This window comes from Notamacropus eugenii, chromosome 2 (genome assembly GCF_028372415.1).
Source record: "Notamacropus eugenii isolate mMacEug1 chromosome 2, mMacEug1.pri_v2, whole genome shotgun sequence".
NCBI lineage: Eukaryota > Metazoa > Chordata > Mammalia > Diprotodontia > Macropodidae > Notamacropus > Notamacropus eugenii.
In genome coordinates, this window is record NC_092873.1 from 425,614,057 (window position 1) to 425,677,966 (window position 63,910).

The window sequence follows — 63,910 nt, forward strand, 5'->3', positions numbered from 1 at the left end:
CATTTCTCTCCTCTCTTTTGTGGAAATTCCTGGATAAGGTCAACTACTAGAGGTGCCTCTACTTCCTTTCTCCTTACTCTTCTTAACTCTCTAGTTTGGCTTCTGACCTCATCGTTCAACCAAAACTGCTCTCTACAAAGCTACTCGGGATCTCTTAATTGTTATATCTAATGACCTTTTCTCAGTCCACATCTTGCCATTGTAGACCACCCTCTTCTCCTTGGGATTCTCTAAGTTTTTGTGACACTACTCTCTCCTGGTTCTCCTCCCATCTTCTCCATCTCTTTTGCTGCATCTTCTTTCAGGTCATGCCCATTAGCTGTGGATTTCCAATAAGGCTCTCTTCTGGCTCTCTCCCTTACTATATACTCCTCATCTCCATCTTATGATTGTCTCAACTTTCTTCAAGTTCCCCTTAACATCCTACCTTTTCTAGGAATCTCTCCCCCATCCTCTTTAATTCTAGTGCCTTCTCTAGAGACAACTAGATAATACAGTGGATAGAGTATTATATCTAGAGTCAGGAAGACCTGAATTTAAATCTGACCTCAGACACTTATTAATTGTGTGACCCTGAGTAAATCATTTAACCTCTAATTGCCTCAATTTTCTCAACTATAAAATGGTAATAATAGTAGTACTTACATCCCAGCTTTGTCATGAGGATCAAATAAGACAATGGTTTTAAAAGCATTTAGCACAATGTCTAGCATGTAATAGGGGCTTAATAAATGTTTCTTACTTCTTCCTCCGTCTGTTGATTATCTTCCATTTGCCTAGTATACATATCGTTTGTACAACTATTTGTATATTGTCTCTGCCATTAGACTGTGAGAGTAGTGACTGTCTTCCGCCATCTTTGTTTGCTTGGTTTTCAGTATCCCCAGAGCTTTGCACAGTGCCTAGCAGATAGTAGGCACTTAATAAATGTTTTTGATTGACTGACTGAAAAGATATACAGGATTATCTCCCTGGGTCTGTCTGTCCCTTCCCTACTTCCAGGAATCTTTTTCATGTGTTCTCAAGACCTAGATTTCTTGCCAAGGCCCTGAGATCTCTGAACCCACTGAACTGACTTCATAAAGGTCACCTGAAGGCTTACCCTATCACTCTTCAGATTTACTCGGGGGACTCCTAAACTAGGTGTGGCTGCATTTTTACATTAGGTTAACACCTGTTATCCTGCCTTTTTCCCATCATTAAATCTATGAAAGGTCAACTCCTTACAAACAGAAAATCTAATTCTAAAGAACATGCTTTGAAAAATGTTGTTCTGCTACTTTCAAGCACATAGGCAATTGCTGGGTAGAGACCCCAGGGGGCCGGTTTTAGTGAATAAATTGCAGTTGTAGCTAGTGTATCAGCTTTCTAAAGTGCTTGAAAACTCCTTATTTCAAATAAACAAAAAGCCTGTGAAAATCTTTTTTATATTATGAATGTACATGACAATAATATTCTCCATAGATAGTACAAAGGCCCCACTCTGAATTTTTGCTAGCATTTCCACTTAATACCTAGTCCACTGCTTTGCACATAGTAGGTGTTTAATAAATGTTAATTGATGGTTAACATTTATTAATGTTAACTGATTTTTGAATTTATATTTCTAATCTACATTAATGAGATTTTTTTAGACTTCATTTCATTACATTAACCAAGAAAAAAATCAACACAAATTTTTTTAAAAGAGAGAAGTGGGGAAGAGGAAAGAAGAGACAAAAATAGCCCCCACCTTCACAGAGAACCAGCCCCAAAGCTCAGCTACTGAAATGCCAACCAGTGGTAGCATTTCTTTCTTAAATCCCGGAAATAATTATGTAGTTTCAACTGTGCCCAGAATTTCTAAATGACGTCTACTGGGGGAAAAAATGTTTCTAATTGTTCAGTACACAGAGTAAATGATCAATAATTGTTGGTTTTATAGGTTTTATTTTCATTCTTCTTGTATCTTTCCCAAAAATTTTCCCTTGGTCTAAAAGAGGTTAGGGCAGCTAGGTGGCAAAGTAGATAGAGTGCTGGACCTGGAGTCAGAAAGACTCCTCTTTCTGAGTTCAAATATAGCCTCAGATGCCAACTAGCTGTGTGACCCTGGGCAAGTCACTTAACCCTGTTTGCCTCAGTTTCCTCATCTGTAAAATGAGCTGAAGAAGGAAATGGCAAATTATTCCAGTATCTCTGCCAAGAAAATTCCAAATGGGGTCACAAAGAGTTTTACACAACTGAAAAACGACTCAAGAGAAAAAGAGACAAGAGGTAGTTAAGTGGCACAGTAGATAGAGTGCTGGATCTGGAAGTGGGAAAACTAAATTCAAGTCTGATGACGTTTACTAGTGGAGTGTCCTTGGACAAGTCACTTAACTTCTGTCTCACTTTTCTCTGCTGAGAAATGGGGGTAATAATAGCACCAACCTTCCAGGGTTGTTATGAGGATCAAATGATATAATATTTTTAAAGTTCTTAGAACAGTATCTGGCACATAGTAAGTACTGTGTAAATGTTAGCTATCAATCTTATTAATTTACAGGGATGAACTTTGGAGGAAATTGGAAAGCACCATGGACCAGGATTATGAAGGATACAAGTTTTATAATTCAGCTATTTTGAATATACAAAAATAATATTAGCTTACTTTGGGGTTCTTTCCAATTTACAAAATATTTTTAACCCTGTATGATTGATGTTGGTGTTTTTTATCCCTCATTTTTGAAGAGGACTGATGCCATCATGCGTGATGTCTTGACTTTCAGAGAGGCAGAGTGGCCCAAAGTCATCCACTTTATTCTCTCTTCCAGAGTCATTGAAGTCCAGTGTCAAGACAAAAGTCAAGAGGACTGGCGATGGCCTGGGATGCAGTGGTTGACTTTGGCATCTTTGATACCTGACCAAGTGTTCCATGATGCCTGCTTCAGCATCCTTCATGGCCATTGAAACAAATTGTTCTCATCTGCCCATTCCACCAGGGAAGCCTTTCTGTGCTTGGGGCAGATGTTCCCCTAACTCACTGATGGATCTGAGGTCTGTAAGTTGCCCTCACTATGGTCTAGCCCATCTGCTGAGAAGGTTCTACTGGGGCATGGCCACCACACATGCTATAGCCTTCCCTCTGTTGATTACCTCCAATTTATCCTGTATGTATCTGATTTCCAAAGAGTTGTTTTTATGTTGTCTTCCCCATTAGACTGTGAGCTCCTTGAATTAGGGACTATTTTTTTTTTTGCATTCCCAGTGCTATATACAGTGCCTGGCACATAGTAGGTACTTAATAAATACTAGCTGACCTTCTATTATAAGTAAGCTAGATCATAGTGCTAGGATAATTCAGTAGATGTAGAGGTAAAAGGAAACTTCATGTCTAATTCTCTCATTTTATAAATGAGCAAACCGAGGCTCAGAGAAGTGGCCTTGTTAGGATGTTAGTCCCAAGATCACACAAGTAGTAAGTGAAAGATCCAGGATTGAAACCCAGATCTGTGATGCCAGATACTGTGTTCACATTCATGTGTCACTTTAGCTTAGGTAGCACAAAAGATTTAGGCCAGTTTGAAGAACTTTTTGATAGAGTTAGGGACTTTGAGAAAACTCTGGAAGATCCTAGAATGGCTTTCTGAGAAAGATTTTCATCTCTCCTTCCTTGGAAATTTTTAAGAAATGTAAGCTCAGGGCAGAGCCAAGATGGCAGAGGAGAAAGACACACATACTCTAGCTCTTCCCCCACAACCCATAAAATACCTGTAAAGAAAGACTCTCAACAAATTCTAGAGCAGCAGAAGTCACAGAACAATGGAGTAGAGATTTCCAGCCTAGGGTGACCTGGAAGGCTGATGGGAAAAGTCTGTTATGCCAGATGCAGAATGGAGCTCAACCTTGGGTGCTAGGCACAGGGAGGAGGACTGGAGCAGGCCTCAAGGTGGAATCTCCATCAGCAGCAACTCCCCGGGGACCACAGTGAGGCTCATAGTTCCCTCAACATACAGGCACCAAAGGCAGCTTCAAAGGTCAGTGAAAGGGCTTTTTCACCTCTATGACAAGGGAGCAGGGTCCTCCCCTGGCAGTCAGCAGGCAGCATCCATTGTTGGATAAAACCCCTGGGGGAAGTGAGCAGCTGATCTGAATCTCAGCCTCAAGCCTGGCCAGGGAGTAAACACTTCTCCCTTGATTGTGCCACCTTGAAGGAACTGAGAACTTACAGGCCCCCAGAGTATACCCTACTTTTCTTGACAAAGGACCCCAAAGTCAAATAAATGGTTGGGAAAATGCCCAAAAAAGGGAAAAAAATAAGTCTATAGAAGGTTACTTTCTTGGTGAACAGGTATTCTCATGCTTTTGGATGAGGAAGAACAAAGCATACCATCAGGGAAGACATCAAAGTCAAGGCTTCTGCATCCAAAACCTCCAAAATAAATATGCAATGGTCCCAGGCCATGGAAGAGCTCAAAAAGGATTTTGAAAATCAAGTAAGAGAGGTAGAGGAAAAATTAGGAAGAGAAATGAGAGCAATGCAAGAAAGTCATGAAAAGCAAATCAACAGCTTGCTAAAGGAGACCCAAAAAAATGTTGAAGAAAATAACACCTTTAAAAATAGGTTACTCAATTGGCAAAAGAGGTCCAAAAAGCCAATGAGGAGAAAAATGCTTTAAAAAGCAGAATTAACCAAATGGAAAAGGAGGCTCAAAAGTTCACTGAAGAAAATAGTTCTTTAAAAATTAGAATGGAACAGACAGAAGCTAATGACTTTATGAGAAACCAAGAAATTACAAAATAAAACCAAAAGAATGAAAAAATGGAAGATAATGTGAAATATCTCATTGGAAAAACAACTGACCTGGAAAATAGATCTAGGAGAGACAATTTAAAAATTATGGAACTTCCTGAATACCATGATCAAAAAAAGAGCCTAGACATTATCTTTCATGAAATAATCAAGGAAATCTGCCCTGATATTCTAGAACCAGAGGGTAAAATAAATATGGAAAGAATCCACCAATCACCTCCTGAAAGAGATCTGAAAAGAGAAGCTCCTAGGAATACTGTAGCCAAATTTCAGAGTTCCCAGGTCAAGAAGAAAATATTACAAGCAGCTAGAAAGAAACAATTCAAGTATTGTGGAAATCCAATCAGGATAATACAAGATCTAGCAGCTTCTATACTGAGGGATCGAAGGGCATGGAATATGATATTCCAGAAGTCAAAGGAACTAGGACTAAAACCAAGAATCACCTACCCAGCAAAACTGAGTATAATACGTCAAGGGGAAAAATGGAAATTCAATGATATAGAGGACTTTCAAGCATTCTTGATGAAAATACCAGAGCTGAAAAGAAAATTTGACTTTCAAACACAAGAATCAAGAGAAGCATGAAAAGGTAAACAGGAAAGAAAAATCACAAGGGACTTACTAAAGTTGAACTGTTTACATTCCTACATGGAAAGATAATATTTATAATTCTTGAAACTTTTCTCAGTATCTGGGTAGTTGGAGGGATTATACACACACACACACACACACACACACACACACATACAGAAAGAGAGAGAGACAGAGAGCACAGGGTGAGTTGAATAGGAAGGGATCATATCTACAAAAATAAAATTAAGGGGTGAGAGAGGAATATATTGGGAGGAGAAAGGGAGAAATGGAATGGGGCAAATTATCTTTCATAGGAGAAGCAAGAAAAAGCTTTTCCAATGGAGGGGAAAAGTGGGGAGAGGTAAGAGGGAAAAAATGAAGCTTACTTTCATTATATTTGGCTCAAGGAAGGAATAACATGCACACTCAATTTGGTATGAAAATCTATCTTACACTACAGGAAAGTAGGGGAGAAGGGGATAAGCAGGGTGAGGGGGATGATGGAAGGGAAGGCAAATGGGAGGAGGGAGCAATTGGAAGTAAACACTCTTGAGGAGGGACAAGGTCAGATGAGAGAATATAAGAAATGGGGGACAGGATAGGATGGAGGGAAATATAGTTAGTCTTACACAACATGACTATTATGGAATTCACTTGCAAAACTACACATATATATCCTATATTGAATTGCTTGCCTTCTCAGTGGGGCTGGGTGGGGAGGGAGGAAGGAAGAGAAGTTGGAACTCAGAGTTTTAGGAACAAATATTGAAAATTGTTTTTGCATGCAACTGGGAAATAAGTAATACAAGTAATGGGGTATAGAAATTTATCTTGCCCTACAGGACAAGAGAGAAGATGGGGATAAGGGAAGGGAGGGGTAGTAGAAGGCAAGGCACATTAGTGGAAGGGGCAATCAGAACGCATAGCATTTTGGTGGGGGAGGAGAGAGATGGGGAGAAAATTTGGAACTCAAAATTTTTTGGAAATGAATGTTGAAAACTTAAATAAATAATTTTTTTAAAAAAGAAAAAGAAAATGTTAGCTCTTCTGTCTCAATCTCTCTTAGGGACACATTCTCTAGAGGCTGGAGAACAGATTAGAATCTAGTCACTAGATGATCTCTTCACTTAAGTCAACCAGCACTTAGTAAGCACCAGCTGTGTGCAAAGCACTGTGTTATTGACTTACTTTCCTTCCTTCCAATTCTGCATGGCATTTAATCCCTCTATGCCCAGTAAAGTTCAGGTCTAGGCCCTCTGGCCACAGCCCTAGCAAAGAATACGTCCAGTATAATCTGAGTTTCTCTTTCCCAGAGTTTCCAGGACTTCTCAGCTCCCCAATGGGGTCTGGGACATTCTGTTCACATGGAAAACCATGTCCAAGGAGGGATGTGGCTCAGAGGGTCAGGGTACAAGAGGATGGGGGAGGAGAAAAGTTAACTGAGTATTGTTGTCGGAAGCAAGATATAAATAAACGCCTGCTGTTTCCAAAAATGCAACAAAGGCTTGTGTGAATGTCTCTCTCTGGGGTCATGGAAAGGAGAGGAAACTGGGTTATTTGAAGAGCTCACAGAAGCAAGCAGAGCGCCAAGACAGGAATGAAGGAAAGAGGAAGACTCGGCACCTAAGATGGTTTTTCTTCTTCTTCCTTCGCTCAGGACCCCCTGGGATATGGGATACCAGAGTCACAGACTCCAGGATGTCCTCTGAATGGCTCCTAAATAAATACCCCCAATGGGCAACTGGTCTATTTTTAAATTTCTCCCTAGAAGGAGATTCTAAAATTTCTCCTACCCTTCCCATCAGGGGATCCTATAGTTTCCAGTAAATCTAGGCTCACATATTTTTCCATGTTCTCTTGCATTCTGTTTACATAAATTAGCATACCACTGCCCAAAGATCTTTGATTCCAAGTCAAAGAAAAATAATGTATTTGTATCATAGGGTCATAGCATTTTGAGCTAGAAGGGACCTTAGAGAACATCTTATCTAAGCCCTTCATTTTACAAATAAAAGAAACTGCAAGTTTGGAGAGTTGACAGGACTCATATGAGGTCCCACAATCAGTAAATAGCAGGGCTAGAATTTGAACTCAGTATAATTTGATTCAGACTCTTGGACCCAGAGGAGAGAAAGGAGAAAATAGCAGCTTTTCAGGCATAGGGCTTTTCCATTTCTTTCCCCAGATCAGTGACAGGTTCCTAGTACACAATTAACCTCATTTTCCTGGCAAAAGATAAGAAGCAGCATAATGCTCCTAAAGGAGTGGTAGCTAGGGTTGGGTATTCAGGAGTGTGATGGAACCAGCTGGCGCTGACTATGGAGAGCTTATTGTTAAAATTTCGTTCCAAACATTTACACCTTGGAAATCACAAATAAGCAAACCAGGACTTGGCTAATTGTTTCGTTGATTACCTAGACTTAAGAAAATGGTGGATAAAATGTTAATAATGCAGCTTAAACTTAAAGTGTATAGAGTATATCCCACCTCCCCCCTTTCCCCCAGAGACCATTACTTAAATATTTACTATCACATTCCTGAGCATTATGGTTTAGAAAGGACTGAAAGTGAAGACGTGACATCATTGGGAAGTAGGCTAACAAACCATTTCTGGTAGTTACGGCAGTATTTATTTGATTATGGTTCCAGAACTGGAAAGGAGAAGGGAGAATTGTGTGTCCCCAAAAGGTGGTGAAAGATGGGAATCATGGGCTATGGTCTGGGAGCCTAAGAAATCTACAATCCCCTTCCCACTCCCACATGATCCAGGGTGCTGCTCCCTTCTCTTTGTTATCATAAATGTATTCCCTGCCCTAAGGTGATCTAGAATCCTAAGAGGAAGGAGCTGAGCTACCTCCCTCCGTGTGGTACTAGAAAAAGCCCATCCTCTTCCTACTGAGAAAAGTCAGCTGTTGGTTCCCCCACCCCCATCAGTGTCCAGTAACAAGCATTTATTAAGTACTTTCTATGTGCCAGGCTTGGGGCTAAGTACTGGGGATACCAAGAAAGTAGATCAATAATAATAATAGCTCTTTCCCTCAAGGAGCTTACCTTCTAAAGGAAGAGACAAACATGTGAATCTCATATGTACATATGAGATCTATGTGATGTGAAACAAGGATTAATCTCACAGGGAAAGTAATGAATAAGTTTAGAAGGCATGGCCTATGCAGAGCCAGCATATGGCTTCCTTTCATCCTCATATCTCCTCTGGACCCCAGCCCCATGGCCTTTCCATCTCTCTGATTAGAGAGAGTGGATGGTGGACACGGAGGGTGCCCAGGGTAATCATCTCTTCATTTCCCAGTCAGGTTGAATTCCCCTGGACTCCATCATGTCCCCCTCTACTAGTGCAGCGTACAGCCCTCCACCTTTTCAGCTTCTTTTTCTGTGTTATCTTTTCCCTATTAGATTGTGAGTTTCTTGAGGGCTGTAATGTTAATAAGAGTTAAAGATCATCCTACCCATTAAATATAGGCCTCAGGTGGAGCGCATTAAGGGAAGTTTGATTAGGGGAGGCTTGTTCTATAGGAAGGTCCACACCTTTTGTTAATTGCTAATGAGGCACTGGGTTACAAGGGGCGTGATGCCCTCCAGCTCTCAAAAGTGTGTATATTCTTTTAAGTGAGGTTTTGCTTTGGGGCTTATTCTTTGGAAGAAGGTTCATGTGCCAGATGAGACTCTGGGTAGCCATTAAGGAGTCCTCCCACCTTTGAAAACCCAGATCTTGGTGCTTCTCTCTGTGGTAACTATGTATGTACGTAATGGTCAGAAAGTCGGATCTGTCTGTTGATCTGTGATGTATGTATTGCTTGTGATCTGACACTTAGAAGCCCTGTCTGTTGGTTTCTCTGCTTGTATTTCCTCTGTTGATATATGTGATCAAAGAAAATTGTTGACCCTTCAAAAGTTGCTTTCCTTTCGAAAAGCTGATCTAAGAACCTGTGCTAGCAGGCCATCCTGGACGTGTCAAGGTGTTTGCTGTTACAAGGGCAGGGACTGTGTTTCGCCTTTTTTCGTTTCCCTATCACTTAGCCTGGTACCTGGCACACAGCAGACACAATGTTTAATGACTAACTCTGAACAAAAGCACTTAACCTCTCACTATTTCAAGGAAAATTCAGATAATAATAGTATCTACCTTACAAGGTGGTTGGAAGGTCAAATGAATTAGCACTTTGCAAAATTGCAAAAAAATGAAAAGCACTTTGTAAAGTTTAACATATGTAAATGTTAGATATTATTGCTATAAATGTTATTATGATTAATTACTTCACCTGCACTGCTGTGAAGCAATTACTAAAGAAATACAAGCTGTTAGAAAGTTGTAGTAAAAGGTTTGACTCATATCCAAGGAGGAAGTCCTTTCTGCTGGTGAGGGGAGGCTAAGCAGTGGAAAGAGACAGCCTGCAGATTGATTAGATGGATAGTAATCTGTGTAGGATAGTGTAGATTACTGCCATGCCTGGAGACGGGATGTAGAGAATATGGCATTGTTGGAAGTCCACTCTAGCTCTAGGAATTCAGGTCAATCTAACACATAATTGCTAAGCCTTTCTCATCGATTTAGCTCCCACCCCCATACCTGCCCCTTCTTCAGGCCCCCAAATTCATATTCTAAAAGCAGCTCTTCACCATTTTTGTGTCATGAACCGTATAGGTATGGCGCCTTTGGACCCTTCTCAGAAAAAGGTCTTTCTTTATTTATTCATTATTCACTTATATTTGATTTACGTATTTATTAAATTCATTTATTATCTCACTCTTCTCACTCCTCTCTCCAAATGAATATAAATCAACAACAAATAACTGAATAAACAAATGAAACAATTATATACATGTACACAGTCCGGCCAAACAAATCCTGCATCTCAAGCCCATCGCCTCTCTCATACAGAATAATTCATATCCACTCTTCAGAATATTTTAAATACATAAAATAAACTACATAGGGCTATAAAATAAACCAGTTAATGCAACTATCAAAATATATATGTTTTAAAAACCAAGTTTAGGGATTAAAGTTAAGAATCCCTGTTATAGGTTATCTTGGTGTTAGATCCAAGGGCCATCGTCCCTCACGGCCATCCTTCCTTTCTCCTTTTCTTCACTGCAAATCCAGCATCAACTTTTAGTCCTATTACCACTCCCCAAAGAAAGAGTCTCGCTGCTTTAGTGGGGCCTATTTTACATGTCATTTGCATGTTCTATTCCCATCAAAAGGGACAAGAGTTCCCCTTACTTTCCCTCTCTGCCTGGCTCTTTCCCTCTAAGTTCAGGTACCCTGAGGCTGTAGACAGTGGGGGAGATCTAATTTCTGGTTGGGCTTTGCCTGGATGCACCCAGCTGCGGTTGGGTTTCCCCTCACTGGGCCCCTACCTCCTGAGAGGCAAAGGCTGGTTCTTGGAGTAATTATCACAGGAAACAGACTGCTAAGATAACACAGTCTTATCTCTAGGGCCTTGGTTACTGAGCTGCTGTCTCTCTCACCTACTTCATATCATCTGGGAGGGAGGTCTGAGCCAGTTGGGGTGGAAATGCACCATCCCTAACAGGCTCACGATTTTGTCAAACAGGTTTGTCCACTAGTGTCTGAAGTTAGGAGGTATTTGACCTCCCCATGATGTGATTAGTTAAGCCACTAGTGACTGAGTGGCTGGGTGAGAGCTAGTTTTTGCTGATTACTGTTCTGTGTACTTGAAAAACCATACCTCTCTTCTCCCTCTGACTTCCTCTCCCTCTCCTCCCTTTAGCCCCCAACATTTGACCTGGAAGCTGGATTGTTCAGCTGTCCTTACAGGTCAAAAGTACCTAAAAAGGCATCTGTAGGAGAAACTGTGGATCTGTGGCTTCCCTCAAGCTCCCCTAGTTGTTCAAAGTAACCTAGTCAATGAGAAAACACAGCCATGATTGGGACATAACTCAGTTATCAACTGGAATCTGGCAATGTTTTCTTTTTTACTGGATTTGTGATATAGGGGGCTCCCAGTGAGGAAATTCTCTCTACCAGTGTAGATCAGCAAGTGCTCTGCAGTGCTTGAGACTTGCCTAGGTGTGCTAAGAAATTAAATGAGTTAACCAATCACATAGCCCATATACATAGGAGAGGCAGGGCACTGGAATCTAGTTCTTCCTGATTCAGAGTCTGGTTCTCCACTACACGAAGGTTCCTGGAAGCCTGGAAGCCGTATTACAGTCAGTGTGAAATGGAAAGTGAGCCTACCAGGTCAGCACAAGCTTGCCATGGTCAGCAGCATACAAGACCAGTATTGAATGATGCTAGGCAATTGTTTGATAACCTTCATGATCCTGAGGGCTAAGATATATAAGACGAAATGCCACTAGGTCCAAAGAAGAGGAGGAAAGGCAGTGAAAAAAAGAAATAAAGGAGAGAAAGATGGAAGAAAAGAATAGGGAAAAAGAGGAAAGGCAGGAAAGAAGGTAAAGAAAAAGTCCTACAGTAAGGATTAACAGAGAATCATGGATAAACCTCAGAAAGCCCCTGGGTTCAATGCCAGCCTTTAATGTTTATTAGCTGTGTAACTGGGGGCAATCACTTAGCCCAGGGGTGGGGAACAACTTGTTCTGTGAAATTTAGATGCAGTCAAAGGACTGCACTTGAGGACCTAGAGGGCCACACGTAGCCTCAAGACTCTCCCTCCCCCCCCTTTCCCACCCCTGACTCAACTTCTTTGATATTCTAAGATTACAAAGTCTATTTCCTATGTGTATAGGTGAAGGGTCTTCATTATAACCCAGAATTCAGGGACTTCCAAGTCATATAATGATAGCTAACATGTATATAGAACTTACTCGTGCCAATACAATGTACTGACATTTATATAGAGCCTACTATGTGCTACATACAATTATTATCTCATTTCATCCTCACAACAATTCTGGGAAGTAGGTGCCATTATTATCCTCATTTTACAGTTGAGGAAATGTAGGCAAACGGAGATTAAGTGACTTGCCTAGGTTCCCACCCAAGAGGACTAGACATTTTCTCTGATTCCCATGAGCCATTAAATGTCTCCAAAGCAGAAATTATATGCCAAAAGAAATGATAAATATGACGGATTCAGAGAAATCTGGGAAGACATTTATGAACTGATGCATAGTGCAGTGAACAGAGCCAAGAGAACGATTTACATGCTAACTACAGTAATGTAAAGAAAAGCAATTTTACAAGACTTCAGAGCTGTGATCACATCAATGTCAATCATTACTTCAGAAGACTGATGACAAAGCATGCTTTTCACCTTTGGGCACAGAGGTGATGGACCAGAAGTACTGAACGGGACATACATTTATAGACATAACCAATGTGTTCATTTGTTTTGCTTGACTATATTTATTCAACATAAAGGAGGCTTCCGTGTTGGAGCTTGGGTAGTAATAGTGCTGGCAAAAAAATGACAAAGAAAGAAAAGAATGTCAATAGCACCATTTTTAAAATAGGCAAAAGAAAGCAGAAAGAAGCTTTGAAGAAGATAAAGACAAACGGGCCAGTTTTTGTTAGATTCAATATAGGGGTAGAGGGAAGGGACTAGTTCTGTGAGTTCACTGGCATAGTGGATCTAGAGCCAGGCTCAAAACCATGAAGACTTGAGTTCTTTTGTGACACTTACCAGCTGTGTGACTTTGGGCAAGTAAGTCACCAAGCTGCTTAATGCTCTAGAGTCGAGGCCACTCTGTAGGATTATAAATTGCAAAGAAAGTGCTGAATTGTATTGATAAATTAATATACCCATTAAAAAACTGTATCTGATCAAAGTTCATATTTTAAATACAATATAATTCTTTGTTCTGCTGTATATATGAAAATGTTTATTTCTGCACTCATAATTAAAAAAAGAAAAATTCCACAGGGTATCTTTATCCACTAAAATTTAATTTTTTTTTTTTATCAACAAGCACTTATTATTTTTTTTTGCTTCCCCACTACTCCCTTCCATATTGAACCCTTAAAAAAAAAAAAAATGAATGAAAAACAAAGGCAGCTGAGTGGCGCAGTGAGTAGAGCACCAGCCCTGGAGTCAGGAGGAGCTGAACTCAAATACTTGACACTTAAGAGCTGTGTGACCTTGGGCAAGTCATTTAAGCCCAATTTTCTTGCTTTCCCCCCCTCCAAAAAAAAACCCCTTATAACAAATATACATAGTGAAATGAAACAAATTCTTACATTAGTGATGTTCAAAACTGTGTCTTATTTTTAGTCTATCAAATCTATGGCAGGAAGTAGGCAGCATGTTTCATCTTTTGTCCTCTGATATTGTGGTTTCCATTGCACTGATCGGAGTTCTTCAATTTTCTAAAGTTGTTGTTAAAAAAAATGTCAGATAATAGCAACATAGCCTATTTCCACAGAATAGTTGTGAGGCTCAAGTGTGATCATTTGAAAAGTGCAATTTGAATGTACGGTACCATTATTACATTGCCTAATCTGTATCAGATGTGTGGGTTTATTTTTTAAAATTTCTTCAGTGTAGGGTACTTAGTAGAGATGAACAGATAGACGACTCTTCAGAAACTGAGCCTTAGTTATATGCAATAGATGACTTTTTAAATGACCAGAAGGTCAGTCTTTGTTAAGGATGTATGATGAAAGAACATTAATTCAATTACAGGACTCAAGAGCTGTGAAAAAATCACTGGAAGAAGAAAATATAGTAATCCTGTATTTAATATCACGTAGTAATTACACGATGTGAAGTGACCAAAGAAAAGTGTATCCCAGGAAGACACAGCCAAGGAAGCTCTATAAGGAAGGGGACTTCCCTATCCCCTTCACCGACTAAGTAAGCACATACCAGATTATTGTGTGTGTGTGTGTGTGTGTGTGTGTGTGTGTGTGTGTGTGTGCGTGTGATTTTTTTTTCAGGCTGGACAGATGTGTGGGAGTGTTTTATCAGATAGTGTTTCAAGTTTCCTCAACTTCCAAAGTGAGTAATTTTTTTTCTAACACCTTTCCCTCTCAGTCTGCTTTTTCACAATTAAATTTCTATTTATTTATTTATTTAAGCATTTAAGTATCTACTATGTGTAAGACATTATGCTTAGGTACTACAGAAATGTTTTTTTTTAAATTAGCTGCTTCCCCCAAGTAGCTTACATTCCCTTGGAGGATATTTCCCAAAGAGATAAGTATACATGTGGTAATTTCAAGAGAGAGAGAACATAGACCACCAGAGGGATTCTGAAAGTCTTCTCAAGAGGGCGAGAGTGGAGGTGAATGGCAGAAGTGAAGAAGGAATGTATTTCAGGCATAGGGACATCCTATATAAAGGCAGAAGGTGAAACGATGAATTCAGAGAAAAAACAAGCAACCCGGTTTGGCTGAAATATAGAATGTGTGAAAGAGAGGAATGTGAAAGAATTCTGGAAAGGTAGGTTTGAGCCAGATTGTGCAAGGCTTTAAATGGCAAGCTGAGAAATTTGTATATTTTATCTTGGAAGCAAGATAATGGATGCGACTGTGGCATGGTCAGATCTGTGCTTTAGGGAGACTATTTTGGTAGCTGTGTGAAAAGTGGATTGAAGAGGGAAAAACTGGAAATAAGCAACCCAATTAGGGTGCTATTTCCAGGTGAGAGGTAATGAGGGTCTGAACTGGAGTGTAGTCATGTGATTGGAGAGATAGGGACAGATGTGAGAAAGGTTTTGGATGTAAAGGGAAAGAAGAGACAGGGTATAGAAGTTTATTCCCTAACAGGAATAAGGAATTTTGGAGGAAGGGTATATTTTGGGGTGTGTGTGTGTATGTGTACATGATGAATTTGAAATGCCAATGAGATATTCAGGTGTAGATGTCTAGCAGGCAGTTGATAATATGGGACTGGAGAGAGATGTTAGCCGGATATACAGATCTAGAAGTTATTTTCATGGAGGTGATCACAACCCACCCATGAAAGTTAGTGAGATCACCAAGAGAAAAGGCATAGGGAGAAAAACAGAAAAGGTCCAAGCTAATGCCTTAGAGTACAGCTGTGGTTAGGGAATAGGATATGGATGATGGTTCAGTAAAGGAGACTCAGGAACAGGAACTACTCAGGAAGGAGTAGTGTTTTAAAAGCTGAAAGGGGAGACAGTATAGGAAGAGGGAGTGGTCAATAGAGTGAAAAACAACAGAAAGTTCAAGAAGGATAAGAAATGAGAAAAGCCTATGGCTTTAGCTGCTAAAAGATCATTGTTAACCTTAGAGCAACATTGGGCTACTGGTGGGATTAGAAAACATTGTAAATATCTGACAAATGAGTAGGAGGTGATAAAGTGGAGGTAACTAATATAAACAAATGACCTTTTCCAGGAGTTTCTCCAGCAAACAGAGGGGTGTTCTAGAATGATGACTTGACTGCGGAATATTATTGTGCTATAAGAAATGGCAAATAGGATGATTTCAGAAAAACTTGGAAAGACTTACATGAACTGATTGCAAAGTGAAGTGAGAAGGACCAGGAAAATGTGGTATACAGTAACAGCAATAGTGTATGACGAAAAATGTGTGAATAATTTAGCTATTCTCAGCAATGCAATGATTCAAGATAATCTCAAAGGATTCATAAGGAAGTATACTATCCTTCTCCAGAGAAAGAACTGATTTTTATCTGAATGCAAACTGAAGCATGATATATTTCACTTTCTTTTTTTGAGTCTTGTTGTACAAAATGACTAATGTGGAAATGTTTTACGTGATTGCACATGTATAACCTATATCAGACTGCTTATCATCTCAGGAAGGAGGAATGGTAGAGGGGAAGGGAAGGGTAGAATTTGAAACTCAAAACTTTAAAAAAATGTTAAAATTGTTTTTAACATGTAATTGGTGAAAAAATATTGTTTTAAAAAAAGAATGATAGCTTGAGGGGATGGCAAAAAAAAGTGATTTTTTTTCCTTTTCTTTTTTTAAGAAGTGGAAATCTGAACACAAATTCATTGTTGGTGGAGCTGTGAGCTGAAACAACCATTCTGGAGAGCAATTTGGAACTATACTCAAAGGGCTAGAAAAATGTGCATAGCCTTTGACCCAGTAATATTGTTTCTAGGACTGTATGCCAAAGAGATCATAAAAACGGGAAAGGGTCCCACATGTACAAAAAAATTTATAGCAGCTCTCTTTGTGGTGGCCAAGAACTGGAAATCAAAGGGATGTCCATCAATTGAGGAATGACTGAATAAGTTGTATAATGGAATACAATTGTGCTATAAGAAGTGATAAATAGGAAGACTATAGAGAGGCCTGGAAGGACTTATGTGAACTGAGCAGAACCAGGAGAACTTTGTACACAGTAAAAACCACAGTTTGTGAGGAATTTTTCTGGTAGACTTAGCCTTTCACAGCAATGCAAGGACCTAAAGCATTCCCAAAGGACTCTTGAGGCAAAATGCCATCCACATCCAGAGAAAGAAGTATGGAATTGGAACTCATAATTAAGCAGACTATTTTCTCTTATGTTATGTTTTGTTTTTTCTCATGGTTTCCCTCATTCATTTTAATTCCTCTATGCAACATAACCAATGCGAAAATGTACTTAATAAGAATGTATGTATAGAAACCATATATGATTGCATGCCATCTTGGGGATGGAGGGGGGACTGAGGGGGTAAGAAGTGAAGAAAATCTAAGATTTTTGGAAGTGATTGTAGAAAACTGAAAACAAATAAATTTTAAAAAATAAATTAAAAAAAAGAAGTAGAAATCAGTTTTGATCCAGCAATACCACTACTAGGTCTGCATCCCAAAGAAATCATAAAAAAGGGAAAAGGACCCACATGTACAAAAATGTTTATAGCCACTCTTTTTGTGGTGACAAAGAATCAGAAATTGAGGTGATGGCTATCAATTGGGGAATGACTGAACAAGCTGTGGTATAGGAATGTAATGGAGTACTATTATTCCATAAGAAATGAATTTCAGGTGAATTTCAGAAAAACCTGGAAAGATTTACATTAACTGACACTGAGTGAAGTGAGCAGAACCAGGAGAACATTGTACACAATAACAGTAACTGTTTGGTGACCAACTTTGTTAGACTTAGCTCTTCTCCTCAATGCAATGATCTAAGAAAATTCCAAAAGACTCATGATTGAAAGTACTATCCATATCCAGAGAAAGAACTATGGAGTCTGAATGCAGACCAAAGCATACCATTTTCTCTTTTTTTGTGGTTTTTTTCTTTTTTCTTTCTTGTGGTTTCTCCCTTTTGTTCTGGTACTTCTTTCACAACATAACCAATGTGGAAATATGCTTAATATGATTGTACATGTATAGCCTGTATCAGTTTGCAAGCTGGGGGGAGGGGAGAGAAGGAAAATATAGAAGTCAAAATATTATAAAAGTGAATGTTGAAAACTAAAGATTAATTAAGAAAAGAAGTGGAGATCTAGGTACCTATATGGGCTTTAAGGAAAGAAAGATGGACCTGCTCTAGCTCTCCCCCCATAGCTCATAGAATACCTGTAAAAAATGACTTTAAACAAATTCTAGAGCAGCATAAGCCACCAAACAACAGAGTGAAAGAGATTTCCAACCCAAGGTAGCCTAAAAGACCAACAGGAAAGGTTTATCACACCAGGCTCAGAGCAGAGCGCAGCCCAGCCTTGGCACAAGGCCTGGCACTGACAGAATGGGAGCAGGCTTCAGGGCACAGAATCACAGGTGGCAGCTGTGGTTCCCAGATTTCTCAACCCACAAATGCCAAAGACATTCAAAGGTCAGTAAGAAAGCTCTTTCATCTGGGTGAGAAAGGAGTGGGTCTGGCCCCTGACCCGGCCCCAGGGTGGCACCAGCCACTGTCACAGAAGTATCCACTTTTGGAGTCCTCAGCCTAAAGATTCTGGGAGAATCAAGCAGCTGATCTGGGTCTCAGTCCTGAATGACAGTCCTGGCATTAGGAGCAGTGCTGGTGTGGTGGAGCTAGTGGTGGCAATAGAGAGGGAATCCTACTCGCAGATCCTGGGCAGAAAAGAGTGCTTGTGGTTGCTCACAAGCCAGAAGAGGAGTAAACTCCTCTCCCTTGATTGAACCACCTTGGAGGAATTGAGAACTTACAGGTCCCTAGACTATACTCTCCACTTGACAAAGGACTCAAAAGTCAAGTAACTGGCTGGGAAAATGCCTAAAAAAGGGGAAGGAAATAAGACTATAGAAGGTTATTTTCTTGATGAAAAAGTATTTTCTTCCATCCTTCTGGATGAGGGAGAATAAAGTATACCATCAGGGAAGACATCAAAGTCAAGGCTTCTACACCCAAAACCTCCAAAATAAATTTGCAATGGTCTCAGGCCATGGAAGAGTGCGAAAAGGATTTTGAAAATCAAATAACAGAGGTGGAGGAAAAATTGGGAAGAGAATTGACAGTGATGCAAGAAAATCATGAAAAGCAAATCAACAGCTTGCTAAAGGAGATCCCAAAAAATGCTGAAGAAAATAACATCTATAAAAATAGACTAACCCAAATGGCAAAAGAGGTCCTAAAAGCCAATGAGGAGATGAATGCTTTAAAAAGTAGAATTGGAAAAAATGGAAAAGGAGGTTCAAAAGCTCACTGAAGAAAATAGTTCTTTAAAACTTAGAATGGAGAGAATATATATATATATATATATATATATATATATATATATATATATATATATATATATGTAAGTGTGTATGGGTATGTATGTATGTGTATATTTTATATATGTATAAGTATGTATATGTACATGTATATATGTGTTTATGTGTATATATGTGTGTATATGAATGTATGTATATATACATATATATACATCCTGAATATAAAGGGAGCTGAATATGAAGGGAGAATACTTAAAAATAAAATAAATAAAATAAAAAATAAAATTTACTGTTGAATGAAATGTACTAGGAGTAAGAGAAAGGGAGAGGTAGAATGTAGCAAATCATCTCACATACAAGAGAGAAGAAAGAGCTTCTACAATGGAGGGGAAGAAGGGGGAAATGAAAGGAAATAATTGAGCCTTACTCTCATGGAATTTGGCTTAAGGAGAGAATAACATACACTCAATTGCACATGGAAATCTATTTTACCCTGCAGGAAGGCAAGGGGGAAGGGGATAGGAGAGTGAAGATAATAGAAAGGACAGCAAATTGGGGAAAGAGATAATCAGAAGCAAACATTATTGTGGGAGGACAGGTCAAAGGAGAGGATGGAATAAATGAAGGGCAAGATGGGACAGAAGGAAATGTGGTTAGTCTTTTATAACATAAATATTATGGAAGGGCTTTGCATTACTACACATGTATGACCTATATTAAATTGCTTGTTTTCTCAATGAGGGTGGGTGGGGAGGGAGAGAAAGAATATGGAACTCAAAGTCTTAAGAATGAATGTTAAAAAATGTTTTAGCATGCAACTGGAAATTAAGCTATGCAGGCAATGGAGTATAGAAATCTATTTTGCTCCGTAGGAAAATAGAGGGGAAGGGGGATGGAAGAAGGGTGGGTAATAGAAGGGAGGACAGACTGGAGGAAGGGATGGATGTGATGCATGCTGTCCTAAGGTGGGGGGTAGAGAGAGATGGGGAGAAAATTTTGAATTCAAATTCTTGTGCAAGTGAATGTTAAGAACTGAAAAATGAATAAATTATATATAGTCTTTTTTTAAAAAAGAACAGTACATAAGGAGAGATAGAGGATGAGAGAGGAAAGGAATAGTTAAAGGGGCAAGCTTCTGGAGGAGATGGGACAAGATGGAAACCAGGACAAAAGTAGAGTAGTTGTCCTTGGCAAAGACAAAGGCATCTCTTCTTTGAGATTGTACTGAATGAGGAACAGACAACGGAGCTGAAGGAGGAAGTTGACAAGGATAGAACTACAGTGCTTAGTCAGTCCCAGTCCTAATAATGGTATGTTTATGTAACACTTTAAGGTTCTCAAATATTCTTCTTCCCAATAAGTCTCCCATGTAATTACTACAAGTAGTACTATCACCATTTCACCAATAAGGAAACTGAGGCTGGGATCATTTAAACTACAGCACACACAAGTAATCTAGGCCTCTTTCCAATCTGCCAACTGCATTCCCTTTTTGATTGGCTACTGAACAAGGAGAATGACTCCTAGTAACTAGGAAGTATGCCAATGTTTGTCTGTGGTTGTTCATCCTTTCTTCTCAAAGAGGACCAATGACTTCATGAGGGTGATGTCTTGATTTGTTCTTGAATTGGATTTAAGTGAAGTAGAACTGGTTCAAATTTCCTAAGTAGCTTCACTCAAGTGAGGAAGATAAACTGCTGCAGGCCTTCACATTGAACAAGTGACCTTGGACCACTCTCATCTGGCTTTGACCCTTGAATATAAAGCTCCAATGTTGCTTTGGTTTCTGTTGTATCTAGACCTAAGAGCAGAACTTTAGGGGACAGAATATTGGAGATGGTTGCAAGTTTGTGAGATCTGAAAGGATGAGAGATCACCTAAAAGACTCTAGCTCTAGTCCTCCCCTAGAGGCCCAGAAATTAGACCTGCTAAGTCCATTATACCAGCAAAACTTTAAAGAGTGACCTGTTTGACTCAGACCAATGAAATCTACTGATGGACTCCAGCAAAGGATAGCTTCCCTCTATCACATTTGGAAGTGAATTTATGAGTCTGAGTCCACTGTCCCCAGAGACTGAGGCAATATATGGGAGAGTAAGGCCCTCATTTGGAGAGGACAGGGGGTGAAGGGAAGGGAAGGGGCATATTTGTATTTCCATACTTGCTGTTTTCTTCTTAGTAAATATTGTTTGTAAAAAACTAATTGATATTTATAGGTTTAATGGGGCAATAATCCCTGAGTCAATTAATGATATAAAGGAAATATTAACTATAAATGGTGATTGATATTAGGGAGGACAAACCAGAATGAGAGTTTGACTTGATAAAATTAGAAATATATACCCATTCCCTCAGGGATACATTCAGAACCCTGAAAGGGAGAGATAACCAGCTCTCTAGGGATCCTGACTCATCAGTGCCAAAGGGAACTGGGAGGATCCCCAGAGTGAAAAGGAAAACTATATAAGCAACTTGTCCATGACCACACAGCTAGTAATAATTCATTCAGCACCACTTAAACCATGAATCAATCCACAAAAATTTATTAGACACCTGTACCAGGTACTGTACTAGGCTTTGGAGAGTCAAAGATAAAAATAAAATCACCTCTATCTCAAAGAACTTTCATTCTTTTGGGAGAAACAATACCTACATATATAAAATGCATGCAAAATAAGCATGAGGCAATTTGGGGGAAGGCACTAATAGCTGAAGGATCAGGAAAAGTCAAATGTAGGAGGTGGAATTTGAGCTGAGTTTTGAAGGAAATGAGGGACATTTTTTAGGGTTTGTTTTTTTTTTTTTGTCCCAAGATGTTTCTTGTAATAATGACTAAAAAGGAAAAAAGCCATAGATCAGAATTAACCAATACTCTAACCAAGTTTGTCAGCGTATACAGTATCCCATACCGATAGTCCCCCACTCTGCAAAAAGGAGAGAGGTGTACTTTCTCAACCCTCCCCTGGGGCTAAACTGGGGCATTATAATTTCACAATGTTCAGAAACTAGGGATTCTAAGAAATGGAGGTGGAGAGGGAGGGAGTTCCAGGCACAGGAGATGATCTGTGTAAAGATTTAGAAAGCCAAGGTCCCCAGAAGAGCATAGCCTGCTAAATACTCCATAGAGGCTGCCCTCTCATTAGAGTTTGCCTGATTATGTATGTTGGTGGTGGGGAAACTGAAAGGATACTGATACCATTCTGGTTCTGGGTTCCCAGAGGTTAGGAGGTTTTCCCCATCATTCACCCTCAAGTTCTTTCCCTGAAACTGTTCCTTATCAGTGGTGACAGTCCCAGGGCAAGGGCTTAGAGTGTAGATTTATTGTGAATAATAAAAAGAAAAAGAGAAAGGATGACTCAGGCTCAATTTCTGGTTCCCTCAGTTGCCCCAAATGACAAATTGCAGTTAGAAGTTAAGGCCACTAGGGGCTCTCCCTGGGCCATTCTTACAGAAAAGCTGTGAGGCTTTAGTGAGTCAATTAGACACCGAAATTTTCTATTCTTCTTCTAAAGATTCCCCAAAGATATTCAAAATCTAGCCCTGTTGTCATATTTTATTACTTTGAGGACCTCAGAACTCTTTCTTATGTCCAAAAGTAGCCTCCCTTGCTTTCCTTCAAACTGATTGGTTTCCTCATCGTTAAAATGGAGAGGATACCCATAGTACCAACTTCGCTGCTTATCTATAAGATGTCAGGTAAAGCTCTTTTTAAACTCTTTATGTGCCATCTAACTATCTGTACTTCTGGGTCTTTTGTGGACCAACAAGCTAGCTTTTAGGTGAAAGAGCCCAAAGGCCCATCCATATCTGCGTGTCTCATTCCCCTTAGAGGACTTGTTCATCCTTGGTCCTATATCAACAGTGTTGAGCTTGAGTCTGGTTTGCCTCTTATTAAGGTCAGAAATTGGGAGGTAGAAGGGACCGTGAAGGTCTTCTTCTGTAAATGATGGAGTGACTTGCCCAAGGTCACTTGGGAAGTGGCAGAGAACCCAAGACCCCCAACTTCAAACTCAATATCCTTCCCAATGCAGCCGTATGGGTCTTGGCTGAGTCACTGGACCTCTCTTTGCTTCAGTTTTCTCATTTGTAAAATGGTTGTAATAAGACAGTACTACCTATCTCATAAGATTGTCCTGAAGAAAGGGCTTTGAAAGCTACTAAAATACTATATAATTTTGAGATATCATTATGATTTTTACTCTGGGTTCTTATTCTTTCAATCAGAAGAAAATGCTTAAATTTCACTCCTGTTTTAAAAGGTCTCCTTTTACGGCCATTTCCTCCTCCTCTCATGCATTGGAGGGTACCATCCCTGCTTCTACCCAGTTTCCTTAACCCACTCCAAGGGTCCCTTCATAAGAGCTTTCACATCTACTTGCCTCTTTGAAAATTTCTATATCGAAAGAATGTGAGGTGCTTTTTTTTCTTTCCCTGAGGTGAGTGGAAGGAAAGACTGGCCCAGAGTAAACCATTAATCCTGCCTCCGAAACTGCCCAAACTTCTTTCCATCTTCTCCAAAGCCCAAGCATTAATGATTAATAGACTTTTTCCCCTCACCCAGCCGATTAACAGACAATTAAGTTTTCCCTCCTTTCCTCGGAAGAAATTGATTCTCTCCAGTGACTCCTTGTTTTAGGTAGGGTCTGTCACTTTGTTTTGCTAAATGAAAACAGAGCTCTGGAGAGTCTTAGGACAGAGCAGGAGGCTTGAAACTGCTCTAGGCTCCTGTCTTGTCACTCTCCCCTTTAGTTCTCCCCCATAACTACCCAAAGAATGCCTCCCTCCCTCCCCCACTCCCAACCATTAAGAGTAAAGCTACCTTAGAAACTGACTGGAAGATTTATTTCCTAACTCAGATCCACTATCCTGCATGTAGGGATTTGTGGATGGGGAGAAAAGTCTGGGGATTCTTGAAGGATTTTTTAACAACAGAATATTTCTGAACCTGTCCCCTCTTCTGCCATTCCAAATAATCAGTTCAAAAGTTTAATTAGCAGTAAAGGGAGAATGAAAGAAAGAGAGAGAGAGAGAGAGAGAGAGAGAGAGAGAGAGAGAGAGAGAGAGAGAGAGAGAGAGAAGGAGGAATTGAGGTTTATAAGAGTGGTCACTGAAGCAAAACAATGCCTAGGAATTCCAGACTGGAGGCCTGCTTATCAGGGAGAGGGGCAGAGGTCAGAGCTGTCGGTCTGGGAAGTGGGAGGCCTGGGTGCTGGGTCAAGCTTTGCTTAGGGATGTTGTTAAGGGTGGCCTGGCAACTGTGTAGATAAGGCCTGATAAATGATGAGTTCCTTAAAGAAGGGATAGAATAGTGGTGTCTGGCTAAATCTCAGACAAGTCCAGTAACTCTTTCCATCTCCAGACACAAGCAATTCAATTCATTGACATTTATTAAGCCTCTACTATCCCTTGGTGGGAAAATAGTGAACTGGACTTGGAGACAGGTTAACTTAGATTCCATTCCTCCCCCTGACACTTTCTAGGTATGCCATCATGAGCAAGTCAACTAACTTCAACCTCAAAACTCGGATTTGTTTACTAAGTTAGTTAGTAGGTAGTAGCCAGTTGTTTCTGCCTTATTGAAAGGAGGTCCCACATCATTTATGGACCCCTGAAGAATTGAGGGTACTTTATGCTGAGCAACTAGAGTTGTTGTTCAGTCATGTCCGACTCTTCAAGACCCTATTTGGAGTTTTCTTGTTGAAGATACTGGAGTAGTTTTCTATTTCCTTTTCTAGCTCATTTTTACAGATGAGAAACTAAGGCAAACAGGATTAAGGATCTGCCCAAGGTAAATCAGCTAGTATCTAAAGTCCTCTATGAACTCATAAAGATGAGTCTTCCTGATTCCAAGGCCTGTACTCCATCCACTTGACCCCTAGCTGCCCACAATTATAGTAGAAAGGATACAAAAATTAATTAGACCTCCCCCTTCACCCAGTGCCTAGCTTCATCGATCTTATAATCTAGTAGAATACAACATATACACAGCAGCTATAGTGTAATCCACAATGCAAAATGAAACATCATCCTCATCCCCTTCCCATCAGGACCTGAACTCTGTCCCTGGGTCTCTGGGTTCTCCCCTGGGAGGTTTTACCTCTTCTTACCCAGAATCAGGCCTCCCCATCACTTCCCTGCTGTTTCTAAACCATGACACCACTGGCATATCACTTATTGCCCCCAAGTTCTTTTCCTGGTATTTTCATCCCTTATTAGAATGGAAACTCTTTGAAGGCAGAAAATACCTTGCTTGTTTGTATTTTGTTTTGTGTTTAGTACAGAGTGAATGGGTAATAAGTGCTTTAGAGTCAAATAGGCTTAAAAAGGAGATGTGAAAAAGTGCTGTTGGATGACTGAGGAGGAGAAGATAATTTACTGTGGATAAAATTTTTAATACGATAATAGAAATTGCTAATACCAAATGGAATATGGGTTGTCATTCCCTTAAATGTCTTCTAATGTCAAAATTTCATTATTGTCCTTACATTCCCACTCTTAACATATTCACTCTTGATTAGGTTGAGCTGAACCACACCCCGGGTTCCCCAACCCAGGGATGTTGCCCTGTGGGGAGCCCAACTCTAGGTGAATTTTATGTTCTAGTTTCCTTCCCTCCCACTCCCCTACCCCATTGGGATTCTAGCAAAACAGCCAGAATGAAGTGATTTTCTTTGCCCTGATTGCCAAGGGCCACTGAGGTCTCATGACCAGGTCTTCCTACTTCACCTCTCTCCTCCTCGTCTCCTCTTAAAACCATAAAAACTTTTTCTTTGGTCTCTTTGGTGGGGAAATCCACTGGACATTCTCCAGGGTGCCAGGTTTGCTACCCTGTTACCTCGATTAAAGATGCTTTATTCCTTTACTCATGGCTCTGATTTACTTTGGGACTTGATACCATAGATCAGGGAAAGCTTTACAGAGGAAATGGCATTTAAACTGGGTTTGTATTTTGTTTGTACATGGTTGTTTTGCATGTTTACTACCCCCCTGCCCCCATTAGACTGTGAGAGCAGGGACTGTCTTTTGCCTTTCTCAATGCTAAGTACAGTGCCTGGCGTATAGTGGTTGTTTAATAAATACTTGTTGACTGAAGGGGAGAAGAGATGAGGGAGGGCATGTTAGGCAAAGGTTTAGAGACAGAATGGGCAGGGGGATGGAGGGTAGGGAGATGGGAAGTGCTGAGAGATGACAGATCTGTAAATAACCCATTTTGGCTTCAAAATAACACACATGGATTAAAGTAGTATAAGTTTGGAAAGGTAAGATGGCACCAATCTGAGGCAAACCTTAAGTGTCTTTATAATTAGATTGGATTTTAGAGAGTCATTGAAGGGTTTTGAGTAGAGTGATGTGACCACTGTGTGAACAATGGATTAGAGGAGACCAGAAAACCAGTTAGAAAACTGTTATATCTTCAACCCTAAAACAATTGACCTTTGGGTACTTGTCTCTCACTATAGCTGAGAGCTGTGTAATAGTTGGTTGTGTAACTGTCCATACGTTTCAGCTATGTATTTCTTTGTTATTTCTCTTATCTCCTCCATTAGACTGAGCATTTCCCAGGAATCTCTTTCTTCCTAAATATCTCCTACAGAATCAGGCACAAAGCTATACACCCAGGGAGTGATCAACAAATAAACTTAACTGGCTGACTCATGTTCATTAAAGTTCCTCCAATGCTGCAATTTTACCATATGTCAAATGGAAAAAACAGTTCTCCACCCCCATCCCCACCCCTTTTCTGTTTTTGTTTTAGTGATAGCTTTTGTTTTTATGTCACATTCTTTTCCTATTTGTCCCTACTTCCTCTCCTTTACATGGAGCTCACCTTGGTAACAAAGATTTAGAAGGAAAGATAGGGGAAAGGCAATTCAGCATTTTCAGTGATCGAGTCTTGTAGTCTCTCCAGTATTCCACAGCCATCATCCCCCATCCCTTCTGTGAGAGGAAACAGGTACATTTTCTCAACTTATCAGGTCAAAGCTTAGTCACTAAAATTACACAACTTCAGCTTCATTTAATGTTATTTTTTTCATTTACGTTGCTGTAGGAAGTGTGTGTATTGTTTTCTTTGCTCTGTTTACTTCACTTTCCATGATTTCAGGTCCTATAAATGAGAGAATTAGACTGAGGATCTGTTAAGAGTGAGATAGTTTGGTATTCATGTGCTGTGGAATGGGAAAGGACACATTTACAAATGAGGAAAGTGATGCCCAGAGTGAGTAGGTCTGAAACATCAATTAATACCAGCAACTGAACTACCTACCGCATCACATTTACAAGGTAGAAATTAACAAATGTCAGTGTTCCCAGTTAGGCATCACTGAGAGAATATTATATCTAACAATCTACTAGTTTCCCTAGTAGAAAGGGAAAAGGAAGATGGAATAAAGGACAAGATGCAGAAATAGGAGGAGAGGAGAAAAAAGAGAGGAGGGGGAAAGAAGGGAAGGGAAGGGAAGGGAAGGAAAGGAAAGGAAGGAGGAGAAAAAGAAAAAGAGGGAGAAAAAGAAGGGAGGAAGTAAAGATTCTCACCCATTGTTAATGAACCTCCAAATAAACTGCTTTTCCATAGAAAATGCCTTCTTTTATGAGTTTGCCTTTAATTCAGGGCTTCCTACAAAGCTTGTATACCAATGGGGTGTGGGGAATGGTGCCATCATAAAATCCGTCTTCTCTCACCCCATAAAAACATTATGATAGGGAACCAGAGATTTTTATTGATATCTTTTGATATTTTATATTACCTGCATTTCAGTTTCCTCAACTATAAACTATGAATAATAATAACCCCTATTTCCCAGTGTTATTGTGAGGAAAAAGTGAAGTAATATTTGTAAAGTGTTTCACATAGGGTCTGGAACATAATAGGTGCTTAATAAGTACTTGTTTCCTTGCTTTTTTTACATTTTCCTGTATCCTTCCCCTCTCTTCTCCCACATAGCCCTCTCTTAGATGATCAACTTTTGCAAAAGAGAAAGAAGAGGGGAAAAAAAGTCAACACTAATCAGCATACTGAAAAAAATCTGACATTGTATGCAATGGCACCAAGAATTCTTAAAGCTGAAACAGACCTTGGAATCCAACTCTGTCATTTTTTAGATGAGGAAACTGAGGTTCAGAGAGTATAAGTGATTTTTCTAAGATCATACAACCATCAAGAGGCAAATTTGGGCTTCAAACCCAGATCTCATGACTCTTAGCCCAGTGTACTTTCTGTTGTTCCATGGAAGATGTTGGGGGGAAGTTGGGGAGAGGAGATAGTTATTAGTAAACAGAATATTTCATTACTTATTTTTATAGTTAAGGTGTGTTGAGAAAGTCCTTCTTCTTAACAAATGTGCCCTCCCCCCCAACCTATGAGATGATGCTTCAAATTCCATCATTAGAGTTTGGTTCTTTTGTGTTGAAAGACTGTCCTATGTGAAAATATCGGTGCTATTGAGAAAAGTAATATATTAAGCTCTTGTCAATCACTTATACCTTAGCATAAATACATTCCCAAGCTTCTTTTCCTAGAGTTGGTTTTGTTAAGGAGAGGATGGGAAGAGCATTTGGAAACTAGGGACCTGTGGTTAGAATGGAATCTATCACTGGGGAACAGATTATCACTGAAAGGAAAAGTGTGGGGAACACTAGAGAGCAGTTGCCATTTCTGAAGGCTTGCTTCAGGCTGATCCCAGTAATAGGCACAGCTGGAAGGCAAGTTAGGCTTCTTGGAGAAACAGCATGGCCCTATGAAGCCACAGAGAATTCTTATTGTATCATCTCTATCCTATCTCTGGCAGAAGCAGGAAAAGTGAGAGAAGAGACAGAAATCTCCTGGAACTAATTTTGGGTTTCGTTTCCAAGACCTTATTCCTCTAAACCTGCAATGGGAAATAGTGTAAAGTTGGAAAATAGCTTGACATTCCCCTCTTGTAACGATTAAATGAAAAGATTTAGAGGAATTCTGAAGCTGGCTTTTGAATAAGAAATCCCCAAATTTATTTAGCATCTAAGTCTCAGTTCTATGGTGGGGGAGAGTGAAAGCTTTGGTTCAAAATAACCACTGGAATTATCCATAGAATTTAGAACAGGAAGAGACCTTGGAGACCATCTAGTCCAATTCCTTAGTTTCACAGAAGACAAAACTAAGGCCTAAAGAGAGGAAATGTTATACAGGTAACAAAAACAATGATGATAATAATAACCTTATAACAATAACTAGCATTTACATAGCACTTACTATATTCCAGATTCTGCACGAAATGCTTTACAGATATCTCATTTGACCTTCACAACCACCCTGAGAGATATTATTATCCCTATTTTTTCAGTTGAGGAAACTGAGGCAAACAGAAGTTAAGACAATTCTAATCTGGTGTTCTTTCCCCAAAAAACCTTTCCAATTTAATCTCCCCATTTGACAGATGAGGATAATAAGGTGAAGAGAAATTAAATGACCAAACTAAGAGCACCTAGGCATTGAGGTTTAGCAGTGGATAGAGCATTGGATTTGAATCAGGAAAATCTGAGTTTCAGTCCTCCCTCAGACTCTTGGTTCGCTATGTGATGCTGGGTAAATCAGTTAACTGCTGGCTGCCTCAGTTTTCTCACCTGTAAAATGAGGGTAATAATAGCACATACCTCCAAAGGTTGTTGTTACAATCAAAGGAGAAAACATTTAATTTGCTTTATTAAAGCACTACGCAAATATTAGGTAGGGAGGCAAGTAGTAGTAGTAGCAGCAGCAGCAGCAGCAGCAGCAGCAGCAGCAGCAGCAGTAGTAGTAGCAGCAGCAGCAGCAGCAGCAGTAGTAGTAGCAGCAGCAGCAGCAGCAGCAGTAGTAGTAGCAGCAGCAGCAGCAGCAGCAGTAGCAGCAGCAGCAGCAGTAGTAGTAGCAGCAGCAGCAGCAGCAGTAGTAGTAGTAGTAGCAGCAGCAGCAGCAGCAGTAGTAGTAGCAGCAGCAGCAGCAGCAGCAGTAGTAGTAGCAGCAGCAGTAGTAGTAGCAGCAGCAGCAGCAGCAGCAGCAGCAGTAGTAGCAGCAGCAGCAGTAGTAGTAGCAGCAGCAGCAGCAGCAGCAGCAGCAGTAGTAGTAGCAGCAGCAGCAGCAGCAGCAGCAGCAGCAGTAGTAGTAGCAGCAGCAGTAGTAGTAGCAGCAGCAGCAGCAGCAGCAGCAGCAGCAGCAGTAGTAGTAGCAACAGCAGCAGCAACAAGAGCAGCAGCAGAGGAAGTATTTGAATCCAAGCCTTTTCATTCCAATCCTGTGTTTGCTCTATTATACCGTTCTTATGCCTTGTGCCAGCACAATTTGGATCTCTCCCATTCTCCTAGACCACCACTGTTAAGAATAATAAGTAGGGCAGGCTAGCTGGGCATTGCCCTAGGGCTTTGAATTTAGAAGGCACTGAAAGCATTGTCAGGCATTTACTAGCTTAGAAACAACAGAGCTCAGCACTTGGGAAGAATTAGTTAAAAAGGAAGGCACCAGATGGTTTGCTTGCTTCTTCTCCCCTATGGCTATACCCTAGTCAATTCCTGCTCCTCCATGTTCTATCCTCCTCCCCCAGCAGGAGCTTCTCCAAACCTTAGGGTCTTTGTCTATAAGGATTGGTATCCTGTTTCTAAAGATTGTTTAAGGGTATATTGTACGCAGTTTGCCCCAGTTCAATTTGTGCTGCCCAGGTACAAAAATGGCTAGTTATAGATTTCCCATGATCAATTCCATGAGAAAAGGAAATATTAGCTCTTAATAGAGAGATAGCCTGGATTCAGAGTCAGGAGAGACCTAGGTGAGAATCCTATCATTTGCTAGCCATGTGTTGGTGGTATGATGCTTAGCCTGCCAGCCAACTGCAAATGAGTTTCCATATTTATAGAACCGAAATAAAAAAAAAATAATTGTTCTGTCTCACAAGGTTGTTGTGAGGAAAGCATAAACCTCATAAATGTAAGTTCTTATTAGAAAAAAAATAGGGAGCATTATGGAGAATTTTGTTTTATAGGTTCTTAGAAATAGTTATTGTACACATAAAAATGTGAATGAGTATGAAGTAGAGAGCATGGAAGACTTCCCACTGAGATCCACATTGACCCACATGTCTCAGAGTGATCATAGCCCCGGTGTGTGCCAGACTGGGTGGGAGATAACTCTTTGTGATATCACAGAGTAGAGCCATAACTAGGGCAGGGCAATAAGGGCTTTGTGGCAGGGCACCAAAATTAAGAAGTCACAATGTCTCTTGCACTCCTTCTACAGTATAAAAACAACTGACCTTAGAACCTACTAAGCAAAAACAATTAATTAAAAAAGAAAGACTATAAGAGGCTTTCTCCTGACCCTCCCTTTTCAGCAACAGTCTCTGACTCTTCATCTTCTGCCCTGTCTTGTTTCCCTGCCCTCAAACTAAATTACCCTAGGTGCCAAAATTGCTAATTGTGATTCTGAATTACTTCCCACAGTGTGTGAGACCAGGATGAAAGAAATAACTCACAACTGCTTGTTCATTTTTTTATTAAAGTTTTAAAACATAAGCAACAAGAATAAAAAAAAAATTTTTTTCATGCATTTGTTTAACATCTCCTTAACAAGACACATTAAACAGCCTACATTTCTCCCCATCTCCTTAGTGGTGCCTGTTTCTTCTTTCTCCCCCATAACTCACTGCTGTTCTGGACAGTTTACAGATTAACTCTAGTTCTCTGACTTCTGGGCCCTGTTCAGCAACTGACAGAGCTAGATTTTTCTAATGGGCTAACAATAAACACAAAAGGAAGAAAACAGATTTACTTAAGACAAAAGTGAGGTACCTTGATCCTCTAGGCAGTGGTCAGATTATGAAAGCACTGCTGGTAACAAGTAGCGACAATAGGATGCCCACATCACAAATAATACACTAACAAAATCATGGCCTGAAGAATCAGGGACTTGATGAACTTGAATGGGAACAGGATTTAGAGCAAAACAGGGTAGGGTAAGTCCAACACTCTCAAATGACATGTAGAAACTGAGACCCAGAGGTTAAGTGACTTGTCTTGGGTCAAACAACAGGCCAGTAGTCCAGTCAAGGTCTGCTGACACCACACTAAGGGTCCCCAGCCAAGACATAAGAATTAATTTACCTTGGTACAAAAGTCTCTCTCAGTGCCAGTATCAGCAGCAGCTTACTGATTGATTTTCATTCCTGGCTAAACGTTTTATACAAATGGGGGCCAAGTAGAATAATTGGGTTCCATTACCAAAGTATAAAATTACTGGTTCATCAGTGAAAATGAAATGAGAATGCTTTTGTTTTAATAAATTGACCGGGCTTTCTTGAGGCAGGGAACGAACTTCCAAGCTAGAAGGGACCTTGGAAATCATATAGCCTAATCTCCTCATTTTACCTTGGGAAAACTAGGTATTGAAGTGGATAGAGTGCCAAGCCTTGAGTCAGGAAGACCTGCATTCAAATCTGGCCTCAGATAAACTCAATAGCTGTGTGATGCTGGGTGGGTTATTTACCTCCCAGGGTTGTTATAGGAATCAAGGGAGATAATAATTGTGAATCACCTAGCATATAGTAAGCACTACATAACAGTTATTATTGTAAGGAAACTGAGTCTTAAGAAGCTAAACTAAGTTGTTTAAGATCCCTGGTCAGGACAAACTGAACATCCTGCCTTCTAAAAGGCTAGTCAATTTTCCTTTGCACCATGATGACAACCATCTTTTTTCCCTCCTAAACCAATGTCCTTCCTCCTCTCTCTGAGCACACTGAAATACATTTATCTACAAAACATAAGATATCACAATACATCCAATTCAAATATAGTAAGATGTTTTGTTCTAGAAGCCTAAAGTTAAAAAGTCTCTGACGTGGTTGAAGAAAGTTCCCTCTTTGGCCATTGTTGCCTTGGGAGACACTGGTAGTTGAGGTATCACTAGGTTTGCTCTTCAGATACATATAATATCTTCACCATTAATGTAACTATGAAATTTGAAGTACATCATTTCTAGTAATGGCATCCCTTCAAAGTCAAGATGAAATTTAGAGAAAACATACACCAAGAAGAGGGGAACAATCCTCCAAATGAAAGAAACTAACACTTGTGTTTGCCATTTATTTTCAGTCTCATGGTTTATTAGATTGACTGGTTAAGAATATTAGGATAAATAAGGTTAATATTTCCTTTTACAGAAAACTGTAATGATATTGAATAAGCTTTAACAATCTGAGGATTTCACAGAAACATCAGAATTTTAACAGTTAGACAGTAACTGGGATACTTTTGACCAAGAGATCTACTCATAGTTGCAAACATCCTGGGTTCAAATTTTTTTTTAAAAAAAATTGATCACCAACAAAAAAAAAATGCATATCATTAATATCGCTGTCACTAAATCCTAAACTTCATCAGGCTTTGAACAATGACTGCAGTCAGCAATGAAAAAAGGAAAAAGATATTCTTTGTTTGTTCCGGCCCTAGATGTCACTCACAAGCTTTTAATAGCAGAGAAATCTAATCCTTTGCAGGTTACATTGCTTTTTCCAAGTGTTTTTGTAACCATCGTAACTAGGTTTACACTAGACTTCTTTTAAATAACACCCGTCAGTTTTGCTTGGGGTATCTTGTCTGCTCAGCAAGAAAAGAGCTTTCTCCTTTGGGGCAAAGCAGCAGTCACAGAGCGCTGCTCATCACGCTAAAATGCCAACTCAGTTGCTGAGTGTTTTACAAGAAGTTAAAGTTAGGGACAACTGCCCAAATCCCTCAGAATCCAGATCTGAGATGAGTCGTAGGAAAATCTGCACAAGTGTTATGAAAAAAAGAGAGGGAAGGGGAATGGGGGAATAAGTACAATGCTTGAGTCTGAAAATGAAGGCCTCAAGTACAGTAATTCCTGTAACATATCAGCATGTTTGGCTAGAAAGCATATTCCTGGCCACTGCAAAACATTGATCAACTCCACTGTTAGTCTGCTTCACCTACCAGAGGTCAATGGAGGGCAGGCTCTGTCCCACACCCACACCCAGACATACTGCTGACATCTATCACTGAAAGCCAGAATGTTTGTATCATTCAAACAAGACAAAGACAGGTACTGGACACTAGCAGGACACTAACCCATCTGCAGGGCTTGTCTGCAGCTTCTAGGAACAGCAAAGATGTCAAGTCCTAAAGACCTAGAGTCGGGGGCCCAAGACTTTCTTCCCTTGGACCAAACTCAACTCTCTGGATTGGTGAAAGTCATAGCTAAGCGAACATGATTTGTTGTGCTTAGCAAGGCCTCCCAGACAGCACTTGGCTACTAGGATCCTAGAAGTGCATAGTAAGTCAGATCTCCGATAACTTCGGGTTTCTTGGTATAGAAGTAAAGGAAAGGAGGACCACTCAATTGCCTCCACATCAATGCCTGCTTAACTCTGCAATGTTCCTTCTTTTATCTGTTGGATAAAGAGGTTCCTCTCATCTTCGGGTGTCCTCCCATTCTGAGCTCGGACGATACACGTCGGCCGGTGGAGGTTGAGCATGTATATCAAATGCTGCTTCTCATTCTTGAGCTCCTCAATCTGGGCTTTCAGCTCAGCATTCACACTTTCCAACTTTTCTGATTCCTGACAGAAGGGCACAAGTAACCAGGTATTATATTGAGGGCAACTGGCAAAAGGTCAAGTTCGAGTGACAATCCAGACTATGGACCCAAGCAGCTTGGCTTATAAAGAAGAAAGGAGGGCAGTGTCCAACTCCTCTTGACCAACTCTCAAGATGGCCTTTGGAAGGAACTTGATCTGTTTTCCCATTCATCAGAGAGAAATTTAATGACTCAGAGAGAACATGTTTATTAGGTACAGAGACCATAGTCCCTAGGACTTCTATATGAGCCTTCATAATGGATGGAAGTCTAACCTTTCTGAAATGGAGCCAGTATTCTAGAGTTGTGCCCAGGTATAAATTCTGCAGCCTCTTTACACCCAGGTAGTAGACTCTTAGGACTGTGGTTAAGCTAGGACAAAGTGAGGGCCTGTATTTGGGGTGGATAGGGAGGAGAGGAAGAAAACAGTAATGACTCAAGCCCTTAAACCAACAGATTCTTAACCTGTCTGTGAATTCAATTTTTAAAAATATATATTGATAGTCATATTTAAATGTATTTTTTTCCTTTGTAATTCTATGCACTTGTCTTATTTAAAAACTCTGAAAGGGTTCATAGCCTTAGACAGATGGCCAGAGATGTCCACAAGTTAAAAACCCTTCCTTAGACTATGCTCTACCTAGTAACCTGACATCAAAAAACTTTAACCTTCCTTTGGAGAAACTATACCATTCTTCTTTGTTGAGAAAAGGAGGAAAAGGGCTCAGACTGTATTTGGGGTGCAGAAGGAGAAACTGAGAGCAAACCACCTAAAAGAACACCTAGAGTATACAATAATTTGTACAGCTTAGAGAAATAATTTGTTGAAGGAAATTAATCAAAGGATTACAAAAACATGCCAAATTCAAGTTGGCAGCTTTCTTTTCTAGGAAAATGACTTGAATGAAACTTCTCTATCTGTACTGACGTGCCTAGTAGGATGCAAGCTGCCAGACTTGTAGAGACTAGCCAGGACTGATAAGGATCAACTAAAAGGAGAGAACCCTTTTTCACTTCTCACACCTGCCTTCTGGATTTCCAGATGCATCTTCATGGCACTGACAGCATTATCTTTTCCTACCCCTGGAGCCAACATTTCTATTGTTTCTATAAGAAGCTTATTGAACCGTTCTCCTCGGAGTAAAGGGGCCTATTTGGTTTTTATGCTGACAATTTCATTCCGCGCTCTGGAGGAGAAGCATCCAGTGGGCACAGGAAAAAGGGAGCACAGAAGCCAAAGACCGAAAGCCAGAAACTCACCTTCTGCAAACATTCTGTCTTCTCCTTCTTCTTGTTCCGACACTTGGCAGCTGCAATTTTATTTCTTTCCCTTCGTCTCTTTTTCCTTTCATCCTCTTCGGGAGCAAACTAATAAAAACAAAAAATACATCCTTTAATATGAGGGGAAAAAAATATCTCTGAAAAATTACTGCTTTTAAAAAAAAGTATTTTTTAATGTAGTGTTTTAAATACACTTGGTTCTGGAAGCTGGGGGTAGGGGGGTGTATGGGGGTGAGGGCAGAAAGGATAATAGAGTGTTAGACTTGTGGTCTTGAAGACATCAGTGCAAATCCTGCCTCAGACACTTAGTAGCTGTGTGACCTTGGGAAAATCACTGACCCACACTCAGCCTCAGTTTCCTGATCTGTAAAATGGGGATAATAAGAGTATCTATCTCATAGAGTTATTGTGAGGATCAAATGAAATCATATAAACAAAGCACTTTGTAGTCCCTAAAGCAGTGTATATATACATATGTAATATATATATATTATACATATATATGCTAACTATTCTTCACATCATTGGTGGCTAGTACAAATCATAACCATGTTGGATAGGGGAGGAAGAAGAGCCTTTTTGGGATAACTGTACACCCTTTCCAGGGTCAGCATTTTTCATCCAAGGTCCGGTTTGAAGGCTACATATCCTCCATGTTAATTTCCAGAGGAACTTTCATTGTGAACAAAATTCAGCTTGACTCATCACAAAATAAGAACCCCTGTGCTATGGAAGAAAGAATTTTCAAGAAATAAAAGTGTATGTTTGTTCTTTTTGTTTCAGTCCTATAGTTTTCAATGGTACAGTAAACTCCTGTTATGTGGAAACTACCCCCACTGAGGCAGATTTGCCCTTCAATCTGTTACAGAATCCTCAGGGGACCCTCAAACTTTAAAAGGCTTTCCTAGGGTTACACAACTAGGATGTGTCAGCCTTCCTACCCATTATTCACTATAACAAACTGCCTCTATTGTGCACTTATAAAATTACTTAAGAAATGCCCTTTCTTGAACTTTGAGGTAGTGGAAAGAAGATTGGACTTGGAATCAGTTCAATTTAATGAGCATTTCTTAAGTACCTACTATGTGCCAGGCACTAGAAGCACTCAGAGGATCTTGATTTAGAGTCTGACAGTGAAGTTTATTATCAGAGTGACTTTAGGCAAGTCACTTAACCTGCCTAGATCTCAGTTTCCATCACTGTAAAATAAGTGGATTGGACACTACACGCTATTTCTAAATAGAATTTCACTCTAGTACTAAATCCTACAGTCCCCCTGTATTGCACCAGAAGGTGACTGCCTGCTTTGCCTATGCCTGGCTCTGAAATGCTCAGAGGTGAATCATGGTCTATTCTGACTCAGCTCTTACACTTACAACATGAAGGATATTTATGACTCCTTGTTTTTTTCTTATGGAAGATCCCAAAGTCTGTTAGAGGAGTGTGAGAATCTGGGGTTCCTGGGGCAGGCTGCCAATTTCATGCTATGTTTTTATTAACTTCCCAGAGACTGGCATGTTGTTACCTTTGGACCAGAAATTACAATCATTCTAAGGGCCCACAATCAAACTCTGCCCTCACTGTAATTCCATGAAGGAGATGAGGAGAGCCAGCAGCCAGGCTATCCATCCATCCTGTTCTCATAGCAGAAGTCAGATGATAAGTAAAGAGTGCACAGGAAGGTTTTAAATTTCTTATTTATCACAATTATGGCCAGTGTTTGAAGGACTAGTCATAAGATGGAAGGGGACTTAAAACTTACTAGTAGAATTTTCCCTCATGTTATAGATGAGAGAACTAAGGCCCAGGGAGGTTAAGTGACTTACCCAAGGGTATTAGAAATGGAGTTTGAACCCAGCTTTAATGACTAAAGGGCCAGTGTTCTTTTCCATATATCATACTGCCTCCTACATGTAGCAAAATGACCTGATAACCCCTGATTCTAGTATGAATGAAATATAAGGAAATGAAATTCAATGTGTCTCTAGGACCAGCCAGGAACCAAATGATCTTGAGGTCCCTTTCTGCTATTGCATTGCAGATTTTTTTTAATAACCACATTCAGATCCCAACATCATCTAAAAGACTTGATAGGAAATAATTCCCTCCTTCCTCTCCTCTCCTTCCTTCCCTCCCTTTTCTTCCTTCCTTCCTTCCTTCTTTCCTTCCTTTCTCCTTCCTTCCACAACAGTCTCCTCATTTCACCCAGGTCTGAAGTACAAGAGCTACTCATGGACCCAATGCAACTATCAATTCATCCCTCCTTTGGCAACTTGGTGGTCCCCTGTTACTAGGGGCTCAGTAGTGCAGTGGATAGAGCACTAGACCTGGAATTAGGAAGCCCTCAGTTCAAATCCAGCCTCAGACATGTCATTAGCTTGACCCTAGGCAAGTTACTTAACCCTGTTTGCCTCAGTTTTCTCATCTGTAAAATGATCTGGAGAAAGCAATGACAAACCAGGATCTTTGCCAAGAAAAACCACAAATGGGGGTCACACAGAGTTGGATACAACTGAAAGCTTGGCTTTGGTTTCCTTATCTATAAAATGGGGTCAACAACACCTACCACCGAGGGTTGTTGTAAGGATCAAATGAAATATTTGCAAAGTCCTTTTGCAAATCTTAAGGCACTATACAAATATTGTTTTATTATTAATTAATGCTGAACTCAGTGTGAATACTTGAACTGTTTAGACCACTGCAGCTCAGAATTCCCAAGCTTGACATCTGCCAGCCTCAGCCTCTCTGCTAGCTAGGATGACAGGTGAGGACCAGACTTTCACATCACCTTTAACTTTTACATACAAGCCTGGGAGAAAAATAGCGCCAGTGTTCATAGTTCAGAAGCTAAGTACTGCACCCAGGATTCCACCAGTTGGTAGAGCTCGGCATCAGTCTGAACTATTCTAAGACCAATTTTCTTTCTACTGCATCATGCTATCTCTCTGAGAAGCAGTGACAGCTGAGGTCCCAGGTGGAGGTCTGGACCCCAAGCCTATACTTTAGAACAAAAGTTAATTGCAAGAATAGCAGCAGGGCCACTGTCAGGCCCCCATCCTGTCACCACTTCTATAAAATACAACTCCCTGAGGGCTACAAGAAAGACGAGGGGAAACCACAGAGTGTCAAACCAAGAATTCTTAAGCAGCTATAAGTTACCTTCTGACTTTAATCTGGCTCCACTCTAGCCTTCTAGCCTTATTATGCATGTTCACCTCAAACAGATTCTACAGCTTGACCAAACAGGCTGTCCTCATGCTGAACACTCCATCTCTGGGTCTTTGCCCTGGCTGTCTCCCGTGCCTGGAATAGACTCTTTCTTTAACTCTGTCTCTTAGGATCTGATTTCCTGAGGTCAGCATTAACAGCACCTTCTGAGATTTTTCTCTATGGCCCCCTTCTAGTCGCCTCCACCCCCTCCCCATTATCTTGTACCTACTTGTTATATACTTATGTGTGTATGTCTTTTCTCCCAATAGAATGTCTGCTGTCTAAGGACAGGAACTGTTTCATTTTTGTCTTTTAACTTGTGAAGTCTAGCATAGTGCCTGGCCCATAAATAGACGCTTTAACTAAATGTTTTTTGATTGATTGTCTTTTAGATTTGGGTCAAACTGACTTTACCCCAACAGGGATAAAATGCCCAGGTATGTCAGATTTAACAAAGACCTTTCACATAGAAGTATGACCCAAAGGGGTCCCCAAATCCTACTCCAAGTCTCAAAATTCCACAAAAAGACCCTTCAGCTTACAGAAATATCTTTACAGAGACTATTTCCAGAAAAAAGGCATCCTTCTCTATAGTATTTTCTCGTCTTGTGAAAGAAATAATGGTAGCTAAGCTTTTGCAGTTACAGACATCAAAAAAGTATACTATTATATTAAGAAAGGTACCAAATTGAATATTAACCCGTTAAGACCTGAATTATCTGCAAGTATTTAATCAGAAAATCAAGGAAACTTCCTTGGGTCAGATCTGAGTACCTGCAGGTCAGGGCTCCCTCCCTGACAACAGCAAACATGAGAAGATATGGTAATTTTCTTGTATGATATTCTCAAAGATTAGGGATGGACCCTACACTTCTTTCTCTTCTATAATAACCTCCTATGGCTCTATCACCTTACATCTTGCTCTAAATTCTTCCAGAGCTCATGCATGCTTATTTTGGGCCCATTCAGCCCTCCTCCTCAGCTAGAGTGCCTCTGTATGTCAGCTTGGAGAGACCTCAAGAAAGCAGAGCCTTGGACAGGTGCTCAGTAGAAGTACCTCGGCTTTCATGATGGACATCTCAATGGGCCTGTCGCTCACTGTGACGGACTCCAATGTGGCAGACATCCTGTGGCAGAGATGCTTGTTTTGGATGGCAAACCTCAGCTCTTCCTTCACCAGAGGGGTGAGTGTTGTGAAATCTTCGAATGCCAGAGATGCAGCAGGTGACAGGCAGGGGACAATGGCTGTTGCGCTGACTTCCGAGGCAGGGACCTGGCTTGGATGTTGAAGCATCATTTTGCTGAAAAAGACCAAGATCAAAAAGGACTGCCCTCAGGAACAAGCCCAAGACCTTCCCCCGAGCAAAGCACAACCAGTCCTACACAGGAGAGTTTGATTCAGAGGATTTGGGGCTGGAAGGGACCTTACTATACCTCCCTCATTTTACAGATGAAGAAACTGAGACCAGAAGAAATCAGCCTCTGAGTTTGTTTCCAACTAAAATTAGTAGTTGTTGATCTTAATGCTTCTTAATGTTCTCAACAGAGTAGATAATATAATAATAACAAAAGTATAATAACTAGCATTTTTATGGTGCTTTAAAGTTTGCAAAACACTCTGCAAATATTGTCATTTTGTCCTCGCCTCAATCGTGGGGTAGAAGTGCTATCCTCATTTTACAGATCAAGAAACTGAGATAGGCAGAGGTCAAGTGACTTGCCCTGAGTCATACAGCTAGGAACTGTCTAAAGCCACCTTTGAATTCAGAGCCTTCCTGACTCCTGGTTATTGCATCATCTAGCTTGCTGCATTGATGACAAGGGTTAACAATGGAAACCAGGAACATGGACACCTGAGGCTGTGCTCCACTCACAAGAACCATCACATATGTGCCCCTCCCCACAGCAGTTCTTTATTTTATGATGTTTTTCACATCATACTGGCCAATCCACATAGATGTTTTCAAAGCTCCCTTTAAAAAGAAAGTTAGAAGAGCATCTGAAATTAGGGGAAACCTTTCAGTGGGTGAAAATAAGAGGGAAAGAGTTGCCCAGAGCAGGGAAGAAAGGGAGGTGGAACTTCAGTTTCTGCACGTTAAATTGTATAATGGACAATAATTGCTTAGTGATCTAAGTTACGTCAGTTACTTATCTCTTATCTACTTATTACCTATCTGTTAAAGTACTTCTAAGCGTTGACTATGGAACAGTTGATAAAATAAAGGAAAAGAACGAAGTGTGTGTTTCTGCTTCACAGGGGTTGGAGAGGAATTCCTGTTATGAACAAGTGTGACATTTCTGGGAAGATATGGACAGGTTCGATTAACCTTAAGAAGACAGACTACAAGAGACACACCCCTGCCACTCCGTTCTCCCCAATTATTTCACTTCTCTCAGTCTTAGTTTCTTCAAATGAGAAGAAAGTAAAAAAAGAGGCTAAACCCAGATTCAAGGGTGTTCTGGAGCCAGGTCAAAGCTAGGGAAAGCTAATAGTTAAATTTTCAATGTGAACACTTATACCTCAGAAAACACTATAAGTCAATTCTACATTTTCTGTTCTGTTGATCATTTAGACTTACAAAAGTGATGGTAAAATGTTAATAATAAAGATTAAACTTAAAAGTGTGTCCCACAAATATTTTTTTCTCCAAAAAACTGATTGTTAAAACATTTGCCAGCACAGAGCTGACAAGGTGACTTACTTCTAAGAACTTTGCAGTTCAAAAATTTATGATCCTATGATCTAATGAACAAGAATGAAAAATGAGTAGCAAAGTATGTACAGAGATGTAGGGTTAGGAGAACAAGCATAGGACCAGGGATGGGACTGCAGGCTCTCATCTGCCACTGACTTAGCAAGGCACATCTTCTTTAGGCCTCAGTTTTCTAAACAATAAAATGAACCAAAAGTGAACTAAATGAACTCTAAGGTCCCTTTCAACTCTTAGGTTCTATGATCAGGGTACAGCTAAAAGGAAAACCTAGGAAAGGTTTTTTCATTTTGGAATTTTCAACTACAAATCTGACTCCCAAGCTATTGCATATCCTCCAAGTGATGCTCCAGTGCCCTTCAAAGAACCAAGCCTACATTCACACAAGCCTGCCCAGGCGTGACTTCCTCCCTGCTGCTGCCTGTGACATTCTGTGGGGATGACTGCAAGGTAACACTCAGGCCAGGAAGTACCTCCTCCTCTGTCTCTCCCTGTCTGGCCAATTGATAAGGTGTGGGGGAGGGAGAGGATGGTGGTAGAGCTAATTAACAAAAGAAAATGAATTAACATTTTTGTTGTTCTGTCCTGTCTGAGTGTTCATCACCTATTTGTTGTTTGCTATTTCTTTCTCTAGTTTATTTTACAGATGAGGAAATTGAAGCAAACAGGGTTAAGTGACTTGTCCAAGGCCACATAGGTTGTATCTAAGGCCAGATTTGAACAATGAAGATCAGTTTTCCTGACTCCAGGTCTGGCACTCTATCCACTATTTGCCCAGGGTAAAACTCGAACACAGACTCCTTTCCTCTGGGATATCCATTTATGAGTTTAAATTCCCTCTGTTCATTCTTGCTTCATGAATTCACCTTATTATTATTTTTTCTCTTTCTTCACTTTTTTTGCTCTTTATTGGAGAGATTAAGAAAAGGCTCTTGGGCTGAATGTTCAAAAGAATATAGGTCTAGAGCTAGGAGGAATCTTAGAGATCACCCATCTAACATACTCATTTTACAGATGAGGAGACTGAGGCCCAGAGAGGCTAAGCCATACAGTCAGTAAGTGGCAGAGCCAAGATTTGAGCTCTGACTAAACTATGTCTCTTCCTACTACACTGAAGGTCAACCAGAAACTCTTTACGGAGTTGCCAGTCTGTATGGATGTGTCCACAAGCAGGCATGGTATGCTATATATTTTACAAGCATATGCTTTTGTGTCTTTTAAGCCACAACGCCTTCTTGCACACACTGCTGTTAATGATACAAGAAGTTCATTTATGTGGTGCCTGGTTGTTAATAGAATCACATAATCATATTGTCACATATGAGGCCCTTTCTTTACTTATAACAATCCTAGGAAATAGTTAAGGATAGAAATGCCCTACTGAGTTGGGCCTATTTCTCTAGCCCAACAAGATGGTACCTTTGACAAAGTCCCTGGAAAGGTATGATAGCATCCCCTCTTTTCACACACACCCTCAGATCTTCAAAAGTTAAAGATACTCTCCTCAAATTCCCTTTGGAGACCTTATCCAGGGGTGAGGAACCTGTGGCCTCAAGGCCACATTTGGCCCTCTAGATCCTTGATTGTGGCCTTTTGACCACGTCCAAGTTTTACAAAACAAATTCTTTTATTAAGAGGATTTGTTCTGTGAAGCTTAGATTCAGTCAATGGGCCACACTTGAGGACTTAGAGGGCCATGTGACCTCAAGGCTGCAGGTTTCCTACCCCTGGATACATACATGTTGCTTCCCCCTCCCCAATAGAATGTAAACCCTTAAAGGACAGTAGTTTTTTCTGATTTTTCTTCTTTGTATATCCAGTCAGGCCTAGGAGAGATATTTAATAAATATCTGTTGAACAGAGATGAAACAACTGATTCAAGATCCCCAGAGCTTTGAATGCTTAAGGGTAGGGGATCTGTTTACTCTTCTGATAGACCTAAAAAATGTAAGCAATTCTGCTCCCAAAGCCCTGGCTCATGAATCAGAAGAGATGTACCTATATCCTTTAATCCTAGAAAGCTAGAAGGATACTCCTTTCTGACAGGTTATAAACTTCCCTAAGAATTCAGCCTTCCAGAGTCATCATCTGAACATTCTCCCCTGCATTCTCCTTTCGCCTCCCATCCCCAATGTTATTAAAAACCAAATAGTTCAGTGATGGAATCCAGAGACACCATCAGCTAACCCTTTGTTCTTAGGAATGGTTGCCTTCTAGCAGGGTAGCTCTATATAATGAATTCTACCAGATTTGAGAGGCAGTCCATTTTCTCAACGGACCAGGTTTATTAATGAGCACTCATGGCTGGTGGTCTGCCTGTCTCAAGACCTGAGAAAAGTTTTCTTTTTCTTTCTCAGTATAAAAAGTCAGTATTCCTAATGGAAGAAGATGAAGAATGGTAATGTTGTGGAATGTTCCAACTAAAAGCACTACCTTAAATGATTTAGGTCAGAGGGGTGGGGATCCTGTAGCCTGAAGGCCACATGTGACCCTCTTGGTTCTGTTTTGACTATTCAAAGGACCTAGAGAGCCACATGTGGCCTTGAGGCTACAGGTTCCCCAAAAAGTATGAAAATCCTTTCAAAAAGTTCATCAAGTACATTGGACTATATTTTGGGCCTTGGAATCAGGAAGATGTAGGTTCATATCCAACCTCTGATATTTTTGCTAGCTGTGTGACCCTAAGCAAGTCACTTAAACTCTATGGGCCTCAGTTTTCTCATTTGTAAAATAGGGATAAATAACAGTTTCTACCTTACAAGATGATGTAAGGCTCATTTGAGATAATGTAAAGTGTTCTGTGAACTTTGAAGAACTATATAAATAGGAATGATTATTATTATGGTTTCTCCCCAAATCAAAAATTTTAATTCTTTTGATAATTTCTAGAAACTTTTACTTTCTCTCATTAAATATAATTGCCCTAGATTTAGGCATACAGCCAAATAAGCAAAATAAAAGGTTTACTTAATTATTTATATAATCTAACCCAAGCAAACCAATATCTCAAAAAACCCTAAGTAAATTTGTTTGGGGCTAGCCACACATCGCCCAGACTGTTTGCGTTGATAATTGCCCAGATTCCTTTTGCCAAGTCATCTTTACTTTGCTGGGACCTGAAATATCTGAATTGTTTCTACTTAATCATAAATGTCATGACTTTCAGTTTCTTCATTTTAAAGAAAATGAAACTCTCCATGGTTTATTCCCTTAACAGATAAACATTTCTGGGAACCTGGCTCCCACATTTTACTTCTGAGTGGTTATAATTACCCTGAATTTTCACTTTCAATTTTCATATCTCTCCTATAAACCTCCCCCATGAAATATTATGCTTTATGATATGATGACTCCAATGTAGGCATTTTATTGACCACTCATTCTGGTTCCTTCGCCCTGTTAACTTGAAGACAGGGCAAATAATGCCATTCTGGGATTCAGAAAATACTGGTTCTAGCTCCCTCACTAAACAGCTCAGATACCAAAGGTCGCTAAGTCTCAACCTCTCTGTGCTTCAATTCTTTAATTTATAAAATAAGACCATTAAGATGTGCCCTAAGAGTTGGACTGAGGGTTAGCTTTCAGCAAGCCCCCAAGTAATTCTCTATGACTAAATTACAATCTGTATTATGGAGGAAATTTAAAGGCAGTTTAGAAGGTGTTCTCATACCAAGAGCTCCCTATATCAATAAAATCCTATCTCTAGGCCCTATACCTCCAAACTGATCATTTAGTTGTGATGATTGATTTTTAACTCACTATAGGTAAACACCCAAAGTGGAGACCATCCTACTCATTTCACAGATGAGAAAACTCAGCCTCAAAAAGATAAAATAACTTTCCTAAAGTCACACTACCAATAAGTGATAATGCATGTAAAATGCAGTTTAAAAACACAAAATGCTGTATTTTGTTGTTGTTTAGTCATTTTCAGTCGTGTCTGGCTCTTTGTGACCCCTTTGGAGGTTTTCTTGGCAAAGACACTGGAGTGATTTGCCCTTTCCTTCCCCGGTTCATTTTTATAGATGAGGAAACTGAGGCAAACAGGGTTAAGTAAGTGACTTGTCCAGGGTCACCTAGCTAATAAACAAATGTCTGAGGCTGGAATTGAACTCAGGTCTTCCTGACTCCAGGCCCAGCACTCTACCTATTTTGCCACCTAAGTGCCATACAAAGAAGCATATTACATAGATTGGGTGGCCCCGTTTTTAGTTTCATATCTCAGGTATTAATTTTTCAGTCTGTTGGGATTAATCAGAGATTAATCAGTCTGGTTGCTGATGCAGTTAAACCCAATTAATTAGGAGTTAATTTTAACCATTAGGCATTCATCTTGGCTTGAAGCCTTTTCTGTACTCTCATTGACCTCTAGGCTTCCCCAACACACCCAATAAATTCTACTCCCACTATTTGCTAGCAGCAGCAATTCCCAACCAGCATTATGAAGTAGTTTCACGTACAGGAAGCTGTTTCTCCCCTGAAAACTTTTGTGGTGTACTCATCATGTCCTTCCTTCTACTGATTGGGCAACACTGAGAGCAAATGGCCCTGTTACATAGCCAACATTAAAAAAAAAAAAAGGCATCCTAAATGATGCCATCCTTGTCTAGGAGGAGATAGAGCCAAGGGTTCTTCTACTACTATGAATTATAATTCCCTTATTATAATTCACTTAGGCTGAATACCATCGTCAAGAACCTCAGTTGCCCATCAGACCACCCAAGGCTCCAAGCAATGTCCCAGGGAAATATTCACAGGCTTAAGACAGAAACACAGAAGGGGGAAAGGAAGAGGAAGGTAAAAGGAAATGACCAAGTAGATGAAGATAAAAGGAGAAGAGAGAAGTCTTTTGGGGGGAATGGTTACCAATAACAAATTCACGTGCTTCTAATGTTCCAGGCTACAACCTATCTCATAACTGTCCCTTTCATAGCAGTACTACAGGATAATACAGAGGCAGCTAGGTGGCACAGTAGATAGACTTCTGGGTCTGCAATCAGAAAGAGCTGAGTTCAAATATGACTTCAGACACTTACTTGCTGTGGAATTCTGTGCAAGACAATCAACCTGTTTGCCTCAGTTTCCTCATCTGTAAAATGGGGATAAAAATGTCACCCCATAATAATAATGTAAAGATCCAATGGGATAATTATTGTAAAGAGGCTGGCACACAGTAAGCACTATATAAATGTTAGTTATTATTATTATCAATAGTATCACAATTTACCTAATGCTTTAAGGTTTACAGAGCAGTTTCTATGCTACAAAAGTTCTATTTGATGGGTAGAACAAATGTTCTTATCTCCTTCTTACAATGGAGAAAGCTTGAGCTCAGAAAAGTCAACTTTTTAAATATCTGAGTCCTTTTGGACCCAGACACAACCCTGCCAGTGAGGAAATCCCCTCTATCAATGCAGGCTGGTACTTTATCTAACACTTAAAATCTTAGGGAGCTAACCAGAAGATTGGGTTGTTAAGTAAACTGGCCAGAGTCACAAAGTCAGTACGTGTCAGAAGAAAAACTGGAACCCAAAAGGACTGAACTCACTCTGCTAAACCACTGCTGCATTAATTAATATTTAGTCCCAATTAATTTTATTAGATTCTACAGCATTCTATTTACCTGGGAAGCAGAAAGAAACCAAAATGTTGCTTCTTTATTTTAAAGATCAAGGGAGACTGAGTCCCAAATGAAAGAATATTCCAAAGTTATGTAACTACTTGGCGACGGGATGGAGCTGGGACTTGAATCCTAATCAACAAGTTTCAAGCAGAGTGACTTTTCCCTGTCAGGGTGCCTTTGAAAGCTTCCTTATCCCAAACCAAGGCAGAAATTAATAGATTCGTGTAAGTGTTACTGAGGCAGAAGAGAAGTAAAAGGAGTTAAAAAATAGGAAAAGGGGAAAGAATGAAAAAGAAGTGGAAAGAGGGGGAGGGTAGAGAGGAGAGGAGAAAGGAGAGAAAGGACAAAGAAAGAAAAAACAGAAAGAAGAGGATTCCTGAAACAATTGCCTTGGTTGCCACTCAGTGATACCATTGCCTCAATTTACCCTACAGTGATACAAATAGCCATTTTGGGCCCCCAACCCTTCTTATTATCTTTGCTTTGACAGGTTTATATAATAATAATAATGATCTATAATCTACCACCTTTGATGTCATTTAGTCTAACCCCCTTCCAGTTTGTAAAGCCCCAAATAATGTCCATAGCTATCGTCACATTTTATCCTTTTGTGAGATAGGAAAGGTAGATAATATTCACGCCCCCCCCCCCCCCCCGCCCCAACTGATGCCTAGGGATATCAAACAAATGTATTATTTAAGGACACACCGATAGCGAGGGAGGTAGGGAGGAAAGAGAAGATGAGGATAGGGCAGAACCCACAAAAATAGAACTGACTCTTTCATTAGCCATCCTACCTCTTGATTTTTAGAATGACTGCCACCGTTAGGGGACAAAGACTCCTTAAATGGATGAGAAAGTAATAATAATTTTTAAAAAGTGAGACAGAAAAAAAGCGAATCAGCAAGAAGAAAGCACCAACAAGCAATCCAAAGTCAGACATTCTGCGGTGGCAGACACGACCATCATTTTAAAGGCTCCCTCTTCCTTCGTCCCCAGGGCCAGGAAACTAGTACTAAACTTCAAACTAAGTTTCGCTCCTCAACCAGAGAGGGCTCCCGCAGCCTTTGCTCTGCATTCTCTCCCGGATACCCCCCACAGTGGGCGCGATTGCTCCCCCTGAGGTCCACCCGGTCCCCATTCATCCAAAACCCGTCTCTAGACTCTAGGGAGAGGAGTAGGGGGAGTTGCGGGGGAGGGGGAGAAGAAATAGAGGAGCTCAGGATCCTCCTAGGGGTGGGGAAGGAAGGGGAGGCTGGCGTCTGGGAGAACGCTTAAGGGCAATCTGAGATACCCCTTAACCTCTCTCCCCTCACCACCCCCACCCCTGGGCTTCCCCACAGTCACCTCCCAGTCCGGGTAAGTTAGCCAGGAGAAGAAATCGGAGAGTATCCCAGCGTGTGTGACTGGGGGAGTCCTGGGTCTGGGGGGAGTCTCTCTCCCCCTTTACTTACACACACACACACACACACACACACACGAGAGAGAGAGAGAGAGAGAGAGAGAGAGAGAGAGAGAGAGAGAGAGAGAGAGAGAGAGAGAGAGAGAGAGAGAGAGAGAGAGAGAGAGAGAGAGAGAGAGAGAGAGAGAGAGAGAGAGAGAGAGAGAGAGAGAGAGAGAGAGAGAGAGAAACTTTTTGAACTGTTGAGAAACCTCTAGGAGTGTGCGATCAAACTTCCCATTGAGTTCTTTCGGCACTGGTGGGAGTCCCACAGTCTCCAAGAGATGATGGGTTCGAGCCTGGGTGTTATTAGGGGAACTGAACGGCGGGAGGCCGACAGGTAAAAAGTCACCCCCCTTCCCCGGGGCTCACTTACCTCTCTTCTGACTCCGCTCCTTCCTGACAGTCGGCGGATGGAGCTGGGCCGGGGCTGTCCGGGGCCGAGAGGTGAAGGCGCCTCGCTGGAGCTAAGGCTTGAGGAAGGGAGGTGGTATCCGAGCCCAACGCCTTGGAAGCGGAGGCGGTGTCTGCCCTGCTGCCGCTGCCGCCGCCGCTGCTGGGGCGAGCAAAGCTCTTCTCTCCGCCTCGTAGGTTGGGATTCTGACTAGTAGCGAGGTTGCATCACCCCTTTTTATATAGTGGGGAGTGCTGGTATTTACACTGGGTTGCCAGTCTCGGGCTGACGTAATGCTATTAATAGCTTCCCAGAGAGAACTAGCAAGACTGGGCTGGAGAAGAGGAGGAGGACTGGGAGGGGCTAGGGAAAGGCAGGTGGGGGGGGCCGAGAAGGGAGGGACGACGGTGATGCAAGGCCCCCGGGGTGTGGGGGGGAGAGGGGAGGAGCTAGGGAGAGGAGCTCTCTCTGGGACACACATACACACACATACACGCACTCACGCACACCCTCTCCATAACAGGACTGTAGTCGCCTGGGCTCTACGCCAGATTTGTTCTCTTTTGCAGCTTCGTGTCCCAGGCATGAGCCAATGATGCCCAAGCCAGCTGTATGACTGAAGAGCCCTGGCATCTCTCCCTCCTGCCGCTACCGCTAGGCTGAGAAGGCGGGGAGGGATGGAAGGCGGGGAGGGGAGGAGGGGGGAAAAGGGAGGAGGAGGGGGAGATGAGAGGGAGACTAGGGCAGGGACCAGAGTTTGCTGTCCTGGACTAAGAGAAGGGGGCAGGGACGGACGGGAAGAGATGCGACCCTTATTTAAAATGCTTTGTCATTTTCTATAACTACTCGAAAATGTTCCCTCCTCCCCTCCCTTCCCACTCCCCCTCCATTAGGGAACTACTGTTATTAAATATGGGAGACGGTTAGGAGGGGAATAGGGAGGGGGCTTCGGAAAGTCACAAATAGAATGATCCAAATAGTTACGAACTCTGAAAAGCTGAAGAATATAAAGAAACTGGGCGTTCTAAGATAGAGGGATAACACCAGAAACCAGAACTCGTTCATAGAAATTCAGAAGTCTGGTCTACATCTATTACTTAAAGTGGCGGCCCCGCGAATTCAATAGACCCACCGGAACAGAGACTGTCTAGAGATAATTTAGGAATCGGATTCAGACTGCAAGGGCAAAAACTTGGAGGACAACAGACACTGACAGTTTGAAATTCACTAGGAAGCCTGGGGATGGGGTGGAGTGAACAGAATGTTTGCAGAAAGATAAGATACAGAGAAATAACAGCTAAGGAAGACTAGAGCTGGGGTTGATCGGTGAAATACACACACACACACACACACACACACACACACACACACACACACCACACACACGTTTAAATACCCCTACCTGGTAGCACAGTTTAAACAGACACAGCTATAAAGAAAGAGGTGATCGACCCCTACAGCAACTTCTATCAACTACTTGACATTTACTGGGTGGGATGGGTGGTCGTCAATACCACTGTTCCCGCAGGGCTGAAGCAGACTGGTGGTAACCAGAAGGTCCCAACTGAGGACGGATATTGACTACCACCACAAAAGGGGTGTCTTTCTCCTTCTCAACTGGACCCCAGCTGAGCCCTGCTTTGGAGACTTTGAGGGTTCCCAGTAATACCCGCTCCCCCCACCGCAAGGTGGGGGTCCCTTTGGGCTCCTCGGTTTCAGGGCGATCTGGTCATTAAACGAGAGGGTTTAGCAGAGACATCTGTGACCTTCAACTGATCCCTCATACTTAATCTATAGTTCCAGTTACTTGCTCACCGAGATCTCCAGATCTAGATTTCGGTTTTATGGACGATTTATTAAGCCTATTGAGATTATTCCACAAGATGTGCACGTATTACAGAATATATCATCTATACAGAACATAACAGATTGTTGAAACCCCGTACGTTGACTGTGTAGGTATGTCAGCGCAAAGGGTTCTACGACTTTCCTAAGTCTGTCTCACTTTTTTAATGGTAAGACAGTTAAATGTTGATTTTTTTTTAAAATTAGGATTGTCACACTATTCACATCTCAGCTCCCACACCCTATCCCTATGGAGTTGACTCGAAAACCGGATTCCCTGGCCCTCAGAAGAGAGGGACCGTATTCCGCCAGTGACTGCGGGTGAATGTGCCTTTTCCTGAGCCCCGCAGCCTAAGTCCCCGAAGACCCTAGCAGGATGTATTAAGTCCCCGAGAGCCTCCAGCGGTAGCTGCGCTCCTGAGAAAACTTAGACCCGAAATTACAAAGGATCCAAGATTCTGGGAAATTTCTCCCTACTCTTACAGCTCCCTCCCTCACTTCCTTAGCTGCCCCCTCCCCCCAGGGGGAGGAGGAGGTTCAGGTTCCTAATTTACTAAAACTGTTGAAGCTGAACTCTTATTTAGCTCGGGCTACTCGTAGTGTGGCAGCTTGTTATTGTCGGTTTGCTTTTTACCTAGGTAACTGTCTTATCACGCCCACACACCCACATTCCCGCCCACTTGCAAAGCAGAGGCAGGTAAATAAGAGGTGTGTCTGCTTACTAGAATAGACAGAGATTCAGATCACTAGAGTGCTTAAAATATGTACAGTAATTCCGGGACTCCTTAGACTTGGAATAACAAAAGCTAATATGAAAAAAGAGAAAGCAGGAAAAAGAAGGAAGGGAGGCAGGAAGGAAGGAAGGCAAGCGGAAATTTTGGCTTTCTATTTTTTATCTTTTAGAAATACATAGAGAACCTTTATCCAGTTTGGATGAAGTTTGGTGTTTTAAATTAGGTCCTAAACCAACATAAAAACACTGTCAGTGCAGAATTGGGGAGATCTTGTCACATTTTCTTAAGGAAAATTTCTCTCATGAAAGGAAAAATGTACAGCTAAACTGTTGTTAAAATAATCTATGTGTAGTACAATGTGAAGAATAAAATATACACAGAGTTATTATAATTGCTACCCATTTTTCTGTCTTTATGTTACAATTTCATCTAAAATTTCTCCTCTGAAACTCAGGCACATCCTGAAGTCTCACCTGGACAGATGTAATACACTCAAATGAAAGACTTACACATCTTGCTGTTTCTATCTCTTCTACTGAAACCCCAAACTGATAAGAATCTGGATAGAGAAGTCCACCCCCATGTGAAAGAATAATAAGCACACTTATATAGTGCTTTAAGATTTACAAAGCCTTTTCCTCAGAACACTTCGGTGAAGTAGATAGCCTTATTATTCCCACATTGTAAGCAAGGTAAAACTGAGACATGCAGAGAGAGATTAAGTAACTTACCCAGAATTCATAGCTAAAGTATCACAACTGCTGGTCTTTTAATACAGCACTTTTTCTATTACCCCAGCTGCCTTCTCACCAAAAAATAAAAAGTCTCCTTCAAGGGAAAAAACAACCACAAAGTGCCCCTCTCAGTGAAGATCCGGCAACTGGAATATCTTTAAAACAGGAAAACACATTCGATAATAGCTGATATTTGCATAGTTCTTATCTCACTGAATCCTCACTATAATGCTGGGAGGTAGGGTTTATTATACCTATTTATGCAGATAAGGAAACTGAGTCTTTAAAAGGTTAAGTGACTTAGTCATAGTAAATTGTCTGAGGTGGGATTTGAACCCAGCTTGTTCATACTAACTCCAGCATACTCATCACTGTACGCGTCATTCAGCCAAATGTATAGCCTATCAGTATGGGATCACAACAACCAAATGCCTGTGAGCCAGTAACCTTCCCAAATGCAGAAAAGATGCGATTCCACGGCTAAAATACAACCAGCCTGCCACATAAAAACAAGGGAGGAATTCCTGATTGAGGATTGTTTGGGGTGGGATGGTGGTACAGGTAATCAGAAAAGAAAAAAGGTCAAGTAGACACCAACTACTGCTGAGATCCTACCCACTAAAAATCTGTCTGAAGAATCCATATTCAGACTAGCAGCTGGTATGTCTTGCTGAGGGAGATAAGATTTGGAAACTTCATGTCCAGGCATGAGCTAAAGGGGAAAAAAAAGGAGGAAATAAACTAAGCTATCTAAAAACAGCCTACTCATGGCAACCAAATCTAAACACCCAAACATTACAGGAGTAAAATATAAAATCAACAGATATTTAAATGTATTTAGTGGTTTGCTCCTGTTTGTTCTTTGCTCAGTCTTGTGATATTATTGTTGGGGGGCACCTCTCCCTGGGTTTGGGATCTGAAGTCCTGGGTCTGAGTTCTAGCCTTGCCACTTCCTAGCTGTATTACCTTGTGCTAATCATTTGCTTTCTCCAAACCTCAGTTTCTGAGTTGGCAAAAATGATGGGTTAGACTAGATCTCGTCAGGTCCCTTTCAGCTCTAATACTCTATAAACCCCCCTTCTATTCAACTTCCCTTTTCCCTGATCACGGCACACACACAATTACTTTACTGTCTTTAAACAGCTCTAACAGAAACCAACCACTTTCTATTCTTGTCCATTAGAAAACGAATAGCCTCTTTTAGATACACTATGAGACTCCCCAAGTCTTACTTACAGCTCTTGTTTTGTCTGTACTTTCCTTCAGAGTCCAAACTGAGATTTTACAATCCAATTGCATACCTACCCTCTATTCTACCACAGGTTGAACTTGCTATTTACTAACTCAGAGGGTCTTTAAACTGGAAGGCAGGAAAAGATTTTCTGTTTTTCCTCTCACTATTCCTGAAGTTCCATGCCAAGTCTCCCTGTGTGCCTTTACCTAACACTTCTGAATTAATGATGGTGGGTAAGAAGAACTGAAGAAGAGATACAGCAATCGACCAATTAGTAAACAAGCATTTAGGAAGCAATGTGATACAATTTAGAGCTTCCAGCCTTGGTTACAAGTCTAGCTCTGCTATTCACTAGCTACCTGGGCAAAGTCACTTCATTTCCCAAACTTTAATTTCCTCATCTGTAAAATAGGAGATTTGAGCGAGCTGAATTATAAGGATCTTTCTGGCTCTAGATCTATGATCCAAAGCACCTATGAGATGCTGAGCACTGTGTTAGGTGATGGGGATTCAAAGACAAAAAAAAAAATGAAAGTCCCTGCCTTCCAAATTACATTCCATTGTGGGAGATATCCACATATGGGTATATACAAAAAAAAAAAAAAAACGCAAAACCATCAAGTAAATTTCAAAGGGAGATGCTAGTAGCTAAGTGAAGGGGCAGGAGTCTGGAAAGACCTCCATTACAACATGTGATGACAGTTTTTAGGGGAATAATAATAATACTTAAATCATAGAAAGGTCAGAGATAGATACTGTGATATTTGCAAATATGTAAGAAAACTTCACTAGACATGCAATCAGAATACGTAATTTCAAATTCCAGCTGTTATCAGCTGTTTTAGTCAAGTCATTTAACCCCTCTGTGCTTCAGTTTCCTCATGTGTAAAAGGAGGAAATTGGATTAGATTATCCCTAAAATCTCTTCTATCTCTAAATCTGTAATCCCTATGATTCATGTTAACTATGCATTTTAGTCAAATATCTTTATGGCCTTCCAGCTTCTTCATATGCTGAATAGATATTCTGAACATTCCCTTGGGAATAACACCACCGCCCGAATCTCTTTCTTTGGTACAGTGGAAAGGACTTTAGATTGCTCCTTAAAAGATCTGGATTCTGGTCCAGATTATGGGCAAATCAACTTTCCTTCTTCAGACTTTAACTTCATCTGCAAAATTAAAGGGTTGAATGAGGTGAACATCAGGTCCTCTCCAGTCCTAACATTCTGATTTTTCTGCTGAAATAGACACCTTATCTTGACATTTTAAGTGCCAGTGATAGAAGATGTTAAATTGTTTCTAAACAGAACATTATATAAACCTCTTTCCATGAAAAACCAGGGTTTAAAATACGCTGTTGGACTTGATCTGAAACACAGCCTAGGGCTCTAGCACCCTGTCTGTATTTTCTCCAGATGAACATTTCCAAGAATTTTTATCTTCTGGACTTTGTACACCGGTCAGAGAGCTGAGTAAGTGAAGTACCCAGACCTGTGATTGCTTCTTTGCAGACATTCCTGTGTTTAGAGTCAATAATCAACAAAGCCAATTTGTTCCTTAGGAACAGCTAACCAATTACGCAGGGAAATCCCTATTTTGGATGATAAGGGCAAATCCCAGGTATCAGCAGCCTTAAATGTAAGAGAGGCACTCCCAGGACCGGTTGGGCATCAATATCTCTTCTCTTCCTCCATTTGTATATCGATGCTGTGAGCAGGGTAAGTTACTGTAGTAGAAAAGGTGCTGAGAATGGATTCAGGACACCTTGGTTCTAGTGTCAGCTGTATCAGACGTGATTCTCATAGGAGGGGAATATATACTGATCTTGGAGTCCCAGGAAGTGAATTCTATTTCTGTTTGGCCCCTTGCTACCTCTGTGACTTGTTACCAGTCATTTTGCAACTCTGATCTTCCATTTCCTCAACTGAAAAGTGACACAGTTGGATTAAAAGATCTCTAATATTCCCTTTGTTCTAAAACTTCTGGTACTATGATCAGGTGACTCAGATATTCTGTGTCTCAGTTTCCTCACTTGTAAAATGGGGTTAGTGATATCTACCCTCACCTGCTGTGAGAATCAAATGAAGGAAGTGAAGAGAAAGCATTTTGTTTTGATGGGGAAAAACTTTAAACAGTAAGCAAATTTAATAATAATCTCTTCAAAGCTTTTTACAATGCACTTCTCTCACTCTGAAGGAGGGGGATATATTTAACAACCCAGATTTACATAGTACTTTTAGGTTAACCAGGCACTTTCCCTGTAAAAACTCTGCATAGTATGTAGCTGAGTATTTTTATCTGCATTTTCCAGATGAGAAGACTGAAACTTGGAGAGTTGAGGTGAATTGCCTATAATCACAGAGGCACTGAATGTCAGGACAAACACTTAAACCAAGCCCTTCTTTCTGGCTCCAAAGCCAGTATGCTTTTCACTTGACACATCTTTTATACGTGCAATACCTCACAAAATGCCCCAGGCTTGGTTAAAGCCCTGCTATTAGAAAACATCAAGCTGCCTTTCCAAATGCAAGATGTTCATCATCATCATTATCTGAATAAAAAGTGAATACTCTTTTCCCTGATTGTATTTCAGCAGAATTCAGTACTCTTTTTTTCAGATGTTTCACATAGGGTTGTCTCCCCTAAACTGAGTGAAGATACCAGACTTTGGCTTCCTGAACATCTCTCTTGAACTTACTCATATTTTGTACTGTGTAAATCTTTAAGACGCTTTTTACCCTGGTTCTGATACCCACTTAATTTTCTAAAATTTGGCATTACTGCCAAATCCTAGCAGATCTACCTCCCCTCTTTGCTCACTGTGGTCCTTAGAGGTCCTGCACTTAGATAACAGTTCCGAATTACCCAGTGTCCACGTTTGCAAAGGTTTGCATTGTTCCTCCCCCAAACCTCCATTTTCAGGAGGATACCCTGCACAGCAATTGCTTTGTTCCTCTCCATACTGCAGTCCTGACTCAACTTTGGTACATATGTGCATCTCTCTCTGACTCCTTTTTTCAGCTTCCTTTCATGTGTCTTCTCTATTAGAATGTAAGCTTCTTTAGAACAGAGATGGTTTTTCTTTCTGTTTGCATTTATATTACCAGTGTTTCGCACAGTGCCAGGTACACAATAAGTGCTTAATAACTTTACTCTTTCATTTGATTCTTGCAATGAATTTATGGAATGATACTATTATTACCTCCTTTTACATATGAGGAAATTGAGCCTCCAAGGGATTAAATGACTAGCTCCACTTCAGGAAGCAAGTATCTTAGACAGTATTTGAACACAGGTCTTCCTGGCTCTCAGTTCTACTCTGTTCCACACACTAAGTTTTGAAGGCTTTGGCTCAGGTCCTAACTTTACTGCTTACTATGGACAAGGCACTAACCCTCTCAGAGAGTCAGTTTCCTCATTTGTAAAACTGGGAATATTGATATTTTGTACTACCTAGCTCATAGGTTTGTTGTAAGGAAATTCATCTCAATTTGATTCAGTGCAACATATATTAAGACTCTACTATGTATAAGGCAGTATGCTAAGTGATAGAGATACAGAGAGAGAGAGAGAGCGAGAAGGAGAGAGAGCGAGAAGGAGAGAGAGAGAGAAGGAGAGAGAGAGGTGGGAAGAAAGAAGAAAGGTGGGAAGAAAGAAAGGAGGGAAGGAAGAGAGAGAAAGAGGAAAAAGAAAGAAAGGAGAGAAAGAAGAAAGGAAGAAAGAAAAGAAAGGAAAGGAAAGAAAAAAGGAAGGAAGAAAGGAAGAATACCTACCATAAAAAATTTTATATCCTAACTGGAGAATATAACTTGATGTATAAGTATTAACTGTTCTCAAAACAGCATTATGGGTGAGACCCCTATTTTTGTTGTTCTTATTCTAACTTTATGGTGAAAGGGGATGGATGACTGATTTGATCAAAATGATCATTCAAGACTTTACACAGGTCTTGCCCTGCTCTTAGCATGCTCTCTCTCTCCTCTTCTCCACCTCTTAGAATCCTAAGCTTCTTTCAAGGACCAGCTTGGGTACCACTTTCTACAGGAGGCCTTATATGATCCCCCTAATTGTTAGCATTTTCTCCCTCTTCAGATTACCTTGTATTTACTTGCCTATTTGCAGGTCCTGTCACTAAGTAGAATGTATGATCTTTGAGGGCAGGGACTATATTGATTGTTGTCTTTATATGTTGCTCCAAAGGAGAGGAAGCATGTCATGTTATTGTTAATAGAGAACAAGTCTTAGAATCGAGGTGATGGGTTCAAGTTCCACCTCTGACATATACTGTCTGAATGACCCTGGACAAGTCATTTAACCCTTTGGTGACTCAACTCTGAAATTAGAAGTTGAATAATAGTTGCAATCTACATTGTTTAGAGGGAGTTTCCTCATGCTAGAGCTCCCTAGATCAATGAAGTCACAGGTCCAGATCAAAACAAAGAAAAAGTCCAGTCTCCAGGAACTAGTATAGTAGTACCTTGCACATAGTAGACATTTTTTAGTGAATGTTGAATAAATTAAAAGGTTCTGGAGTAGTTCTGGAATGGCTCTGAATCAGACTGTATTTTCCTGCATGTGGAGCCTATTTCATGAAAGGTACTATACTAAACCAGGAAAGAATTATCAGCATGTGTATGATTGTCACTCATTATAGAATCCCCAGGACACTTTGATCGTTTTTAAGGAACAATTTTTTAATTTGCCTTTCCTCGTGGATTCCTGTTTGGAAATGGGAAATTTCCATTGTGCTAAGTTCTCCATGGATATTTGAATACCATCCTCAGGGGGAAAAAAGTTTTAAAAAAAAGCTTATTTTAGGTCAAAACTCCAAACTCATGAATTTCATTTAAAAAAACCTCTTAGCTTTAACAAATTCCAAATCCCATCACTCTCTGAGGTATTGTCCCCCCTGCCAAATCTGCAATTATTCCACAATCTGCTATAACCACAATTACAAAAGCCCTGCTATTGACTGAGCAAACAAAACAGAACTATGGGAACCTTTTTAATGTGTCCCAAAATATATTGATGAGTTATTGTCCTTGAAACTGTAATGTAATGACTGTGGGCAGGGGAAGCTTATAGGTAGTGGTTGAGTCATCCAGGTGAGCTTATATCTATCCATCAAAATATATCTGGAGGATCTCTTATGCACCAAGCTCTCCTGGACTCTGGGGGAGTACAAGAAAGCTTCTCAAGTCCTATTGAATCTCTGAAATAGATCTTGTTTCTGTCCTACCAAGGCTGCCATACCTGTAGTAGAGGTCCAATTACTTCTCCCCTGGACTAATTTCCTTCTAATTGATCTCCTTGCTTCCATCTAGGGTACATCGTCTCCAGTCTACTCTTCACAAAAGTACCAAAATAATTCTTTTAATACACAAGTCTGACTCCATCACTCCTATGTCCAAAACACTTCAGTGGTGCCCTCAACCTAGAAAATGAAATACAAACTTCTTAGCTTGTCATTCAGGGCTTTCCACAATCTGGTTCTAACCTACCTTTCCAGACTTATTTTATAATACTTCCCTTTATGTATTCTTTATTCTATTCCTGATGAACTTTTCATTCTTCCAAAATCTTGTCCTGCTCTTTTCTGGTTTTTTTCCATATCCCATTGTGGGAAAGATCTCCCTCTTTCCTTAATTCCAATCATTTCTCCAACAATTTCTAGCTATTGAAATACTTTCTTTCCTTCAAGGTCCAATTCAGATGCCAACTCCTCCATGAAACCTTTTTGATCCATCTTCCCCCCACATAACAAATGATACCTCCTTCATTTCTGGCAGACTATTCTCTGGCATTCTCTTGTTCCAGGGATAGGACTGATACAATTACACTTATGGAAGAGACTAGGGAGCCTGCTTTTGGAAAGGCATGATGATGTATATTTCTAGTATATACAGATGTTCTGTGGCTGATTCCAGTTTGCTAACTATATGATGGAGCAATAAGTAAATGAGATGAGGATATAGACAGAGTGCCTGCACATGTAGAACTGGGATATATTCAAAGACACTATTCAGTCAGGCTTGGGTTTCTTTGCTCTGGCTTTTTCTGGACTGGTATGTTTAAGTGAGGAGGCAAGGACTAAGCCCTTAGCATGGAGAGAGACCTCAGACTTTTAACTTTCCAATGAGGCTGCCATGATGCGGCCTGCAAGCTCATGGCCTTGCTGTTGCTTCTGTCACTGTTATGTCTAGCCTTCTTGCTTTTTGGTGAAGGAGATTGTGGATGGCTACAACCTTGAGGCTTTCAAACATCAGGAGAGTGAATCACCAGAAGTCTGTCTGCCTGAGTCAGTGCACAGATGTACAGAAGGCAGATGGTGAGGAGAAAAGTCCTGAGTGACCTGCTTCGCGTCAACCAGCTAAAGCAGAGATACAGACCCATCTACCTATCAGTCATGCTACATTTGAAGTGAACTCAGTGGGGTGAATGCTATGTTGAAATGCTGTTAAGCATAAACCTGATTCTCATAGGGACTGACAAGCGTTTTTTTTTTGCCACACAGAAATTAGAGAGAAATGTTTATATATCCGTTCCTGCTATGTCTTCAAAGTAAACATCCTTTTTAAAAAAGCTAATTGATAATAATTGATTAAATGGATTTGAAATGCTAACTATTGGCCAACAGTAGGGGCAGAACACATTGAAATGGGGGCTTGAGCTAATAGTATTAGGGAAAGACTTTCTTAATCCTTCAGGGGTAACCCTAGATCACTGAGGGGTAGAGGTGTATCTGGCTTCTCTTTTGCAAACTGAGTCCAGAGAGCATTACTATACATTTAACCATTAAATTACATGTTTCAAATGTATATATAATTATATATATGAATAATATATTAATGTATATATAATTATATACAAAAATAATATATAATATAGACGTATGTATGTATATATAATTATATATAGTGTATATATAACTATACATTTAATTTAATTAATCAACAAAGTTACTTTGGACTGTTTGTACCATTACCCATCTCCCTTACTGGATTAGAATCTCTTTGGTGGTAGGAACTATTCTAGTTTTCCTCTTAATATCCTGACTGCCCAGTATAGAGTCTTACACATGGGTGGTTAGTAAATGTTTGTTAAATGGAATTAAATGAGACATGATCCTTGTCCTTACAGAGCTAATCAACTAGGTAGGAATACTGTCAAGAAAAGTACATAAAAGATGCCTGGAACATAGTTGATATGCAGTAAATATTTACTTATTGGATAATGAGCAAGCTATAAATGACAGCATATAATTAAGTGCCAAATTATTGGGTACAGACTCTACATTTAGTGAGAGTTCAGCAAAGGGAGAGATCTCAGAAGATTGGAAGGATTAGAAATAGCTTTTTGAGTTAGTGGACAAGAGGTTGGGTAGATCAGGGGAAGATGGGAAAATATTCCCAGCTAGAAACACAGGAATCTAATGCAGTCACTTCTTGATTATTGGACATCCATGGATAGTTCTGGTTACTAGGTGAACCAATGGCTTTATTTCCTCACTCTCCACTTTTAACTAGTTCTTTTTTTTCCCTTACTTATTCTCTTCACTCTTTTGATGAAGTTGCTAAGGAACAACAAAATGGTCTCCACAGAATCAAGACAGGTAAGAAGCCATGTCTTTAGGATAGCTACAGACTGACTAATTCCTGAAGAGTTGACTGTAGTAAGGGACAGGAAATGGTGGGAAGATCCTACTTTTTCATGACTTTCAAGTACTATGTTTCCCCATTTCATCTTTATTTTGTTATTATAGTGTGTTGGAATCTAAGACTCTGTCCACAATGGTTTGGAGATACTAAAGTGAAAATAATAATTATTGGCATTTGTATAACACTTTGAAACTAGCAAAACACTTGACATGTTATCCCATTAGAACCTCAGACAGCAGCAGCTGGTAATAACTACAGTTATTTTTATCTCAGTTTTGAAGATGAGAAAAGAGAAAGGCTAAAGTATGTGGTAACACTTTAGTGGTTAAGTGATTTGGTCACATAGCTAGTAACTTACTAGCCAGTAGTAGAATTCAAACCCAGATCTTCCTTGGCACTCTCCACATGAGACTGTGAACTCCTTGAGGCCAAGGACTATTTTTTGCCTTTCTTTGTATCCCCAGAACTTAGCACAGTGCCTGGCACATAGTTGGTGATTAATAAAATTTTATTGACTGATTGACATTGCTGAGCAAAATGGAGGAAAGTGGAAAGGGGTTGGGAGAGGTATGACTCTGCCATGATGGAATTGGAAATATGTGCTCACAAAAGTTCTCTTCCTGTTTTACCTGGAATTGATTGATATCTGTCAAGTGTAATAGTCTCATTTATAATTTTCAGGGTCTTCTTGCTACCTTTATGAAAAAATACCGACTCCTCTGTTTGTCATTTCAAGCCTTTGATGACTTGGATTTGGCCCATCTTTCCAGGCTCATTAATCTCTAGCTCTAGCCAAAATGGACTCTTTGCTGTTCCCTGTACATCACATTCCATCTCCTATTTCGGTGCCTTTGTACAGTCTGTCCTCCATGACTGGAACACTCTCCTTCCTCACCTCTGGCCTTTGGAGCCCCTAGATGCAGTCAAGGCTTAGCTCAAGTTTCACCTTCTACATGAAGCCTTTTGTCCAATCGTTAGTGCCTCCCCCCCAACAACACTTCATATTTTTCTTGTAAAATCCCATGTTTAATTACATATGAACATGTTAAATCTCTTTAGTAGAATGTAAGTTCCATAAAGGCAAGACTACCTCGATTTTGTATTGGTATTCTCAGCACCTACTACAGTGCCCGAGGCATAGTTAGCTCTTAAAAAATAAATATACAGGATCAGATATGTAGTAACAGGAACTTAATAAATGCTAGCTTATTGACTGTTACTGTCTTTGGTCACTTATCCCTATTTGCCTTAGTTTCCTCATCTGTAAAAACGAGCTGGAGAAGGAAGTGGAAAACCACTCTAGTATTTCTGGCAAGAAAACCCCAAAAGGGATCACAATGAGTCAGATATGACCAAACAACAACAACATTGGACTAATAATTCCTGTGACTTCTCTCTGTTAGTTATTTCCCATTTATCCCATCTATAGCTTGCATTGCATCCATTTGTTGGCACATTGTTCCCCCTACCCTACCCCATTAGATTGTAAGCTCCCTTGAGGACTGGGGCTTTTTGCCTCCTTTTGTATCTCCAGTGTTTAGCATGATGCCTGGCACATAGTAGGCACTTAATTAATGTTCATTGAATTGTCACTATTATTATTGTTGTTATGTAAGTGGGAAAGGACACAGCACTAGAATGGGGTTTTAGCCAGGAAAGCTAATTTAGTGAAAGATTCTTAATGGCCATTGAGCACCATGAAGGGACAGAAAACCAATGGCATAACCACTGTCAAAAAAGTTGAGAAAAAAGATTCTGAAAGAGGAAGAGGTAAAAAGTCACAGCATAAAAACTTATTATTTCATATTTTCTTATTTTAGATTTGCTCAATCTCATTTTGGAGAAGAAGAAAAGATAGCTCGCTACAAGTATAAAGTGAAGGTTAGGGCCCAAAGCAAGTGGTTCTTATATCAGCTGCTAAGTCTAAGTAAGAGATGTGGACATAGTGCTGGTGGACTTAGAAAATAAGAACTGGGGTTCAGATCTTACCTCTGCTACTTAATAGATGAGTGACCTTGGGCAAGTCACTTCACTCAATGAGTCTCATCTCAGTTTCTTCATTCCTACAAAATGCTTATTGACTGATTGACTCTACAACGAGAGAGTTGGACCAAGGTCACTTCCAGCATTAAGACCTATGGGTACCATGAGTTGGGAGAATGTGCCATCAATGATGGCTTGGGGAGTTCAGGGGAAACCTCCTAGAGAAAGATCACATGGTTGCACAGGACCATGACCCTATTTCCAAGCTTGTTTGATCACATGACACACAATTTAGGGACCTGTCTGAGTCACTGAGGAGGTCTGGTGATTTCACTAGCTTTTCCCTGCAACTGGCTCATCAAAGAAGTAGGTCAGCATCTCCCCTCTTAGAGAATTATGAGAATTCACTTATTAGTCATCAGATAATTCTGGCTATTCTGGCCTAATAGATAGAGAGGATTGGAGTCCTTCCTTGGATGCTTACTAGCTGTGTGACCCTGCACACTGGCAATAGTACTACTACTCATGTAACCTCTCTGAGCCTCAGTTGCCTGATCTGT

The 63,910-nt window shown here is 40.5% G+C and overlaps 1 protein-coding gene across 2 annotated transcripts; it reads right to left on the reverse strand.

Moving 5' to 3' along the window:
- Positions 1-31,384: 31,384 nt before the first annotated feature.
- On the reverse strand, positions 31,385-49,520 carry ATF3 (activating transcription factor 3). 2 transcript variants are annotated; one of them, XM_072647880.1, is made up of 4 exons: positions 49,143-49,520; positions 40,049-40,292; positions 35,761-35,868; positions 31,385-34,483 (listed from the first exon to the last, which is right to left on the reverse strand). In XM_072647880.1, the coding sequence occupies exons 2-4, from the start codon at positions 40,286-40,288 to the stop codon at positions 34,286-34,288; spliced, it is 546 nt and encodes a 181-aa protein (XP_072503981.1). In that variant the 5' UTR covers positions 40,289-40,292; positions 49,143-49,520; the 3' UTR covers positions 31,385-34,285. The 2 variants fall into 2 exon arrangements, with proteins under 2 accessions (XP_072503981.1, XP_072503982.1); XM_072647881.1 differs by lacking the exon at positions 49,143-49,520 and adding an exon at positions 46,739-48,938.
- Positions 49,521-63,910: the final 14,390 nt, after the last annotated feature.

Bases quoted from the DNA above. Each gene is read 5' to 3' on its own strand.
- ATF3 (XM_072647880.1), bottom strand. From the start codon at position 40,288: ATGATGCTTCAACATCCAAGCCAGGTCCCTGCCTCGGAAGTCAGCGCA. The intron at 35,869-40,048 runs GTACTTCTACTG...TGTTTTTATTAG, and splicing joins TGTCCATCATGAAAGCCGAG to TTTGCTCCCGAAGAGGATGA. The intron at 34,484-35,760 runs GTGAGTTTCTGG...CCCTTCTGTCAG, and splicing joins AGACAGAATGTTTGCAGAAG to GAATCAGAAAAGTTGGAAAG.